Raw genomic sequence first — 72,089 nt, 5'->3', positions numbered from 1 at the left:
GGGAAGTGTCAAGGATGTTTTTTGAGGAGGGGTAGTGGGCCCAATGAGTGATCGAGAGGGGGCCAGATCCTGTTTCTGCTCTCCTCCGCTCTGGTTCCCTGTTCTAATCCAGCCCAGTATGTGTTGAGAACAAGGTGGGGGCCGTTGGCTGTGTGATTCCATCCGGTGGTAGTGCAAAGAGAGTCGCTAACTCCATACTTCCTCCAACACTTCACTCATAATGGACACACAGAGAGCGCCGAGAACACTTGATGGATCTATGTCAGGCAAATACACATACACACTGGCACACACACATACAGTACACACACACACACACATGCACATGCACACACACACATATAGTACACACACACATATAGTACACACACACAGACACACACACAGACACACAGACACACACACACACACACACACACACACACACACACACACACACACACACACACACACACACATACAGTACACACACACACACACATGCACACACACACACACACACACACACACACACACACACACACACACACACACACACACACACACACACACATGCACAATCATACAGTACACACACACACACATACAGTGCACACACACACGCACACGCACATGCACATGCACACACACTTCCAAACGTCCATGTCAGTCCATACCCAGGGATATTATGTCTCTCTCTCAGCAGACTGAGCAGCTGGCTCCCCAGGCCGTAACTCTGGTGTCAATCAGCTTACATGCTGGTTGCATTCACTGCTACTGTTATGTTATCATGCATTACTTGCACTAGAATGCATATAATCGAAACCAGACATTTCTGCAAATAAATGATGCTTCCAGGTTCAATGTAGGCCTACTAATATCAGCCGGAAAAAGAAAAAACATTGTTTTATATAAGTAGATCTGCACCTGGTTACCCTAAACCTTTGAGTACTTTGAGCAGAAAATGTTATTTACTAATTCCTTGGCCAACAGTACAATCTATGACCAACAATGTGGGAACACACTGGGACTACTCTGCACATCTGCATGTCATTGCTAGTGGTCTAGTTGGGCTCATATTAATAACAGGGCTAAATTTGATAGTGATAGTGAGGAGACTGGGTGAGGAGGAGAACTGACACCGATCCAAAAGGGTCACTAGCACCATGTAAATCACTGACACAGAACAACAGTGGCGAGTTAGCATGGTCACTCTCAGTGAGACAACCCCATGGGACCAGTTATTCCTATCTATGAAGTGGAGGCTAAATTGGGAAACCTACGCATACTTTGATCCCAGCCAGAAAGGTACATTATGCACTGATGCCAGTATTGTTGCAGCTAGATGCCCTTTCTCTCTGTATACCCTGGCTAGGATGCAAATGTTGTTCTACACATTCAAGGTAGGTCAGCAACAGTTATGTGAAATGACATAAAATGAAAAATAAGTCTGAGCTTTTCACATTCCCAGCAGTAAGTTGGTCTTGTATGGTGTTGAGAGTTAGTTACATTTAGAACATTGGGGAGCATATTTGTGATAGGGTTGGTATTTGAAGAGAACTTTCATTCTATATCATTTCCATACCTGCTGTTCCAATGCAGAGCTGCTGTTGTGAGTGGAGACAGAAGCCTTCCAGTATCTCAGCAGTGATCAGCCACCCTGGCGTGATACACCTGGCATTTCTTTCAGGGTTCTGCCAAATTGAATGCTGCTGGGTCAGTGCTCATGTGGCCTCAGCCTTGAACTTTGCTTTCTTAATCACAAACAACAAGTAGCTTACATTCACAACAACATTCATTATGAAGTTTGCCAAGAGACAATTAAAAGTAACCTAATGATTATCTAATCTGTTACCTTTGGGACTGTAACTGTTATGGATAACCTAAGCATAGATAGCAATTCTAATTCAATTCCAAGGTCAGGACAGGGGGGGGGGGGTAGTGACTTCTTTCTCCAGGGATGATGACTGCCTATAAAGCCAGAGGAAAGAGCCAGCCAGGCACCAGTGAGTTTGCAGTTACACTTGTACTGTGTCAGATGTGCTTTCCGGACTGGACCACACAGAGAAGCTGACCAACTGATCAGATATTCAGGAAATTAGGTTTTGGTTCGAGGGTCAAGGTTCAGGCGTCACAGATGACTCATGGTGAGTCAGAGCGGGTGGATCTGAAGTTCTGAACCTTGGAACGAATGAAAGATATAGCTTTACTTAGTGTAGCCGTACAGTATTTCTGTACCACTCCTCTGCCCATAATGTGTTTGTACCAGTCCATTTCCCTAACCACTAGGGTTAGTGTGTCCCATTTACCCGTGATAGAGGATCTGACTGACAGGGGGTTAGGACAGTGGTCTCATGTAACTAACCATTGGTGTCTGCTGTGCAGAGCAACGGCCCAAACCTATGTAGTCTATGTAGTCACAATCAGGGGTGTGTCTGTATGTAACCTACAACACAGCTGTCATGTGATGTGTAGTAACAGCTGAAAACACTATAATGAACATGACCTGTGACCTGTCATTACTCTGGGGTCCAGGGAGGGATGGGTGGATGAATAGGGAAATGAATAGACAGTGTTGCTAAAACTAACAGAGTGATCTGAGTGGCAGCATAATCTGGCAACAAATGCTTGACACTTGACAGCATCCTTATTTGCATGCACCTGGAGTAATGTGGAGACATTTTGTGAGCATTTAGGATACTGTATTTGTGTCAGAATGGTAAAAAACGAAATCTTAATTTCTGTTTATTTTATTTTTGTTTAAGTGTAGGTTAGCCAACCAAGGGGTCAATTATGCAGCTCTCAGGCAGGATCAACATGCTGTTTTCATACCTTTCTGCCTTTCTTCTGCATGTCAATGTTTTCACCAGGTGATTGGTGTCACTACCGCCCAGAGGTGTCTCCAAAGACAAAGGCTTTGGAGAGACAGACACCGCTCTGGCCCTCGTGGTGAAACCAATGAGGAGCACAATTATTTTATGTTTCTACACATTGCTATAACAACTGAAAGAGTTATACCTTTAAGTTCCCGCATGCCAAGAAGCTATATTTCAAACTTGAAACATGATCTGTGTGTGTAACAAAGCAAATGTGCTGTATGGGACCATTTCAGAGAGGGAAAGGCCTGAGTCTTTGGAGCAGGTGGGGCTTTATCATCATGGCCGGGGGGCAAGAAGACACAGAGCAAGAGATAGGAGACCATAAGAAAGGTGTAGCAGGGACTGGACTGTGTCACGTCTCAGTGCGGGGGGCTTTTACTCACCTTTCCTTTGGAGTCTTATCATGTTACCAGCCTTCTGAAGAGCCGCCCTCCCATGCACTGTATTGTACTATAGTGCACGTGGGCTGGGGAATAAAAGATACTAGACAATGCTCCAGATAATAGGGACTTGTTGCACGGTGGGGGTTAGCCTTGTCCCATTGTTGCTGATGTATCGTTTAATAAACCAGGAGATAAAGCTGATTGGATGGCTGCACGACCCTGCACTTGTTGCATGGTGGAGGTGGCGTTCATTTGCAGAAATGTAAAGGGGGGCGTGCAGACACTGTAGAGGTTGGAGATTGATCAATTGCTCTTCCTTCATCCTTTTGTATCTCGCAATGGACAAAGACACACATACAAGACCAAATTGATAGTAGCTGGACTTTGTGCAGTTGACTTGAACCACCACTCTCTTGACTTTTGAAAACCTATTCTTCACTAAACACCACCTCATCGTATTCAAAGAAATGTAGAATCCAGACTGATTTATTTATACTTTGTGATAAGCTTTCGTGCAATAGTCTGCTGTAAAAAAGAACAAAGAAAATATTTGATTTGATGCTGTACTAGTCCATACTAGCCATAATACCAGACCTCACTAGGAAGGTTACATTGCTAAGCCTGCTACTACCATCACCTGCCATTGGACCTCTACACCAGGCGTGTCAGAGAAGGAGGTTGTAATTCTTTACAGGGAGACGGAGCTCTCTCTCTCTCTCACTCTCTCTTTCTGTCAATCTGAGGTGATGGGAGTTCAAGAGCAGCGTTCCACCAGGTGGAAAGCTAAGCTGTCAGGGGTCAGAGACACAGGAGTGGTCACACACTTGTAAGGACATTATTTACAGCTGTAGAGGGCCACCACAGACCACCAACGACTGCACTGCTCTACACCACTCTCTACAGTACATCAGTATATCTGACCCTATGGAAGTGTTTTCCTACTGGGACCACTAGGTGGGAGTAAACATTAAGACATTACAATGCTCTGGTAGTCTAACCTACTTATTGTATATTTATATCCTTCAAACAGTGGAGGCTGCTGAGGTGATGACGACTTTTAATGTCTGGATCGGAGCTATTGAAATGGGATCAAACACTGGAAACCATTTGGTTTATTTAACACCATGACACTTATTCCGCTACAGCCATTATCACATGCCTGTCCTCCCAAATGAAGGTGTCACCATCATCCTGTGCCTTCAACAGTGGTTATATGCTGTATGTTGATCAAAGTTAATGTGCAGCAGTTTGCTCTTGTTTATGCCAAACAGCCAAGAACAATGCCCTGGTTATATGTTATACTGTAAACAATGCTACTCAAGTGTGTGTGTGTATGTGTGTGTGCGCGTGTGCATGCTCGCGTATGTGTGTCTGTGTGTGTGCATAACTTGGCCTTTACTTGAAAAGGGTCCACAACCTCTGGGTTTGTTGTTCAAGGTTTGGAGGGAGTTAAGGCTAAGGTCAGTGTGTGAGTAACAGAGATGGAATGTGCTTTAGCTGCCTATAGTGCTATGGCTTCCAGATCCTACATTTGTCATTCAAATACTGAAAATAGAAAAAACTGAGCATGCAGTATGAGACCATCTCTTATTCCATTTCCATGAACATGTTGGAGTGTATAATATGTAAACACCGACCAACTAATCTTACACAAATACACTCTGCCAAGTTGACCCTTTCTAACCTTGATAATAAAAACCTTTATTGATAGACCTAAGGAATGTTACACTAGATGACGCCCTTCTACTGCAGACTTCAATCTCAAATCCTCTCTGTCATATTGCATTCAATGAGTTGATTGTACGAATGAACATATCGAGTTAAGTTGTAAATACGTGTCTCTAGTGGGCCAATACTAACCTTGACCAGACCAGAGAATCTTGTTTCTCATGGTTTGATAGGCTTTAGGTGCCTTTTGGCATGCTCCAAGCGTGCTGCTAAGGAACTCTAGAGCTCTGTAAGAGTGACCATCGGGTTCTTGGTTACTTCCATGACCAAGGCCCTTCTCCCCCGACTGTTCAGTTTGGTCGGGCGGCCAGCTCATTTAATAATGATGGAGGCCACTGTGTTCTTGGGGATCTTCAATGCTCCTGTCTCGGAGCTCTATGGACAATTCCTTCCACCTCATGGCTTGGTTTTTGCTCTGACATTATATAGACAGGTGTGTGCCTTTCCAAATCATGTCCAATCAATTGAATTTACCACAGGTTAACTCCAATCAAGTTGCAGAAATATATTAAGGATGATCAATGGAAACAGGATGCACCTGAGCTCAATTTCGAGTCTCATAGCAAAGGGTCTCCACAATTTCCTCCGAAACATGACCCCTCGCTTTCCACTAGAAGGCCAGCATCCCGGAGTCGCCTCTTCACTGTTGACATTGAGACTGGTGTTTTGCGGGTACTATTTAATGAAGCTGAAGACTTGTGAGGCATCTGTTTCTCAAACTAGACACTAATGTACTTGTCCTCTTGCTCAGTTGTGCACCGGGGCCTCACATTCCTCTTTCTATTTTGGTTAGAGACAGTTTGCCCTGTTCTGTGAAGGGAGAAGTACACAGCGTTGCATAAGATCTTCAGTTTCTTGGCAATTTCTCATATGGCATAGCCCTCATTTCTCAGAACAAGAATAGACTGACGAGTTTCAGAAGAAAGTTATTTGTTTCTGGCCATTTTGAGCCTGTAATCGAACCCACAAATGCTGATGCTCCAGATACTCAACTAGTCTAAACAAGGCCAGTTGTATTGCTTCTTTAATCAGAACAACAGTTTTCAGCTGTGCTAACATAATTGCAAAACGGTTTTCTAATGATCAATCAGTCTTTTAAAATGATACATTTGATTAGCTAACACAGCGTGCCATTAGAACACAGGAGTGATGGTTGCTGATAAAGGGCCTCTGTACGCCTATGTAGATATTCCATAAAAAATCTGCCATTTCCAGCTACAATAGTCATTTACAACATTAGCAATGTCTACACTGTATTTCTGATCAATTTGATGTTATTTTAATGGACAAAAAAAATAGCTTTTCTTTCAAAAACAAGGACATATCTAAGAGACCCCAAACTTTTCAACGGTCGGTTGTGTGTGTGGAGAGAATGGTATATGCACAGCAATAGTTAAATAGGATGGCCTTCACTAAATTACAGTATATAGATATGAAGTGGGTAAAGCAGTATGTAAACATTATTTAAGTTATATTATAATATATTTGGTTCTGCTATGTAGAATACTATCATTATGTGATCTTGCAGACATTGATTCAGCTAACTTTATTAAACAAGCCCCATCAACAGAATAGCCTGTTCTCTGGGCAGCCGAACAAGATGCAGATGCTTCGCACCTTTAGCTGTCGGGAAGAGGGTTCCAGAGAATTCAGATCAGCAGCCTCTGCCTTTTAAGTACATTTAGTTTGGCTTCCTCTTTCAAATCAAATCAAACGTTATTTGCTACATGCGCCGAATACAACAAGTGTAGACTTTAAATTTGCCTGCATTAAAGTCCATGGCCACTAGGAGCGCCACTTCTGGGTGAGCATGTTCTTCTTTGCTTATGGCTTAATAGAGTTGGTTGAGAGCGGTCTTAGTGCCAGCTTTGCTTTGTGGTGGTAAATAGACGGCTACGAATAATACAGAAGATAACTCTTTTGGTAGATAGTGTGGTCTACAGCTTATCATAAGGTACTCTACATCAGGCGAGCAATACCTCAAGACTTCTTTAATATTGGACGTTGCGCACCAGCTGTTATTGACAAAAAGACACCCCCCCCACCCGTCGTCTTACCAGAGGTAGCGTCTCTGTTCTACCGGTGCATGTAAAATCCAGCCAGCTCTATTTTGTCCGTTTCTTAGTTCATCCACGTCTCGGTGAAACATCGTATGTTACAGTTTTTAATGTCCCGTTGGTAGGATAATCTTAATAATAGGTCATCAATTTTATTTTCTAACGATTGCACGTTAGCAAGAAGAATGGAAGGCATTGGGAGTTTACTCGCTCACCTCCGGCTTCTCAGAAGGATCCCCGATATGCTTCCCCTTTTCCGACGTCTTCTCTTCACGCAAAAGTGGTAGACCTGGGCCTGTCCAGTGAATGCAGGACATCCTTCTCGTTGGACTCATTAAAGTAAAACGTTTCTTCCAGTCCGTGGTGAGTAATCGCTTTTCTGATGTCCAGAAGTTATTTTCGGTCATAAGAGACGGTAGCAGCAACATTATGTACACAATAAGTTAAAAAATAAGTTACACAAATCGCAAATAAAATAACAAAATTGTTCAAATGGTTGGGAGAATGTTAAACGTCAGCCATGTTCTTCGGCGCCATCTTCCTGTTGCTCAGGGAGAGTTCACTAAGGTCAGGTGCAGCAGTCGTCGCAGGGGGGCATTCAAGACCACACCAACCCCAGGACTAAGAGCCACACTGGTGCTGCCTTGCTCCACCACTGGCAGCATTCAACAGCCCAGAGTGTTTGGTTGATAGATATGACACTATGTCCCCCAGAGGGAAAGTAGAAGTTTCTAATCTAATCTCATTGCTCTCAGATACACTTGGTGACCTTTACTGAAGTTATGTGGTTTCATAACACTATTGTACATCATGATTGCTGGGGAAACGTTACATTTATGCCTTAACTATTTGTCTCCACCCTCCTGTATCCTATTGACTGTTCCATATTCTTCTGGCTATCAGCTGACTCTGAATGAGCTTACCATCCATCTGCCCCAGCACTTTTCTCAAGGGGCGAACGTAGAGGATTCCCTTCACCCCTGTGTAGACACCCCCTGTGCCAACATGGGCATCTGCCGCCCCAAACAGGCCTTGTATTAGTGTGACTATTAGGGCTTGCAAGTTAAGCATTTCATTGTACTTGTGCATGACAAATACAACTTGAACTTGACTGCCCCCTGGGGTACACTGACAAGCACTGCCTGCAAGGTGAGACTTCTCACGCTGTCACGACCGTCTGAAGAAGAAGTGGACCAAAGCGCAGCGTGGTGAGCGTACATTACTTTATTTATATAAATGACGCCAACAAAACAAGAAACAAAGAAACGACCGTGAAGCTTACGAGGTCTATAGTGCCACTAACAAAGATAACTTACCACAATAACAAAAGGGAAAAAGGCTGCCTAAGTATGATCGCCAATCAGAGACAATGATAGACAGCTGTCCCTGATTGAGAACCATACCCGGCCAAAACATAGAAACACAAAACATAGAAATCAGAACATAGAATGCCCACCCAAATCACACCCTGACCAAACCAAAATAGAGACAAATAAAGGCTCTCTAAGGTCAGGGCGTGACACACACTTATACTTTATAATGCATGAGTATCAAAGGAGGCTGGTGGGAGGAGCTATAACAGGACAGGCTAATTATAATGGCTGGAATGGAATTAATCGAATAGATCAATAATGTGGTTTCCATATATTTTGATGTTTGATACCGTTACATTTATTCCATTCCAGCCATTGCAATGAGTTCGTCCTCCTATAGCTTCTTCCACCAGCCTCCTCTGGTGTGTATGCTGCATGCACTCATCTCTAGTCTACCAACCACTCACCCTCTCTCTCTCTCTCTCCCTCTCGCTCCTCCCTCTCTTCTTGGCCCATGGTATTGCTGAGCAGAATGTGGGACTTACTGCATGTACTGTAAATCTCACTGTGTGTCATGTTGTTCAGATGCATAATTCTACAATATCATATTATAAGAATAAGCATGCACAAATTGATAACAGCATGTGAAAGCATGTGTTATTTACTGGTAATTGGAAGCATTCTATTGATTGTTTTCTGTTGCCTAGTTGCCTACAACTGAATGAATCTGTCCATTGTAAAAGTTGTAGTGTCATCTAGTGGACATTGTAGGTAAGGGCAACTTCCCCTTTATATCCTCTTGTGACATAGACCACTGAGATTGCAGTTTATTGGACGAAGGTGACTCACTTACAACAAGGACATTTTTAAGATTTTCCTATTTCATTATGAATCAACAAGCCTTATCAGTAGATCCAAATAAGTCTTATATCCTCTACTATCTCTGTATCAGGGTGTTTTTGTTATTTTATTGAATTAAAAACAAATTCTTAATTACTATGATGGCCTAGGAACAGTGGGTTAATTGCCTTGTTCAGGTAGAACGACAGATTTTTACTTTGTCAGCTTGGGGATTCGGTCTAGCAACTTTTTGGTTACTAGTCCAACGCTCTAACCACTAGGCTACCTGTCGCCCCAAATTGAGGATGTCAGGCTCCAGGAATCAGAATTGACAGGATAGGAGAACTTAGGCAGCATGTTAGGATAATTAACATAACAGGTTATTATGATTCGGTCAAGGTTAGGAAAAGGGTTATGGATAGCTAAAATGCAATATATATATTATGATGTCTGTTAGACATACGCTGTATCCCATCTAGCCGTGACCTGTTGTACCTGGGTCAGGAGAGCTGTTGATGAACATAGTAGGCGTACTGGTGGTGTTGGGAAGGATATGGTGATGATGATGTTGATAATAATGGTGATGATGAGGAGGATGATGATGCTATGGTTCCTGCAAGTGGGATGAAGGAGGTTGGCTTGTATATGGCCAGTACCTGTGGGGACTCTCAGCTCACCCTCTCTTCAGACTACCACCTGTTGCTGGTGGAGGACGCAGCCGCTGGCAAGAACATTTACGCAGGCCCTGACAGCTGCTGACCTCGTTTCCTAGGGCACTCATTAACAAGTGGGATTCATTTATAGGGGAGACTCATTAATAGGGGAGACTAATTAACAGGTGGGACTCATTTATAGGGGAGACTCAGTAACAGGTGGGACTCATTTATAGGGGAGACTCAGTAACAGGTGGGACTCATTTATAGGGGAGACTCAGTAACAGGTGGGACTCATTTATAGGGGAGACTCATTAACAGGCGGGACTCATTAATAGGGGAGACTCATTAACAGATGGGACTCATTTATAGGGGAGACTCAGTAACAGGTGGGACTCATTTATAGGGGAGACTCAGTAACAGGTGGGACTCATTTATAGGGGAGACTCATTAACAGGTGGGACTCATTTATAGGGGGGACTCATGAACAGGTGGGACTCATTTATAGGGGAGACTCATTAACAGGTGGGACTCATTTATAGGGGAGACTCATTAACAGGTGGGACTCATTTATAGGGGAGACTCATTAATAGGGGAGACTCATTAACAGGTGGGACTCATTTATAGGGGAGACAGTAACAGGTGGGACTCATTTATAGTGGAGACTCAGTAACAGGTGGGACTCATTTATAGGGGAGACTCATTAACAGGTGGTACTCATTTATAGGGGAGGCTCATTAACAGGTGGGACTCATTTATAGGGGAGACTCATTAACAGGTGGGACTCATTTATAGGGGAGACTCATTAACAGGTGGTACTCATTTATAGGGGAGGCTCATTAACAGGTGGGACTCATTTATAGGGGAGACTCATTAACAGGTGGGACTCATTTATAGGGGAGACTAATTTATAGTGGAGACTCATTAACAGGTGGGACTCATTTATAGGGGAGACTCATTAACAGGTGGGACTCATTTATAGGGGAGACTCATTTATAGGGGAGGCTCATTAACAGGTCAGACCATTAGCCTGTTAATTATTATGCTAATATTTACTGTATGTCATTGCTTGAACCCAAACAATAAAAATTGATGGTTAACTTGCAAATATTGTATTATTTATAGTTTTTTTACTGTAAAGAATGTCCATTGATTTGTGATGTGGAATTCCCTTATTGATAGAAGAGTGAATTATGGAATGTCTCTATGCCTGATACTGAGGTTGGGTGTGGAGGTTTGTACTGTAACATACTGATACCCAGGTTTTTTGTGTATTTAATCCCATAATACATACATTGTATTGTAACCATATGTCTGTCAAATTAAATGTATAGGATGTACAGTACACTCAGTGCTCTGTCCATGACATAGGCTGACCAGGTGAATCCAGGTGAAAGCTATAATCCCTTATTGATGTCACTTGTTAAATTCACTATAATCAGTGTAGAATAAGGGGGGGAGACAGGTTAAAGAATGATTTTTAAGCCTTGGGACAAATGAGACATGGATTGTGCATGTGTGTCATTCAGAGGGTGAATGGGCAAGACAAAAAATGTAAGTTCCCTTGAACCGGGTATGGTAGTAGGTGCCAGGTGCTCAACAGTTTCCTGTGTGTATCAAGAATGTTCCACCACCCAAAAGACATCCAGCCAACTTTACGCAACTGTGGGAAACATTGGAGTCAACATGGGCCGGCATCCCTGTGGAACGCTTTCGACACATTGTAGAATCCATGACCTGATGAATTGAGGATGTTCTGAGGACAAAGGTTTTTTTGCAATATTTCTTGCCCAAAGACAAAGTAAGCTTTAGTAATTGCACTTTTAGCAGCTTCAATGCCACGAGGAGAAAATCTATACCATCTTAGAAGTCTGTGATTGCTCTCAGAGAGAGAGAGATGATTCTGAGGTTGTTTTGTTTGTTTATGACTGTACTGTGTGGGCGGACGGTTTAGGTCTGTAGCGCTCTCGGCCATGTGATTTGCCCTAGAGTGCTTTAACTGATGTTGTTCCGCTCTCTGTGTGTAACTCTACAGAGAGAGAGAGACTGCATTGTGATCATCCCATCTGAGATTCCTCTTCTAACCTCTCTTCATCCCCCGTCCTATGGAGCTCCTCTGTTCTCCAGCCTCAGCTCTGGCTTCTTCCCTTCTCTCTGTTTCTGTTTCCCTCCAATCCGGTTTCCCAGGCTGAGACTTGGCCACTCTTCCTCCATTTTAGTCACAATCCACTCCCATGATCTTACCCACTCACCCTAGTTCACCATTATGTGTTATTCTCTGGTGTACAATAGCCACATAGTGCTGAGACGTTTTTACTTAGCGTTTTTTTGGGTTAGCAGGGGTGCAACTCAATATTATGAAGGTATTCTTAAAGTTTTTTATCAGGTTGGTAATATAAAAATGAAACACATTGAAATATACAGTACCAGTCAAAAGTTTGTGCACACCTACTCATTCCAGGGTTTTTCTTCATTTTTACTATTTTCTACATTGTATAATAATACTGAAGACATCAAAACTATGAAATAACACATATGGAATCATGTAGTAAAGCATTAAACAAATACAAATATATGTTATATTTAGCCACCCTTTGCCTTGATTACAGCTTTGCACACTCTTGGCATTCTCTCAACCAGCTTCATGAGGTAGTCACCTGGAATGCATTTCAATTAACAGGTGTGCCTTGTTAAAAGTTAATTTCTGGAATTGATTTCCTTCTTAGTGCGTTTGAGACAATCTGTTGTGTTGTGACAAGGTATGGGTGGTATACAGAAGATCCTATTTGATAAAAGCAGAAGTGCGTCCTGTACGCTGAATTCGAAACATCTCGTTAACGATCAGTCTTAACCCTGTCACCGACTGCGCTCTTGTCATTGGTAGTTTCCCCACTGATAATCTGTCATGTCTCAGCTGTGCGTTGCCAATGGGTATAGCTAAATCCATACTAATCTACACTGACGGCACAGCAGCGGTCCCTAACATAAATGGCGGCCTGATCCCCACTGCTATTAGATAACACGTTTCACTTAATGACAGACCTGCATTCCAGCGGGTGTACCAGTGACCGTCTGACTCTGCCAGGACAGCCTGCTGGTTAGAACACTATTGATGCTTGCTGAATACAAGCTGTCCACTTAAGCTTGCTGCCAAGTGCTTTTCCTGAAATCTTTAGTGTGAAAATCACCATATTGTATCTCGCTATTTACTTAGCCTTTTAATTCATTATAATGACAGATGTAACAAGAAGTCATTGAATAATGGTGTGCTGTTTGCTTTTGTAATTGTTTTTTTGAAATACCTCATGTCAAACCACATCACATTTTTCAACTGGTTTCTCCACCCCACCATACCTTTCTGAGTGCCGTGATTGAATGATCAGAGTGACTAAGTCAAGTAAATCACGTCCCTGATTGTGGTAGACTGAATTCCCTGAGTTGTGGTCCCACAGCCATTGTAGTAGCTGAGATTACCCTCTCATCTCTGCTCTACGTGTTTTAAAGACTGACTGCCTGTACAAATACTGAAACCCTTTGAACACAGCCTATGTGGCATCGATATGAGTCAGAAACAGTTATTCTAGTGTCAGAATTGACTACAAAGTGTAAGTTGGATCATTTAGGTCATAAAGTCAGTCTGGTCTAAAACGGAGTTTAGACCATCCATGGGTAATTGAAGGTTGGGTTTTGATTTGACAATGTCCATTTGCCACTAACATGGGGTGAACAGCTGCGGTGAATGCTCTCTATAGCATAGACAGTGCGACAGATCTGCTCAGCAGCTCCGACTGTTTACATAAGACAACACGTTGCATATTCTTTTACTTGAGAAATACTGCACCAAACATCCTCGGCAAAAACATTTCTTTTTTAAATTACAGACTTTGTGAGTTATCTTAGATTCATTCAAGGGATTTGAGGATGTGAAATAGGCTTCCGCGACTACAGTGTCTCATGGGAGACAAACATCATTAACCAAATGCGGAACCGGTGAGGAAACTGACTGAAATCTCGTTTTTCTATTGAGCAACAAAAAAACACATGCCAATCAACGTCTTCAGTGCCTCTTTAAAGGCTAAGTATGTGTTCATCACAGACCCAATCAATAACCTGTGTTTTCTCTCGCTCTGCTCTGGTCCATTGCCTGGCACTAGCCTGTGCTTACACACACTTACTTACACACGCACACGCATGCACACAAGCAGAGATTGACAGACCAATCAGAGGGCCTGTTACCCACAGCACGGATTCCAGACTAGCCCCAGGCAGGCTTCAATGGCATATGTCACTAGCACAGATGAGGGGCATTTCAGAGCACAGTCATTTCACTCCTGAAATAGTCAGGGAGCATGAGTGAATGACATTAGATAATGTCATATAAAGCGTTAGAGTAAATGGTGGCTGGGGGGGCAGTAAAATGGACACGTTATCGAGTGTGTAATCGTGGCAGCGTTTGTGGGCCTAAAATAGGTGGTAACAGCAGCAATACAGGCTGAGCCGTTATGAGGTTATGATAATATAACAAATATCACAAAGCTCTATCTGAGATGCTAGTACACACCACTAAGATGACATAACCTAATGCTGAGGCCATACAGTCTAATGTGACTCTCCTCTGGCTGTGTCCTTGAGACTGGATGGCCGTTCATTTGTCAAGATATCTGATAGTGTATATCTGCATCCGAAATGGCACTCTATTCCCTATATAGTGCACTACTTTTGACCAGGGCCCACAGGGCCTTTTTTGGCCTATCAGACCCAGACACTCACGGTGCTGTAGCAGCAGGGACAAATGCTTGCATGTGAGATGCCTGGAGATGCTCCTTTCATGGTGCATAAGTCTGAGGGCTTATTGTCTCTGCTATGTGCAGGAACACTAGTTGGTTTTGTTTCGGCAGTGATAAACCTCTGCTTCTGAATCAGCTGGTAATCTCAACAATGGACTGGCTGTGTTTGGCCTCAAATAAACCAGTCCACAGAACAACAAGTTAACTGAAAACATCAACACATCAACAGAGCTGCGGATGACAATATACTCACATTTTTAAGAAAAACCAACCAGTCAGTTAATGCCAGTTATTTGTCACCAGGTGAAAAAAAACAATTTCATGGAAAAAGTGTGGAACGGTATTTTCGTGAATGGAAAATCCTAATGCTTTGAAGTTGGAGATTAGTATTCTATTTGCAACAAGTCTAATTCCCTAGAAAATGGAAGGAATTCAACAGTTTTTACTGGTCTCAGTTTTGGAGTTGGAATAATGCTTTTTTTTCTTGTATCCTGACTAGTGTTGCAAAGGGGGTTATATTACTGAAAACGTTCTAAGTTTACCAGTAAACTACCAGAATTTTGTTATCTTTCAAGGATTGTATGTGATCTATTACAAGACCCTTTAGGGTACTTTTTGGTACTACCCTTGGTGTTTAATACGAGGGTTTCAGCATCAAACATTTTGTATTTTACTGTCAATATGTACTTGTTGTCAATGTTTCGATGTCAAACTGTTGGGAGTTGTGAAAAAAGTAAATATTGGAAGAGTGGCAGAGTATAATTGAAAATAATGCCATTAGATGCTTTTTCATTAATTAGGCTATTTTCTCTTGAGCCATTTGGTCAATCTATTAGAAACTCATAGACAAGATGGACACAGTAATAATAAATGAATACTATATATGAATACATTTTAAGGGATAGAATGGTACAGTGTGAACCTGAACCGGTACAGAGTAAACCTGCTATCTCTTTTACAAGTAGTGGAATCTTTATTTTTAGAGTGTTCTGCCCTGCGGTAAACCCAGGCAAAGTGTGCCTAGTGTTTTGGTTTTTGAACAAAGAGGTCTGAATAGTGTCTTGGGGAGTGGGGTGGAGGAGCAGCTGCTTGCTCACTTTGGCATGAGATGATTAAAGTCGGGAGGCTTTTATCTGTCCCTCTCCCAGGACTCACACATGGCTGCTCATTTAAGAGGCCTGATGCTGGTCTAAAAGGTCTGATTGTCCCTGGATCCCCATGCAGTATCTCTTCAGTCTCTCCTCCCCTCGTTAGGGAGCTGGACTGGGCCACACTCTGCTCTTACCGCTCAGGTACCCTGGGCCCTGGATCCCCATGCAGTATCTCTTCAGTCTCTCCTCTCCTGCGTAGGGAGCTGGACTGGGCCACACTCTGCTCTTACCGCTCAGGTACCCTGGGCCCTGGATCCCCATGCAGTATCTCTTCAGTCTCTCCTCTCCTCCGTAGGGAGCTGGACTGGGCCACACTCTGCTCTTACCGCTCAGGTACCCTGGGCCCTGGATCCCCATGCAGTATCTCTTCAGTCTCTCCTCTCCTCCGTAGGGAGCTGGACTGGGCCACACTCTGCTCTTACCGCTCAGGTACCCTGGGCCCTGGATCCCCATCTAGAATCTCTTCAGTCTCTCCTCTCCTCCGTAGGGTGCTGGACTGGGCCACATTACTTTTACCGCTCAGGTACCTTGGGCCCTGGATCCCCATGCAGTATCTCTTCAGTCTCTCCTCTCCTCCGTAGGGAGCAGGTCTGGGCCACACTCTGCTCTTACCGCTCAGGTACCCTGGGCCCTGGAGCTCCATGTACACGCAGATCTGATTAAGGCATGCAGGGTTAGAGAGAACAGAACTTTTTAGTAGTGAATTCTCTGTGGTGTTCAGCATGTACAGTAGTTATATAATGGATGGAGAATGGAGTCTAAGAATGATATGCTGTAGATTTTAAATAATACAATAACGCAATTTGTATTTTGTAAGTAATATAATTTTGACAGTTATTTTCTGCTTGTAGATTAAGCCATTTTGATGCATACAGTACATCCATATGTTTGAAGAGTAAAAATGACGGAGCTTATGAAGGTCGTACTATCTATACTGAGGGCCAGACAGCCTTAGGGACCGGTGTATATGGAGGAATTTGGGGAAGGGTCATGCATTTTCAATGTCAGTCCGGGTGAGGGTTTACTTTTATTTTTTTTTATTTAGTCCAGGGGAGGGTTATGTAATGTGTAATGAATGAAATGTCAATATTTTAGTTGCTCATTATATCTCCAGGTTGCCCGATGCCCCCTCATCTTTTTCTACTGTGGTGTGGTTCACTGCAGGTGCAATGCAGTCTGGACCAAACACAGGAGAAGAACCAGAGGCAAGCCGTTTTGGGCCTATAGATTGTTAGACTGCGAGCATTTGATGAAATGCACGCAATATCATAACTTTATATCTCTGAAACATTTTGTGAGTAGCAACGAATTGATGAGCGCAACTGGTGCAGATTAGGACAGACCGGGCCTAGCTACCGCACTGCTCGTGTGTGTTTCTCAACACCAGTAGGCCTATATCTTATGAGACTCTTCAGCATTAGTACATTTCTACGTGGGAATATCTACAGTACAGTAAGAGGTTTCAGACATGATTTACATGAGTGAGTCATTTCCCCACTTACAGTTCTTGCTGCTCCCTCTAGTCCCCGTGCCTAACATGATCAGACTACCGAAACCTTAACACTGCAGCACGACCAAGTCCTACCACCCCCCAATCCTCCTAAAACACAGAAATGTCCTTATCGTGGAATTCAGTCAATGTCTACATGGTAAATGAATGCCATGCACAGTCCTACTAATTTAGATTTAAATGTTACATGCAACAATGACAAGTTGTGCCAAAAGCACATTGGGAATCAATGTAACGCATGACCAGTATGAGAACAGATGGGAGGTAGGGAAGCAGGGGAAGGCAGGGGGTGTGGGGAGGCTGCTCTTCTGCTCTCTCACTAGTGTTGCTCCCTGCTGGCTGGCTGTGAGGACGCAGACTGAGGCTGAGGTGAGAGGAAAAGCAGGGCAGTTGATTCCTGTAGCTTTGGGTGATTATCATCAGAGCATTTGAACAAACGTCAGGCTCCTCCTAACCCAGGGATTAGAGAGAGAGAGAGAGAGAGAGAGGCTGGGGTCTAGAACCTCATATACACATTTAAACCTTCAGCCTGTCTGCGTTTTCCAACACTTCCTATACATGCTACACAGCCAAAGTCAATCTCCACCAGTCCATACTAACACAGAGTCAACAGGAGGAGGAGGGCACCACTGGAGCAACAGGTATGTGGAGTTTAATTATTATTATTATTATTTCTTTATTATTTGTTGACAGTCATTTTTTCTCTGCTAACATAGACTGATTGATGGCTTTTGTGATTTGATGATGGAGCTTGTTTAGATTTTTAGTACTGTACCAAATCTGTCTTCAGATTGTTTGCAGTATTGGGAGTTGAAAGCTATACTAATTCTGTAAAACCTTTTTTTGATTCACTACACTGCACGGCATCCCTTCTTAAGACATTGAATACGTCTGGAATGTTTGAATTAGACTGTTATTCCTGGTATTTCTCTGGACATTAAAAAGCTCACATGATTGATCTGTAATATTGGAAAGAAACTTGAAGATGATGTATTGTTTTGTTGAATAGTCATGACTGGTTCCAGCTATCTGTCATGTCGTAAGACGACGGTGGCAAAGGATATCATTACTACTTAACGCGGATCCAGGTTCAGTTTTGAGATCCACAGGCATCATTGGCATAGGGTTGGATGTTTCTGACTGGTCTTGGATCTGTGACAACGGGCAGCCTCTCCCCGCTTGGCTCGAAGGGATATGTAGTGATTTTGCCAACACAGCCAGATATGTGCACAGTCTTGTACCCTCAACCTTTTTGAAACTAACATATCGTATTTCTTTATTAAATCTGACTTTAATACAGAAATCTCACGATTTAATTGACACAAGAGAAAACTAGAGAAAATAGCAACTCTAAAGAGCACCAATGGCTACAATGAATGGCTAAATGAGTTCCGGACAAGAAGGGAACTCTGTCCCCTCCTCACCACTTTATTGCCGTATCAGTAAAATAAACTTTGCCTCTTGAGATTACTGTGAATCATTCTTGGTCAGCCACACTGATGGGGGTGGGGGGGTCCGTCAAATAAACAGCAGTTGAATGGTGCCCCCTCTACTCTACCCTGATGTAGGTCACAGATAAAAGATGAATGGCTTTACATTAAGTTTCATAGTCGGAGTGACTGTGACAAGCAGCATTTGGAAAGAAAACTTAGGAGAGACTGCACATACTATGAACAAAACTGAATGTATGGGCATTTCTGTCATATTGAAGTTTATGCTGCTTTTGGGTGGTGATACAATTATTCAATATGTGGCATCATAGACTCATGAAGTCATAGACTATTTACACTGCACAAAAATATAAATGCAACTTGCAACAAAGATATGATTGAGTTACAGTTCAAATAAGGAAATCAGTCAATTGAAATATATGAATTAGGCCCTAATGGATTTCATATGACTGGGAATACAGAGGTATCTATTGGACACAGATACCTTTAAAAAAAAACAGTGGCGTGGATCATAAAACCAGTCAGTATCTGGTGTGACCACCATTTGCCTCATGCAGCATGACACATCTCCTTCGCATAGAGTTGATCAGGCTGTTGATTGTGGCCTGTTGAGTATTTTCCCACTCCTTTTCAATGGCTGTGTGAAGTTGCTGGATATTGGCGGGAACTGGAACACGGTGTCGTACACGTCAATCCAGAGCATCCCAAACATGCTCAATAGGTGACATGTCTGGTTTGTATGCAGGCCATGGAAGAAATGGGACATTTTCAGCCTCAGGAATTGTGTACAGATCCTTGTGACATGGGGCTGTGAATTATCATGCTTAACATGAGGTGATGGCGGCGGATGAATGCCAGGACAAGGGGCCTCAGGATCTCGTCAAATTGAAATCGATAAAATGCAATTGTGTTCATTGTCCGCAGCTTACGCCTGCCCATACCATAACCCCACCGCCACCATGGGGCACGCTGTTCGCAACGTTGACATTAGCAAACCGCACGTCCACATGACGCAATAAACATTGTCTGCCACCTGCCCGTTACAGATGAAATCAGGATTCATCCCTGAAGAGCACACTTCTCCAGTGTGCCAGTGGCCATCGAAGGTGAACATTTGCCCACTGAATTCGGTTACGACGCCGAACTGCAGTCAGGTTAAGGCCCTGGTGAGGACGATGAGCATGCTGATGAGCTTCCCTGAGACGGTTTCTGACAGTTTGTGCAAAATTCTTTGGTTGTGCAAACTCACAGTTTCATCAGCTGTCCAGGTGGCTGTTCTCAGACGATCCCGCTGGTGAAGAAGCCAGATGTGGAGGTCCTGGGCTGTGGTTTTGTGGCCAGTTGGACGTACTGCCAAATTCTCTAAAACTACTTTGGAGGCAGCTTATGGTAGAGAAATTAGCATTCAATTCTCTGTTCTCTGCACATTTTAGAATGTTGTTTTAGAATGGAACATTTTATTTCAGCTCATGAAACACTTTACATGTTGCATTTATATTTTTGTTCAGTATACTTTAATGGAGACATTGGACTCAAACAGCATTTGTGTCAGTGTTAATAAATTATAATATTAATCACTGGGAAATGTCCATAACTCTAATGATTAAAGGAAGTGATTAAGCCTAGGCATTTGTGATGATGAAAAAAGCCATGCACATCCTTCAGTGTGTTGGCTTGGCTCTGTGTGACCGCAGTCCCATTGAGGTGCTGATTATAAGAGGATTTCTTTCTTTTGATAATGTAATCGAATCAAAAGTGCCCATAGAGTCACGCAATGTGAAGCCATGCCCCTCCATGCCCCATCCTTGAGTGGAAAAGTCCCAAGGTCCGACCAAACTCTGATGTCACCCCATTCAAGTTGAAATTTAAAATGGTTAGGGGTTAGGGTTTCAGGGTTAGGGTAGGGGTTGGGGTTTATGGTTATAGGGTAGGGTTTAGGTTATGATGTCTCAAGGATCCCGGATAGCACTAACCCTCCCTTAAAGATGCACTATTTACGACCTTTTCCTGTTGAAAAAAATGTACCGTTTTGAGGAAAATAGTGTTTCAAGGAGTAGGCCATTCAAGGAGTTGGTCTGATGATGCACTCCCCCTGCTTGAGGATCAATATAGGAGCAGTCAAAGGCACTGCATCTCGGTGCTAGAGGCGTCACTACAGACAACCTGGTTCGGATCCAGGCTGTATCACAACCGGCCATGATTGGGAGTCCCATAGGGTGGCGCACACTTGGCCCAGCGTTGTCCGGGTTTGGCCGGTGTAGACCGTCATTGTAAATAAAAATGTGTTCTTAACTGACTTGCCTTGAGAAATAAAGGTTAAATAAGCAAATCAGGAAAGGCCCACCCCCAACTTGTGCATGTATGTCATGAAGATACCTGGACCACCTATTGAGATGTGCCTTTTGTTAAGTAAATCAGGTGATAAATACATTAAAAAAAACATTTGTCACATACACTGGATAGGTGCAGTGAAATGTGTTGTTTTACAGGGTCAGCCATAGTAGTTCTGCGCCCCTGGAGCAAATTAGGTGCTAGTTAAGTGCTCAATGGGAAATCAACAGATTTTTTCACCTTGTCAGCTCAGGTATTTGATCCACCAACCTTTCAGTTACTAACCCAACACGCTAACTGCTAGGCTACCTGCTCCCCTGAGGCAAATTAGCTAAAAAATAGACTGGAGTAGGACTTTCAAGGTTTCTAAATGTTATTGCTGTGCAGTGTCCTGTCTGGACAGAGTTATGTAAAGCCATGTTGACTACACCTCAGCAGCTCAACCTCAAGGCTCTACCTGGAAGTGATCAATATCTGAACCACAGGACACATTTCACCTGTGGGATGATGGGAGGTCAGATAATACATTTGGATTAGTTATGAGAGCATTTGTCTTACTACTGTGTTCCATTCTGGGTGGGATGGAAATCAGTCAATGTTCACTACTGATATCATAGAGCCGAGACAAATGCCATGCAAGACCGTTATGAGGAAAGATTTGCTTATACACTCGGCATCTGCTGTAATCATGTCAAACCTATTGAAACTTTGTCTGATAGAAACAAATAACTCATGACAGCAACTTGTTGTAAGCAACCTATTATTCTTCAGCAGAAAGTCTGATAAAACTAATACATCACAGCAGTTTGTATGCACAATTTATTTCACTCATCCCTTCAATTCACATTCCTATAGTGTATTTGTATTTATCAGGGATCCCCATTAGCTGCTGCCAAGGCAACATCTACTCTTCCTGGGGTTCAAACACGTTAAAACCCTTACATTACATGTAAAACAAAAGATGAAACAGTACATCATATAACATTGTTCCATCACTACAAATATACAATACAAAATGTACAATACAACAATGTAAAAATATCACCATACAACAATATTACAGTGTATGCACATGTGTGTCTCTTCACAGTCCTCACTAGTAGGAAGCGCCTAGTATACATGCCTTCTGAATATGTTGAAAGACTGTGCATTGTTCCACTGCTATGATGAGACATAGGGTGTGACATTTCAGCTAAACAGAGGTTGAGAAGGCAAGCCAGCCTGTTTGAATAGATGACAGTACTTTACATTAGGAAATGGGAGAAACTGTTTCTGGACTGAAGGAACTGAAGGAAAGCATCAAAGGTTTACATGAGTGAATATGCAGAGGGGGACTGGGTGGTTTGTTTGATTTATAGCCCCCAGATATTTGAATGGATGCTTATGGTACACAGTCTTATATAATGAGAAGAGAGAGAAAACAGAGAAACATAAATGGAGAGAGAGAGAGAGAGAGAGAGAGAGAGAAAGAAAGCGTCACGAGAGATGTTGTGAAAGAGGGGGAGAGAGAGAGAGAGAGAGAGAGAGAGAGAGAGAAAGAAAGCGTCACGAGAGAGATGTTGTGAAAGAGAGAGATCTATGGTTAAAGTGCTTTAGTGAAAGTGTTTTATGATGCATTAGGTTGTTCATATGGACTGAGCTTCTCTCTCTGTCCCAGACATGTCAGGCATGGACAAAATGGACCGAGGTTTCTTCCGGAAGGTAGACGTGCCAGACCAAGCTCATTACATCGTGGCCTGCTTCGTTGTGGTGATCGGAGCAGTGGGGGTCGTTGGGAATGCCCTGGTGATGTACGCCTTCTTCAGGTAGGCCACAGTACCTAAGGGAAGAAGTATTTGGAGAAGAGAGGGCAAGTGTTTCTAGGGTGGGTGCCAGTCTGTTTATTCTCTCTTGCAGAATGGCACTGAGGTTGATCTGTTTCTGTTTTTTTACCCTGAAAACCTGATATTGTTTGATTCACCGAAGTAATTTCTAGGTGTTTACAGAAGAGATTTTTCCATGCAGGGTATTTAAAGAGGACATTTGGATTTCTGAAGGTCTTTGAGAGATTTGAGAACAGGCATGCCTCACATTTCAACTACATCTCCTATTTAATCTTTCCTGGATTTTCACACCCTTTGGTTTAAGCTTTGTGATTTGTCCTCATCTGCCTGTTCTTTACAGAATCCGATCCTTTAAAATTCCTAAAAACTGTTCATGTTCAGGTCTTCGGTAATGGAGTAGTCACTATTCATAAATCATTATCCCTGGTTCATCATTGGCCAGCTGAGAGAAAGTGAACCTCAAAGGTTGCAGCAGGATGATGTGTTTGATTTAACAATGTGATCTTGAGCGTCATGTGTTTTGACATGGTACTGTTCTGACACTAAGACTTATTTCCGACGGTGCTGGAAGCGACAGAGCGAGGCTTGCTAATGCTGGGTGACAGAAAGAAGTCACACATTGTCCGGCTGGCTGGTCTGGTGCGGTGGTGACACACAACTGATTTACTTTTAGTTCACGTTGAACAACAAACTGGAGCTCTCAGATATAGAAATAATGAATGGCATGCCAAGCAAACAGCTGTCTATTTTACATGTAATTAACAACAAGAAGAAAAACTAATTACAGGAGTTAGGTGGCTGGGTTTTTCAACTGTTGAGATCTCGAGGGCCACCGTGTATTTTGGTTGTTATCCCTACTCTCAAATCATGAAGTGCTTCATAGTTGGAGAGAAGACATTCCTCTAGACACTGTGACCCTTCATAGACCCCCTTCATGGAAGGCATTAGTGAAATCTGCTGTACGTATTGTACCATTCAGTAAAAGTAGCGAAGGTGCAGGAAGATTAGAGACCACAGTGAAGAAAGTTTCTGCACTCTTAGATAAAATGCTAATTCCAGTCATTTCATGTGCTTAGCTTTCGGTCATAGCAGACCTTTGACAAAGCTAACATAGTAGCTAGGTCTACTACTGCTTTCATCGAAAACAATGCACACTCAATTACTGATATCTGTATCTGATCTAAGAGCACAGAGACATTTTCTCTTCCACTAAGGTATGGCATACCTATGATGTTTAATTAGGTATTATCATATGCACAGGCTACACACATCTAATTGTTTAAACATGTGTGATCCAATTTGTTTTGTTCACAGTTCTACAGCAATATCCCATTCTTGCATGTGATTGATTTCTACCTGAGCCGAGAGCTTGGATTTTATTTAATTTAGTATCCCCATTAGCATCATTGGCGACAGCTAGTCTTTCTGGGGTCTGACACATGATGAAAAAATGCTTTAAATGTTAATATTTTTTAAATGTATGTAAATTGTAGACATTCCAAATGTATACTGTATACAATGCATTTGGAAAGTATTCAGACCCCTTGACTTTATCCACATTTTATTACACTACAGCCTCTAAAATGAATTAAATGTTGTTTTCACCTCATCAATCTACGCACAATACCCCATAATGACAAAGCAGGTTTCCATATAAGATCTCTGTACTTTGCCCTGTTTATCTTTGCCTCGATCCTGACTAGTCCCCCAGTCCCTGCCGCTGAAAAACATCCGAACAGCATGATGCTGTCACCACCATGCTTCAACACAGGGATGGTGTCAGGTTTCCTCCAGACGTGACGCTTGGCATTCGGGCCAAAGAGTTCAATCTTGGTTTCATCAGACCAGAGAATCTTGTTTCTCAGTCTTAAAGTACTTTAGGTGCATTTTGGCAAACTCCAAGTGGGCTGTCATGTGCCTTTTACTGAGGAGTGGCTTCCGTCTGGCCACTCTACCATAAAGACCTGATTGATGGAGTGCTGCAGAGATGGTAGAACGTCTGGAAGGTTCTCCCATCTCCAAAGAGGAACGCTGGAGCTCTGTCAGAGTGAACATCGGGTTCTTGGTCACCTCCGTGAACAAGGCCCTTCTCCACTGATTGTTCAGTTTGGCCAGGCAGCCAGCTCTAGGAAGAGTATTGGTGGTTCCAAACTTCTTCCATTTTAAGAATGGCAGACATTTTTTGGTAACCTGATCTGTGCCTCGACACAATCCTGCCTCGGAGCTCTACGGACAATTCCTATGACCTCATGTCTTGGTTTTTTGCTCTGACATGCACTGTCAACTGTCGGACATTATATAGACAGGTGTGTGCCTTTCCAAATCATGTCCAATCAATTGTGTTTACCACAGGTGGACTCCAATCAAGTTGTAGAAACATCTCATGGGTGATTAATGGAAACCGGATGCCCCTGAGCTCAATTGAGTCTCATTGCCTAGGGTCTGAATAATTATGTAAATAAGGTATTTCTGTTTTTATTTTTATATATATAACCTGTTCTCGCTTTGTCATTATGGGGTATTGCATGTAGATTGATGGGGAATTTGTTAATTTAATCTATTTTAGAATAAGGCTATAACGTAACAAAATGTGGAAAATGGAAGGGGTCTGAATACGTTCCGAAAGTACTGTATATACAGTGCCTTCGGAAAGTATTCTGACCCCTTGACTTTTTCTACATTTTGTTACTTGACAGCCTTATTCTAAAATTGATTAAAACATTTTTCCCCCTCATCAATCTACACACAATACCCCATAACGACAAAGCAAAAACAGGTTTTTAGAAATGTTTGCTAAAAAAGCGTATTTTCGATGGTGCTCGAAGCAGCAGAGCGAGGCTTGCTCATGCTGGGTAACAGACAGATTTTTAAAAAATATATTTGCAAAAATGTCTAAAATTTGTTTTCGCTTTGTCATTATGGGGTATTGTGTGTAGATTGCTGAGATTTTTAAATCTATTTTGGAATAAGGCTGTAACGTAACAACATTTGGAAAAAGTCAAGGGGTCTGAATACTTTCCGAAGGTACTGTATTTAACAAATTCCGTCAATAACGGATTATAGCGGTCCTTGGCTGGTATGGTTACACGTGGTCTGCGTTTGAGAGGCTGGTTGGACATACTCTCTAAAACGACATTGGAGGCAGCTTATGGTAGAGAAATGAACATTAAATTATCTTGCAACAGCTCTGCAGTCAGCATGCCACCTGCACGCTCCCTCAAAACTTCCTCTGTGGAATTGTGACAAAACTGTACATTTTAAAGTGGTGTTTTATTGTCCTCAGCACAAGGTGCACCTGTAAGGTGGATGGATTATATTCGCAAAGGAGAAATGCTCACTAACAGGGATGTAAACGAATTTGTGCCAAAAATTTGAGAAAAATATGTTTTTTGTGCGTGTGCAAAATGTCTAGGATTTTTTATTCCAGCTCATGAAACATGGGGCCAACACTTTACATGTTACATGTTATATTGTGTGTGTGTGTGTGTGTGTGTGTGTGTGTGTGTGTGTGTGTGTGTATATATATATATACACACCTGTGTGTCATATATATATATTGAGTATATAAAGCTCTTTCCATGACATAGACTGACCAGGTGAATCCAGGTGAAATCTATGATCCCTTATTGATGTCACTTGTTAAATCCACTTCAATCAGTGTAGATGAAGGGGAGCAGACAAGTTAAAGAAGGATTTTTAAGCCTTGAGACATGGAACGCTTCCGACACCTTGTAGAGTCCATGCCCCGATAAATTGAGGCTGGTCTGAGGGAAGAAGTGGGGTTGAGGCGGGGTGCAACTCAATATTAGGAAGGCATTCCTAATGTTTGATATATTCAGTGTATATAAAACATTAAGAATACCTGCTCTTTCCATTCACATTTCCAGGTGAATCCAGGTGAAAGCTATAATCCGTTATTGACCCCATTTGTTAAATCCACTTCAATCAGTGTAGAATAAGGGGAGGAGACAGGTTAAAGAAGGATTTTTAGGCCTTGACACAATTGAGACATGGATTGTGTATGTGTGCCATTTAGAGGGTGAATGGGCAAGACAAAAGATGTAAGTGCCTTTGAACAGTGTATGATAGTAGGTGCCCGGCACACTTGTATGTGTCAAGAGCTGCAACGCTGTTGGGTTTTTCACGCTCAACTGTTTTGCTTGTGTATCAAGAATGATCCACCACCCAAAGGACATCCAGCCATTGGCTTCAACATGGGCCAGCATACCTGTGGAAAGCTTTCGACACCTTGTGGAGTCTATGCATTGACAAATTGAGGCTGTTCTAAGAGCAAAAGTAGGAGGGTGTTCCTTATATTTTGTACACTCAGTGAACACAGTACAGAAACAAAGACGACAAGTAAAGACGCAAAAATGTTGTTTTTAGAAAGAAACACAAAAACAATATAACCAAAGAATAATCATTTGTGAGTGTGTTTACAGTGTGTGTTAGAGTGTGTGTGTGTGAGCGTCCATCTATCACTTAACATACACGTCAGTGCATACACACAAATAGTAGGTCACATGGGGGAGAGGCGTTGTGCCGTGAGGTGTTGCTTTATTTGTTTTCTGAAATCAGGTTTGCTGTTCCCTTGCGCTATGTGAGCTGGAAGAGCTCACTAGGTTATACACATAGCTACCGTTTAGGTTGTCTGGTAGGAGCGTGACTGACTCCAAGCTAGGGGCTTTATTCCGCTAGCTGTCAGTGGCTCACTCCACACCGCAGTGGAGACGGCAGTAGAGATGGCAAGGTTCCCTGGGTGTGCTGCTAACATGCTTTGTGCATTAAGAAGATCCTTGACTGATGCTGCGACACGGTACTCCACTGCAACCATTCAATCTCTGCTGTAGCCACACATGTATATTTACCCTTCACCTCCCCCAAACATTGTATAGAAACACAATCCACACACACTGTGTTATAACTATACTATAGAAACACAATCCACACACACTGTGTTATAACTATACTATAGAAACACAATCCACACACACTGTGTTATAACTATACTATAGAAACACAATCCACACACTGTGTTATAACTATACTATAGAAACACAATCCACACACACTGTGTTATAACTATACTATAGAAACACAATCCAGACACTGTGTTATAACTATACTATAGAAACACAATCCAGACACTGTGTTATAACTATACTATAGAAACACAATCCACACACTGTGTTATAACTATACTATAGAAACACAATCCACACACTGTGTTATAACTATACTATAGAAACACAATCCAGACACTGTGTTATAACTATACTATAGAAACACAATCCAAACACACTGTGTTATAACTATACTATAGAAACACAATCCACACACTGTGTTATAACTATACTATAGAAACACAATCCACACACTGTGTTATAACTATACTATAGAAACACAATCCAGACACACTGTGTTATAACTATACTATAGAAACACAATCCACACACTGTGTTATAACTATACTATAGAAACACAATCCACACACACTGTGTTATAACTATACTATAGAAACACAATCCAGACACTGTGTTATAACTATACTATAGAAACACAATCCACACACTGTGTTATAACTATACTATAGAAACACAATCCACACACACTGTGTTATAACTATACTATAGAAACACAATCCAGACACACTGTGTTATAACTATACTATAGAAACACAATCCACACACACTGTGTTATAACTATACTATAGAAACACAATCCAGACACACTGTGTTATAACTATACTATAGAAACACAATCCACACACTGTGTTATAACTATACTATAGAAACACAATCCACACACTGTGTTATAACTATACTATAGAAACACAATCCAGACACTGTGTTATAACTATACTATAGAAACACAATCCACACACTGTGTTATAACTATACTATAGAAACACAATCCACACACTGTGTTATAACTATACTATAGAAACACAATCCACACACTGTGTTATAACTATACTATAGAAACACAATCCAGACACACTGTGTTATAACTATACTATAGAAACACAATCCACACACTGTGTTATAACTATACTATAGAAACACAATCCAGACACTGTGTTATAACTATACTATAGAAACACAATCCAGACACACTGTGTTATAACTATACTATAGAAACACAATCCACACACACTGTGTTATAACTATACTATAGAAACACAAGGATGTATTTTAAGCCTAAAAGCAATGGTGCTGATTTAAATTATATCACCTTACACCTGTTTTAGTAATTTTTGTTTTATGATAATATTATCTAATCGTCATGATAAAAGTAATAAAATGCTTCAGTACCAGTGCTATCATTACATAACAAATTCCAAACTCAGTGAATATTTGAGCTTAATTAACTTGGACCATATGCTACCCTATGATGATGTGTGTGCATGTGCAAAGGCAATTGTTTGACATTTCACATCAAAGCAGAAAGCGTGGGAGGCATCAGCTTTTCAATGCTCACTGACACAGATTTGTCCAGTGCGCAGGAAGAATTGCACACGTTATGTATGAGAGCCATCAAAGACAGCTCTGGGTGAACAGGGTGTGTAACTCCATATACAGTCCTGTATGTTTCTTTTTAACTTACACATTTAAAAGGCCTCTGTGTTTAAAGGGATACTTCAGGATTTTAGCATGCTAGTAGATACCCATAGACCTTCAGTCATTGTGCTAACGCTAGTTAGCATTGGCTTGTGAAACTACCTTTAACTTCCTTCATACTGGATGGACACAGAAACATCTGACTCTGGAGAAAGTCCCAAAGTATCTCTTTAAGAATACGTTTTTGTCATTTCAAAGGGGAATCATTTTGCGGTCATCGTTGCTATAGTTGTTGTTAAAGATTATGTTGCTGGGAAAAGTGAAAAGGGCTCCAGATACTTATTGTGGTTTGCAATAACATCAACTCCAGGCACGTGAAAATGAGTTTGTGTACACTTAATATATATGTTCATTTCCCTCACTCCCTAGCTGGCATGTCTATAACTTAGTCTCAAAATGGCATTCAGAGAAGTAGCATAATAGGAAGTGATTTTCTACAAAAGTCTGATTTCCAACTACGTTTACTCAGCTTGGCGGAATCAGGCATGAGCTCTGACCTCCACCACTGTAAACAGACCCAGCATGGGGGAAGCGTGCAGATTGACTACCAATCTGACCATAGATTGGCTCATCCTGGGTCCCTATGTTGGCTCAGCACATTCTGTGATTTCCCTTAATGGTCCCCATCTGGGTCAGTGATTAGAGTGCTGGTGATGTGGAGACACATTCTGTTACTGTACATTTACTAGATGGTTCAATGTGAGGAGCACTGTGGGCTGGTTTCCTGGACACAGATTACACCTGCTCAGGCGTTCTGTCACTAAACACCTTCTAAAGTCCTTCTTCTCCTCATTATCTTTCCCACTCCCTTCCTTTCGCCGTCCTCTCTTCTTAATCATTTTCTTCATTACCACCCTCTCCTCCTCATCCTCTCTGTTAGTAATGCGTGAGAGCTCCACAGGCCGTGGAGTCCTTCGTGTTTAGTTAAGGATCTCAGAGAGACGCCTGCAGACCATTGAGACAATTGCATCACATCTCCTCTTTGATTTGTGCAAATCAAATCCCAGATCCACATGAGAGCATGGTGACATTGCTTCCTCCTACTGAAGCTGGCAACAATGCGGCACTCTCCACTAATCCAACATGTCACTTCTCTATCTAAACGTTATTAACATTATTTAGCACAAAACACTCAGAACAGAAATCAGGCCATGTTCACAGTGGGGAGGGCAGAGGGCACTCACTCAACCATTCACTCACTCACAAGCAAAATCAGGGGATGCCATTGGAAATGACTTGAAATACTAACTTGAATTGACTCTCTGTAATTGTATTGGGCCGGTCTGATTTCCCCTGATGCTGTGAGCCAGTCTAGTTTCTTGGAAAACAGGAGGTATTCCTAGGTAGGGGATGACCTCTGCTGCTAGGAGGGATAATGGTGAGTGTATTGACTCAGGGCGAGGCGAGAGCAAGTGATTAGTATGGTGAGGAGGAGGAGGAGGAGGAGGAGGGGGCTGGGGAGGTGGCTGGTTGTCAGCAGGTGATGGTGGATCACTGAGCATTACTTATGCTGAATGTTGGTTTGTGGTGGGATTAATGGACAACTGTAATAACAGTCATGGATTCATGTAATGATAATTCACCCACTCAGACTCTACATCCTAAATTAGAATGGTTGGCAGAGAGTGAGATGCATTCACTTTAAGGAATTCAAATCACAGAGGGGAGTGTGGTCACGAGGTAGTTAGCAAACTGAGTGTGGGGTCATGTTCCAGTGGTTTCACTTTTTGACTAATGTGAAAGTACAGCATCGCATCCTTGAATTCTGACCTAATCTTTACTTCATTATCTGGATAGAAGCTATTCTGTTATAATGCTAAAGCTTTAGAGATAAAGATCATGGTCAAATCTTAAGTGAGTAATCCTGCTGTTAACTTTTAAATGATTGGAATGAATTATCCAAAGAGAGTATAAAGATTTTCAAGCTAATAACAATGAATCTATTTTTTGAAAACATATACACTGTATATTTCTTCTGTATTTCAGTAACAAGAAGCTCCGGACTCCTCCCAACTATTTCATCATGAATCTGGCAGTGAGTGACTTCCTCATGGCCATCACACAGTCCCCTATCTTCTTTGTCAACTGTCTCTACAAGGAGTGGGTTTTTGGAGAAACAGGTACTTTTACCTTCATCCCATAACTTTGGTAAAATAACGCATCAAATCAGTGGTCTTAATGGAAAGCTTCAGCTACTTTGGTATTTGGAGCTGAATTACACTATCCATGCTGAACAAAAAATACAAATTAATTATGTGGAAATTCCATCTCTCTGCATCACAAATGTTCTTTCCTGTGAGATTACTCAGATTGTAAGAACTCTAAATGATTTCTGTACAGGCTGTAAGATGTACGCCTTCTGTGGGGCCTTATTTGGGATCACCTCCATGATCAACCTGCTGGCTATCTCCATTGACCGCTACATCGTCATCACCAAGCCCCTACAGGCCCTCCACTGGACCTCTAAACGCCGCACCTCCGTTGTCATCGTCATTGTCTGGCTCTACTCGCTGGCCTGGAGCCTGGCGCCTCTCTTTGGCTGGAGTGAGTTCCCTCCACTAGAGCCATCCTTTTGGGTGCCAGTTTTCTGACTGTTTCTGCTCCCTTGCCAATGTGTTAGGGAATAGTCATTCCATGTGCTAGACAATCACACATTTGCTAGACAATGACACTAATAGAGTTGGCAAGAGTCCAAACAGATCTCGGACCAGACTACCATCCTTTTATCTTATCTCTACAACGCTCTCACTTCCCATCACTCTTCTTTGTCTCTCTGCAGATACAATGATCTCCTCTCTCTTTCTCAAACACCTGATCTCCAACCCTGACACTTACCCTGACCGTAGCCTTAATCCCAACCCTAACCCCAACCCCAACTGGAACCCTAACCTTAACCCCAACCCCAACACTAATCTTAACCCATTGCCCCTCACCAGGTTCTTATATCCCTGAGGGCCTGATGACCTCCTGTACGTGGGATTATGTGACCTCCACACCAGCCAATAGGAGTTATACTCTCATGCTATGCATCTTTGTGTTCTTCATCCCACTGGGCATCATCTCCTACTGCTACCTCTGCATGTTCCTGGCCATACGCACTGCCAGTAGGTAAGCTGATACATTCACACAACCATGCAGTGGTGGAAAAAGTACTCACTTGTCATACTTGAGTAAAAGTAAAGATACCTTAAAAACCTCTTAAGGATCTGCCCCTTTTTAAAATTTTTGCCTAAAATTGCCTGTAGCTCAGGACTTGAAGCAAGGATATGCATAACACTTTTAAGTTTGTGGAAATGTAAAATGAACGTAGTATAATATAACACATTAGATCTGGTAAAAGATAATACAAAAAAAAAACATGCGCTTTTTTGTATTGTTTTGTACCATAATCTTTGAAATGCAAGAGAAAGTCCAAAATGTATTAATACAGCCCAGGCGCAATGTAAATGTTGGCCACTGGATGGCAGCAGTGTATGTGCAACATCTTAGACTGATCCAATGAAACATTGCATTTCTGTTCAAAACGTTGTATCAAGACTGCCCAAATGTGCCGAATTGGTTTATTAATAACTTTTCAAGTTCATGACTGTGCACTTTCCTCAAACAATAGCATGGTATTCTTTCACTGTAATAGCTAATGTAAATTGGACAGTACAGTTAGCTTAAATTCTTGTTAATTTTTCTGCCAATATCAGATACAGTTGAAGTCTGAAGTTCACATACACTTAGGTTGGAGTCATTAAAACTCGTTTTTCAACCACTCCACAAATTTCTTGTTAACAAACTATAGTTTTGGCAAGTTTTGTGCATGACACAAGTAATTTTTCCAACAATTGTTCACAGACAGATTATTTCACTTATTATTCACTGTATTACAATTCCAGTGGTTCAGAAGTTTACATACACTAAATTGACTGTGTCTTTAAACAGATTGGAAGATTAAATGTCAGGAATTGTGAAAAACTGAGTTTAAATGTATTTGACTAAGGTGTATGTAAACTTCCTACTTCAACTGTATGTCTTTGTCCTGGAAAATGTTCTTGTTACTTCCAACCTCATGCTAATTGCATTAGCCTATATTAGCTCAGCCATCCCGTGGGGGACCCAGCATTTCTGTAGAGCTGTGGTTCCCAAACTTTTTATGGTCCCAAAAATTCAACCTCCTGCTGTAGTACGCCCTCTAGCACCAGGCCTACCTCGGCCAAAGCCGGACGACGCTGGGCCAATTGTGCGCCGCCCTATGGGACTCCCAATCACGTCCGGATGTGATACAGCCTGGATTCGACCAGGGACTGTAGTAGAGGTCGACCGATTATGATTTTTCAACGCCGATACCAATACCGATTATTGGAGGACCGAAAAAAACAATATTGATTATTGGAGGACCAAAAAAAGCCGATACCGATTAATCGGACAATTTTTTTAAATGTATTTGTAATAATGACAATTACAACAATACTGAATGAACACTTATTTTAATTTAATATAATACATCAATAAAATCAATTTACCCTCAAGTAAATAATGAAACATGTTCAATTTGGTTTAAATAATGCAAAAACAAAGTGTTGGAGAAGAAAGTAAAAGTGCAATATGTGCTATGTAAGAAAGCTAACGTCTCCTTGCTCCTCCCTGGGCTCGAACCAACAACACAACGACAACAGCCACCATCGAAGCAGTGTTACAAATGCAAAGCAAGGGGAACAACGACTAGAAGGCTCCGAGCGAGTGACGTTTGAAACGCTATTAGCGCGCGCTAACTAGCTAGCCATTTCACTTCGGTTACACCAGCCTCATCTCGGGAGTTGATAGGCTTGAAGTCATAAACAGCGCAATGCTTGACGCACAACGAAGAGCTGCTGGCAAAACACCCGAAAGTGCTGTTTGAATGAATGTTTACGCGCCTGCTTCTGCCAACCACCGCTCAGTCAGATACTTAGATGCTTGTATGCTCAGTCAGATTATATGCAACGCAGGACACGCTAGATAATATCTAGTAATATCATCAACCATGTGTAGTTAACTAGTGATTATGATTGTTTTTTATAAGATAAGTTTAATGCTAGCTAGCAACTTACCTTGGCTTACTGCATTTGCGTAACAGGCAGTCTCCTTGTGGAGTGCAACAAGAGAGAGGCAGGTCGTTATTGCGTTGCACTAGTTAACTGTAAGGTTGCAAGATTGGATACCCCGAGCTGACAGGGTGAAAATCTGTCTTTCTGCCCCTGAACGAGGCAGTTAACCCACTGTTCCTAGGCCGTCATTGAAAATAAGAATGTGTTCTTAACTAACTTAGTTAAATAAAGGTCTAAAAAAATAAATAATAATAATAATACATTTAAAAATATATATATATTTTTAAATCGGCAAATCTGCGCCCAAAAACACAGATTTCCGATTGTTATGAAAACTTGAAATCGGCCATAATTAAATCGGCCATTCCGATTAATCGGCCAACCTCTAGATTGTAGTGACGCCTCTTGCACTGAGATGCAGTCTTCACTGACATTTTCAACCTCTCTCTGTCTGAGTCTGTAATAAAACATGTTTTAAGCAGACCACCATTGTGCCTGTGCCCAAGAACACTAAGGTAACATGCCTAAATGACTACCGACCCGTAGCACTCACGTCTGTAGCCACGAAGTGCTTTGAAAGGCTGGTCATGGCTCACATCAATACCATTATCCTAGAAACGCTAGATCCACTCCAATGTGCATACCGTCCCAACAGATCCACAGGTGATGCAATCTCTATTGCACTCCACCCTGCCCTTTCCCACCTGGACAAAAGGAACACCTCTGTGAGAATGCTATTTATTGACTACAGGCACGACTCCAACACCCTCATTAAGTTTGCAGATGACACAACAGTGGTAGGCCTGATCACCGACAACAATGAGACAGCCTATAGGGAGGTGGTCAGAGACCTGGCCATGTGGTGCCAGGGCAACAACATCTTCCTCAACGTGATCAAGACAAAGGAGATGATTGTGGACTCCAATAAAAGGAGGATCGAGCATGCCCCCATTCTCATTGACGGGGCTGCAGTGGAGCATCTTCAAGATTCTTGGTGTCCACATCACCAACAAACTAACATGGTCCAAGCACACCAAGACAGTCGTGAAGAGGGCATGACAAAACCTATTCCCTCTCAGGAGACTGAAAAGATTTGGCTTGGGTCCTCAGATCCTCAAAAGGTTCTACAGCTGCACCATCGAGAGCATCCTGACTGGTTGCATCACTGCCTGGTATGGCAACTGCTCGGCCTCCGACCGCAAGGCACTACACACGGAAGCAGAACTCCAATCTTTCCTAGAGGGAATCTCGCTACCTAAACTATCAGAGACCGACCAAGAAGATCTCAACTCCCCCTTCACTCCTGAGGAGATCCTGTAGGCAATTAGCTCCATGCCACCTAATAAGTCCCCAGGCCCAGATGGATTCCCCAGAGAGTTCTACAATGCTGGAGGATTTTTGCAAAAACGGAGTTCTCCCAGACTCAGTGCACACAGCTTGCATTACAGTGTTGCTCAAAAATGACAAGGACCCCCTATCCTGCTCGTCCTTCCGGCCCGGCCCATAAGCTTGTTGGATTTCAACTATAAAATAATTACCAAATTGCTCGCCAAAAGACTAAACACTCTTCTTCCCAAAATAATAAAAGCGGACCAAATTGGATTTATTAGAAACAGATACTCTTCTGATAACATTCATTGTCTTTTTGATATTTTTGATCAAGTAAGATTCCCTCTGGAACGGGGCACAAGACAAGGGTGCTCGCTGTCCCCGCTGCTCTACTTGTTGGGGGCGAAGCCTCTGGCAGAGCTGATAACGCGCCGGGCTATGAGCGCGCCGGGCTATGAGTGTGCATTGGAGACATCGTGCGCATCATTGCATAACACGGTGCCTGACCAGTCACACGCTCCCCACGGTAAGCACGGGGAGTTGACTCAGGTCTCCAACCTGACTCAGCCAATCTCCTCGTGTGCCCCCGCCCCAAATTTTTTTTGGGTACCTCGTACCAGCTCCACTGTGCCAACTCCTCGTATCTGCTTTCGCCGCCTCTATCTCCTCCCTTGGACGCCGATACTCTCCAGCCTTTGCCCAGTGTCCCTTGCCTTCCAAGATCTCCTCCCATGTCCATTCCTCCAGAAAACGCTGCTCCTCCTGGCCACGCCGCTTGGTCTATTTGTGGTGGGTAGTTCTGTCACGAACATCGTCAGGGAAATGACCTGACCAAGGTGCAGAGTGGTGAGCGTACATTTTTTTTTATTAAGAATGTTGCCAACAAAAACAAGAAACAACAAAACGAACGTGAAGCTTACTAGGGCTATACAGGCCACTAACAAAGTCAACTACCCACAACTAAGGTAGAAAAACAGGCTGCCTAAGTATGATTCCCAATCAGAGACAACTATAGACAGCTATCCCTGATTGAGAACCATACCCGGCCAAAACATAGAACCAGAAAACATAGAAATAAAGAAACTAGAATGCCCACCCTAGTCACAGGGGCGTGAGCTTGAGGTCATTTGCACACAAACATTTTTACAATGATGGAAAGATATGTGTGTTGTCCTCGTTAATGCAGACAGAGAAGAGCTCCAATTTCTTAATCTTTGCCTCAATTTTGTTCGGTCACATTGAATATAGTTGTGGAGAGTCCCTGTAATCCTGGATTCAAATCATTCAGGCGAGAGAAACATCTCCCAGATAGGCCAGTCGTGTGAGAAACTCGTCATCATACAAGCGGTCAGACAAGTGAAAATGATGGTCAGTAAAGAAAACACTTTAAGTTATACTTAATCCTTTGTCCCTTGATAACCAGCACACTTCTGTATGTCCATATCATTTCATAATGCCCATATCATTGCATAATGCAGAAAATACATGAGAGTTCAGGGGCATTGCTTTAATTAGGGCTGAGATCCCGTTAACGGGATCGATATGACAGAAGCCAAAAGTACAGAAGCCAAAAGTACAATTAAAATTCCTCAAACATACATATATCTTATACCATTTCAAAGGTAATCTTGTTGTTAATCCCACCACAGTGTCCGATTTCAAATAGGCTTTACAGCGAAAGCACCACAAACGATTATGTTAGGTCAGAGCCAAGTCACAGAAAAACAGAGCCATTTTTCCAGCCAAAGAGTGGAGTCACAAAAATCAGAAATAGAGTGATTAATTCTAACCTTTGATGATCTTCATCAGATGACACTCATAGGACTTCATGTTACACAATACATGTATGTTTTGTTCGATAAAGTGCATATTTATATAAAAAAATCTCAGTATAAGTTGGCGCGTTATGTTCAGTAGTTCCAAAAACATCTGGTGATTTTGCAGAGAGCCACATCAATTTACAGAAATACTCATTATAAATGTTGATGAAAAGTGTTATACATGGAAATATAGATAAACTTCTCCTTAATGCAACCGCTGTGTCAGATTTCAAAAAAGATTTACGGAAAACGCAAACCATGCAATAATCTGAGTACGGCGCTCAGAGACCCAACAAGCCAAAAAGATATCCGCCATATTGTGCAGTCAACAGAAGTCAGAAATAACATTATAAATATTCACTTACCTTTGATGATCTTCATTAGAATGCACTCCCAGGAATCCCAGTTCCACAATAAATGTTTTATTTGTTTGATAATGTCCATCCTTTATGTCCAAATAGCTACTTTTGTTATCGCGTTTGGTAAACAAATCAAAATTCACGAAGCGCATTCACTAGTTGCAGACGAAATGTCAAAAAGTTCTGTTACAGTCCGTAGAAACACGTCAAACGATGTATAGAATCAATCTTTAGGACGTGTTTAACATAAATCTTCAATAATGTTCCAACTGGATAATTCCTTTGTCTTCAGGAAAGGAAGTGGAAACGGGAGGTACCTCTCATGTGAATGCGCGCGTGACCAGTTCGTGGCTGCTAGCAGACCTCTGACTCATTCCCCTCTCATTCAGCCCTTCACAGTAGAAGCCTCAAACAAGTTTCTAAAGATGGTTGACATCTAGTGGAAGCCTTAGGAAGTGCAACATGACCAATATCCCACTGTATCTTTAATAGGGGCTGAGTTGAAATCGACCAACCTCAGATTTCCCACTTCCTGGTTGGATTTTTTCTCAGGTTTTTGCCTGCCATATGAGTTCTGTTATACTCACAGACATCATTCAAACAGTTTTAAAAACTTCAGAGTGTTTTCTATCCAAATATACTAATAATATGCATATATTAGCAACTGGGACTCAGGAGCAGGCAGTTTACTCTGGCACCTCTGGGCACCTTATTCATTCAAGCTACTCAATACTGCCCCCAGCAATAAGAAGTTAACAAAGTTAACCATTTTCACTGTAGTGTTTTAAACGTCTTTCAAGCTGTCAGGCATTCCCTTGGCAGAGCCTCTCGGTGGACGCTGCAATGTACGCAAGTGGCATCGGAAGCAACTGCTTGCATGCGCGTTACCACTCCACTATGTCTCCCTGTCATGGCTTTTGCGCCTTCAGTACAGATACCAACACATCTTGACCACCAAAGTCCATTTGATGTCACAAAGCTGTCCAGTATTTTAAAAATATCCTCTCCTGTTTCCAGTGGTTTGCAGAGAGGATGTCTTAATTGACCAGCCATAAACGTAATGGACCTATACCAGGAGCTGTGCCAGGCCCGCCACGTCTGTTGACTCATCCAGCTGTAACGCATAGAATTCACTGGCTTGTATGCGAAGCAGTGATTGTTTCAAAACATCTCCTGCCATGTCACTGATGCGTCGTGAAACAGTGTTGTTTGATGAAGGCATTGTATGTATAGTTTTTGGGCCTTTTCTCCCAGCATTGTCCCAGCCATATCCGAGACAGCAGGAAGAATTTAGTCCTCCACAATAGCTTCACTGAAGCTAGAGACTCATTTTTAACATTGTAATCTTTATTTAACCAGGTAAGCTAGTTGAGAACAAGTTCTCATTTACAACTGCGACCTGGCCAAGATAAAGCAAAGCGACACAAACAACACAGAGTTACACATGGAATAAACAAGCGTACAGTCAATAACACAATAGAAAAAAACAACGTCTGTATACAGTGTGTGCAAATGGTGTGAAGAGGTAGGCAATAAATAGGCCATTATCATCAAGGCAAAGGGTGGCTACTTTGAAGAATCTCAAATATAAAATATATTTGCATTTGTTTAACACTTTTTTGCTTACTACATGATTCAATATGTGTTATTTCATAGTTTTGATAGTTTTGTCATCACTATTATTCTACAAGGTAGAAAATAGTAAAAATAAAGAAAAACCTTAAATGAGTAGGTGTGTCCAAACTTTTGAGTGACACACACACACACACGCACACGCACACAATCAAACACACACACACACTCATATGCACACACACACAATCAAACACACATCCAGATGATGGGGCCCTATGGCTGTCTGTCTTCCTCTGACATTTTCTCGATCCCCTCTCCATTGCCCACAGAGACATGGAGAAACTGGGCAGTCAGGTGAGGAAGTCCACCCTCATCCAGCAGCAGTCCATCAAGACAGAGTGGAAGCTGGCCAAGATCGCCTTTGTGGTCATCATCGTCTATGTGATGTCCTGGTCTCCCTACGCCAGCGTCACCCTCATCGCCTGGGCTGGGTAACTATGGAGTGGGGTTCAGTTCCCATATTCATAAAGCGTTTCAGTAGAATTGCTGAACTAGGATAAGTTTATCCTGTTTTTAGATCATTTTGAATAAGATGACATGGATACATGGGGAACTGATCCTTGATCAGCACTCGTACTCTTTATGAATTACGCGCAAAGATCTACACTACATGGCCAAAAGTCATGGGCATTAATATGGAGTTTGTCCCCCCTTTGCTGCTATAACAGCCTCCACTCTTCTGGGAAGACTTTCCATTAGATGCTGGAACATTGCTGCGAGACTTGCTTCCATTCAGCCACAAGAGCATTAGTGAGATTGGGCACTGATGTTGGGCGATTAGGCCTGGCTCGCAGTCAGTGTTTCCATTAATCCCAAAGGTGTTCGATGGGGCTCTGTGGAGGCCAGACAAGTTCTTCCATACCGATCTCAACAAACCATTTCTGTTTGGACCTCGCTTTGTTCAGGGCCTTCCCCAAACTGTTGTCACAAAGTTGGAAGCACAGAGTCGTCTAGAATGTAATTTTATTCTGTCGCGTTAAGATTTCCCTTCACTGGAAATAAATTGCCTAGCCCTAATCATAAAAAACAGCCCCAGACCATTATTCCTACTCCACCAAACTTTACAGTTGGCACTATGCATTCGGGCAGGCTAGCGTTCTCCTGGCATCCGCAAAACTCAGATTCATCCATCGGACAGCCAGATGGTGAAGCGTGATTCATCACTTCAGAGAACGCGTTTCTACTGCTCCAGAGTCCAATGGCAGTGAGCTTTACACCACTCCAGCCGACGCTTGGTATTTCGTATGGTGATCTTAGTCTTGTGTGTGGCAGCTTGGCCATGGAAACCAATTTCATGAACAGTTCTTGTGCTGACGTTGCTTCCAGAGGCAGTTTGGAACTTGGTAGTGAGTGTTGAAACAGAGGACAGATGATTTTTACGCGTTACGCGCTTCAGCACTTACCGGACCCGTTCCGTGAGCTTGTGCGGCCTACCACTTTGCGTCTGAGCCATTGTTACTCCTAGACATTTCCACTTCACAATAGCAGCACTTACAGTTGACCGGAGCAGCTCTAACAGGGCAGAAATTTGATGAACTGTCTTGTTGAAAGTCACTGAGCTCTTCAGTACGGGCCATTCTACTGCCAGTGTTTGTCTATGGAGATTGAATGGCTGTGTGCTCAATTTTTTTTTACACCTGTCAGCAACATGTGTGGCTGAAATAACCGAAGCCAGTAATTTGAAGGGGTGACCATATACTTTTGGCCATGTAGTGTACTTGTTGAGACACTTAGGCAACGATTATAGTTCGAGGGCATGTGATCTGGGTATGAATGATCAGGAGGCATGAATAGGGGTTTTATCTGACTGTGTTGATTCAGATATGAAGCTGAGAATTTTTGTACTGCAGAACTTTGGGGTAATGCCGAAGAATCGGTGATACATTCTCTACGAATCTCACTCCAAATCCTCAGAGTAAGGCTGGGATTGGTTCCGAATAGCAGGCACGTCTGTCGAAGAGGTGAGAGTCTGAGACAGACTGTTTTGGGAGTTTCGATAACGTTGTTTGAAACAGAGACTGTTTGAAACAGATGGCTTTGAGAGTTTTGTATGGGGAGCGTCCTGTACGTACTGCAGCAGCTTGGCCATGAGTGTACTGCTAAGGCCTTGCTCACACCTCCAGGAGAGTGGATGTGAAGAGAGGAAGTGTAGTCTGTCGGAGAGAAAGGGATAATTAAGAGTATGATTCCTCATGCTCATTCCGTAACACTTTTGGGCCACTGCCGAGCCATACAAACAGGCTGCACAGGAGCTACCTAGGCAGACAATGCCAACAGAGTGACCAAGGCACAGACGAGCAGGGACTGACCAACGCATGACTGACCATCCACAGACATACTGTACACACACATACAGTTAAGACTCCAATCGTATTGTTAGATGGTGGAAGCAGAGCAGAATGGAATACTGCCATGTGTCAGAAAAACCTGAATGGTTCAGATAACTTGACATACCTGTGAGGCTTGTAGTGTCCTATTCATGTTATCTCTCCTTTCAGCTATGGACGTGCCCTCAGCCCCTACTCCAAGGCTGTCCCTGCTGTCATTGCCAAAGCCTCAGCCATCTATAACCCTTTCATCTATGCCATCATCCACTCTAAGTACAGGTGAGTACAGCCATCTCAATGTCTCTCTCCATTAGGGCACAGCTCAAAACATCTTGGAAGAATCTCAGTCGCTCCTCACGTCTTTTCTCGCCTCCTTCACAAAACGATTTGAAGGTCAGAGGGGAGGGACCTCTAGCTTTCTCATACAATGGGTTTTGAGAAGAAGGCGAGAAGAGAGGTTGCAAGGAGTACGCAGTTGAGATTCTCCCCTAGTTATGTACTGTCCAAACCTGTCAAAACCTAATGTTTGTTTTGGCAAGTTGCCCCCAGGGCTCCTTTGGTGTGATTGGGCTTGGCCATCCAGATGAGACTCTTGTAACAACTGACTTGTTAACTTACAACTGACTTAGGTGATGATGACAGTAGGGAGGGTTTGGTGTACTGTATGCTTGACATTCTATCCCTCCTTCCCCTTGCCACTCCCCTTTCCTTTCTCCTTTGTTGACTCTCCCATACAGAGACACTCTGGCAGAGAAAGTTCCCTGTCTGCACTTCCTGGCCCAACCCCTCAGGAAAGGCTGTATCTCTATGTCCAACAGCGAGTCCTCCTTCAGGGACCCTATGCTCAGCAGACAGTCCTCCACCTCCAAGACCAAGTTTCATAAAGTGTCCTCCATGTCCACCGGAGACACAGTGAGTTGTTGTGCTTACAGTACCAGTCAAAAGTTGGACACACCTACTCATTCAAGTGTTTTTCTTCACTTTTACTATTTTATACATTGTAGAATAAGAGTGAAGACATCAAAACTAAACTATGAAATAACACATATGGAATCATGTAGTAACCAAAAACCAAAAAAAATATTTGAGATTCTTCAAAGTAGCCACCCTTTGACTTGATGACAGCTTTGCACACTCTTGGCATTCTCTCAACCAGCGTCATGAGGTAGTCACCTGGAATGCATTTAAATGAACAGGTGTGCCATGTTAAAAGTTAATTTGTGGAATTTCTTTCCTTCTTAATGCGTTTGAGCCAATCAGTTGCGTTGTGACAAGGTATGGAGGTATACAGAAGATAGCCCTATTTGGTGAAAGACCAAGTCCATATTATGGCAAGAACAGCTTAAATAAGCAAGGAGAAATGACAGTCCATCATTACTTAAAGACATGAAGGTCAGTCAATATGGAACATTTCAAGAACTTTAAACGTTTCCTCAACTGCAGTCGCAAAAGCCATCAAGCATGATGATGAAACTGGCTCTCATGAGGACCGCCACAGGAATGGAAGACCCAGAGTTACCTCTGCTGTAGAGGATAAGTTCATTAGCGTTAACTGTACCTCAGATTGCAGCCCAAATAAATGCTTCACAGAGTTCAAGTAACAGACACATCTGAACTGTTCAGAGGAGACTATGTGAATCAAGCCTTCATGGTCAGTTTGCAGCAAAGAAACCACTACTTGAGGACACCAATAAGAAGAAGAGACTTGCTTGGGCCAAGAAACATTAGACCGGTGGAAATCTGTCCTTTGGTTTGATGAGTCCAAATCTTTGATTTTTGGTTCCAACCTCCTTGTCTTTGTGAGATGCAGGGTAGGTGAATGGATGATCTCCTTATGTGTAGTTCCCACTGTGAAGCATGGAGGAGGAGGTGTGGGGGTGTGGGGGTGCTTTGCTGGTAACACTGTTTGTGATTTATTTAGAATTCAAGGCACACTTAGCAAGCATGGCTACCACAGCATTCTGCAGCAATAGGCCATCCCATCTGGTTTGTGCTTAGTTGGACTATCATTTGTTTTTCAAGAGGACAATGACCCACCTCCAGGTTGTGTAAGGGCTATTTGACCACGAAGGAGTATGATGGAGTGCTGCATCAAATGATCTGGCCTCCACAATCACTTTACCTTCTACCCAATTGAGATGAGGTGGACCCCAGAGTAAAGGAAAAGCAGCCAACAAGTGCACAGCATATGTGGGAACTCCTTCAAGACTGTTGGAAAAGCATTTCTCATGAAGCTGGTTGAGAGAATGCCAAACGTGTGCAAAGCTGTCATCAAGTCAAAGGGTGGCTACTTTGAAGAATCTCAAACATAAAATATATTTTGATTTGTTTAACACTTTTTTGGTTACTACACGATTCCATGTGTGTCATGTCATAGTTTGTAGAAAATAGTAAAAATAAAGAAAAACTCTTGAATGAGTAGGTGTGTCCAAACTTTTGACTGGTACTGTGTATACTGTATATAACTTTTTTAACAATATCCCAAGACATATGCCATATAATGTAACAGAATTTAAGTCTAATCTCCAAATCTGTTTAAGACTTTGTCTTATGCATCCTTGGTATAACCAGGGGCGTCATGCACCCAAAAAATATAAGGTGGCACAAAATACGTGAGAATGGCCGGCGAGTGGGGCTAGGCCCCTTGTCTGTAAGTTGGAGAATTTTGCTTTGTTTTATACCTGAAACAGATTTTCCATGCAATCTAGAGCCATAATCATTATGTTTAATTCTATGTCCAAAATATATTCGTTTTTTTCTCAATATCTAAGCATACCTCTTGAGCTGTTTGTATCCTCCTGACTGGTGGTTCTTTCAAAAATAAAATAAATATGCTTCTGTGCATCTCTGCTAAAATCTGGGTAAAAGATTGAAGGACATGTGAGTCTTATTCAGTACATTTAGTTGTTGCTTGCCTTTCTCAAGTTTACCAACCTTGCCAGCAGACATGCCAGCTAAGATATTAGACAAGATAGCTACTCTAACTTGATTGATAGCCTGAAATGGCCTTTTGGTAGCTAGTTATGAGGTTGGGAGATTGGGAACCTATCTGGGCTAGCTAAAGACAAAATTGCTAAGTGGCTAGTAGTATTACAGAGAAAAAACAAACAATTGTATTTATTTATTTATTATTAAAAAATAAAATAAATAAAAGGACAAATCTGAGGGGACACGTGCCCCTGTGCCCCTATAGGCATAACACACATAAACTTCACTATGTGTTTACATGCTGGATTGGAGATCAGCTGCTGAGTGAGGACAAAGACAAAAAAACTTCTGGGGCTGAGACACAAACTCCCTGACACATCCCAGGGCTCTTTGCTAACTGGCTGTCACACACAGGCATCCAGCAGCACAGCAATAACTTTACTATGTGTACATGCTGGATTAGAGCTCAGCTGCTGAGTGGATAACTGGCTAACACACAGCAGCACACCAGGAGCTGTTGGTCTGATGATCTCTCTATCGAGGTTCTGTGTGTTTGATGTGGGAGGCCCATGGGGAGAGGTCTGTAGGGGAAATAGGTGTCCCTTCACATTACCTCTGAGCCCTTTCAGAGCTGTGTGTCCAGTGCCCACTGGTCTGGGGAGGGGTAGCAGGGCCCACGTGCCATGGGCAGGCTCAGCACTTTTATGGCTGCCGGTTCCATTTTAGACCTTCTGCAAGTGCTTAGTCCACACAAACACAACTAAACAGTAGGATGTTCATATCCTGGACCTCCTACAATTGTGTCCAAACACAAAGGATTTACCCAATAATCCCCTTTCAATTTTCGAGTTCAGTTATCTAGGCATACTTTATTGAAACTGAATGTACATTACATATACTGACCTGGCTGACTTGGACTTGGCTGACCTGGCTGACTTGGACCTGGCTGACTTGGCTGACTTGGACCTGGCTGACTTGGCTGACTTGGACGACCTGGCTGACTTGGACCTGGCTGACCTGGCTGACTTGGCTGACTTGAACCTGGCTGACTTGGCTGACTTGGACCTGGCTGACCTGGCTGACTTGGCTGACTTGGACCTGGCTGACTTGGACCTGGCTGACTTGGACCTGGCTGACTTGGGCCTGGCTGACCTGGCTGACTTGGACCTGGCTGACTTGGACCTGGCTGACTTGGCTGACTTGGACCTGGCTGACCTGGCTGACTTGGACCTGGCTGACTTGGCTGACTTGAACCTGGCTGACTTGGCTGACTTGAACCTGGCTGACCTGGCTGACTTGGACCTGGCTGACTTGGAAGTAGCTGACTTGGACCTGTGTTGTGTATAACTTTCACAGCAGGTGTGGAGTGACGTGGAGCTGGACCCCTACGACCAGCAGAGCCAGTCTCTGAGAATCAGCCACTCCTCTGGAGCTCTGAGAGTGAAGGAGTGTAGACAGTCAGCCCAGCAGCAGGCAGAAAAAGGTAAGGTACGTGTTCAATTCAATTGATTTATTTATTTATTTATTTGTCACATGCGCCGAATACAACAAGTGTAGACCTTACCGTGAAATGCTTACTTACAAGCCCTTAACCAATAGTGCAGTTCAAGAAAGAGTTAAGAAAATATTTTGAAAATAAACTAAGGTAAAAAATGATCAAAAGTAACACAATAAAATAACAATAATCAGGCTATATACAGGGGGTACAGGTACTGAGTCAATGTGCAGGTTAGTTGAGGTCATTGTTACATGTAGGTAGGGGTGAAGTGACTATGCATAGATAATAAACAGCATGTAGCAGCGGTGTAAAAACAAAGGGAGGGGGGGGGTCAATGTAAATAGTCATTTGATTAGTTGAGTTGTTCAGCAGTCTTATGGCTTGGGGCTAGAAGCTGTTAATGAGCTTTTTGGTCCTAGACTTGGCGCTCCGGTACCACTAGCCGTGCGGTAGCAGAGAAAACAGTCTATGACTTGGGTGACTGGAGTCAATTGGGTGACTCCCAAGACAATTTTTGCAGCCTTCCTCTGGCACCGCCTAGTATATAGGTTCTGGGTGGCAGGAAGCTTGGCCCAAGTGCTGTACTGGGCTCTGTAGTGCCTTACGGTCAGATGCCGAGCAGTTGCCATACCAGGCGTTGATGCAACAGGTCAGGATGCTCTCGATGGTGCAACTGTAGAACTTTTGGAGGATCTGGGGACCCATGCCAAATCTTTTCAGTCTCCTGAGTGGGAAAAGGTGTTGTCGTGCCCTCTTAACGTGCCCTCTCTTGCCAGGAGTGAGTTGGTGGTTAGAACCTTTCTAAATTTTAACTAATTAAAAGTGACGATGGTAAAAATGTCATTCACTGCCCATTAATTTGGTTCTCTAATAGTGTTTGTCTCCCTCAGGCTGCTGTCCTCAAGAGCAGCTGTGACCACGACCTAGTGTCTGAATCTGTGACCAGGGAGGAGGCTGGGGAGGGGTGGCAGGAGGAGGAGAAGACCCAGGAGATAGCCCCCCCAGTCAGCTCAGGAGGAGGTGGAGGAGCCACCCCCCTGCCGCCCCACCACCAGCCTCCTCACACCCCAGGTCCCCCAGCACCCTGAACAACAACAAACACAGAGACTCTGAGGTTCAACACATCATCATCAGCCCCTCGTCAGAGACGACGGGGCACTATACGGGGAGGAGCATGGAGCACAGACTTGTGAGGGGAACATGCTACTGGGCCTGCAGAGCTTAAACTGCTCCAATGAACTGCTGGAGTTGGTTGAAAAGTTCCTCTCTTGAAACCCCCCTGGGGAGTCTGTCTGAAGGCTTTGCTGTATGCATGATGTGTGGATGTGGTACTGTCACAATATTGTACAATACAGACAATATAGAGCAAGTGAGGATTGTCATGGTCCAAGAAGGTTATACTTATGTTAAATACAATCAGCTGTAAACAGAATCACCTTTAATCACTACTGTTCTTCAGTCGCAACGCTCTGTGTGTAGCCAATCAGCTTCTAATGCTTTCCCAACTGTCAGAGTATGTGTAATCTACTGTATGATCTTGACACACTTCTGTCCAGTGTTTGTCTTATGTATGGCCTTATGTTTTAATGACAAACAAATATCTCATGACAAACAATCCTTTGGTCTCCTACAGCAGGCTACTGAGTAGGTTGTCCTATACCTGCTTTAAGGCCTCAGTAGAATCTACCATCACCGCACAGGGACATAAGAACACTAACGACTCGGATGGACTTGTTTTTTGGTGATCAACCCAGCAGGTTGAAGGATCTTTCTGAAAGCGCGCATTCTAAAACCAAGAACCACATAATATGAGGACCAAATGATTCACCAGAAATCATTAAGACAAAAGATCCACTTGATTCAAACCAAATGATGCAGCCCAATCCAAATACAAAACATCTAGACTAGAGAGTTAGAAAGGCTCAAGCACTGTTACTATACATACGAAACACTTTCCTTAGGGTGAAACTTTGTGTAAAGGAGGAGTATAGAAAATGTAGAAAATTCGTATGATTTAACCTTTGGAAACTAAATCATATAATTACTGAAATGTTTAGAGTATTTTGTGTGTGGATGTACAAGGTTTGATTACCACTTATTTTTTCAACTGTCTACTACTGGGTTTGTAATCCCCATGGACTGTGGAGCATTTCCTTATTATCTGTCACAAGTACTGTATGTTCTGTTGTATGTGCACATGTACAGTATTTCCTGTAGGTACCAGATTACTATAAAATGATGGGTTTACACTATGTGTGGCTTTGAGAAGAAGGGTGGGGGTTTCTATATCAAACTCTGAATAAACCTGATCGAACCTAAAGTCATATTTTGGAAGGGAACTCGATGCCGGCGTGAAATTGGTTAGGTGTCTTTACCCGTGGGATATGTGTTCTTTTAGATGAGGAAATACTTTTACTGCATAAACTCAAATTGCACCCGTGTCTGCTTTCTTGAAATTCTTTCAGGTAGACCTACCAATTTGAGGCATGATAAAACGAGGAGGTTATAGTAATGGAATTGTTTCACCCTTTCTCACCCAAATTTTCTTTGAACTTCTTTCTGCTCCAGAATATCCAGAGGATTTTACAGCTTATACAGTTATATAATTGTATGAGAGCTTCCCACCATGGACGACTTCTGCAGACCAATAGCTCCAGCTTAGGCACAAAGGCATCAGAATGAGACGCTCAACCTCGTCATGCAGCAGAATGCAAGGCCCTCTCTGACCTCAGTGGACTCAAAGAGCTTAAGGGAGGCCCACCATACAACATGCTTTTCTCACATGATTATTTGTGTGTGTGTGTGTGTGTGTGTGTGTGTGTGTGTACTGTCCGTCTGTCTGTGGGAGGTGTTGAATGTGTGAAGGCTTGGCGACATGACGCTGCCTTCCCCCCTGACACAACTATTTATTGATCATATCCTTATGTAGCCTGACGGGTGTCTAAACTAAATGAGATTAACATATTGTGCAGTAGGGTTTTGATGTTTTCAATCATTTTCAATAACCACATTGGTTTGAGAGTTATGTTAGCTGATCTTGGAAAATGTATAAGCTTTTGTGGTGGTAGAAATTGACCATTGACTAGATTTAAAGACAGCAGAGCTCTGTGTTATGCTTAGTTAGTTCAGTTCATTCAAGCATGCATGCATTCAGTGGCATAGACGCACCCATTCCATGAATCATATTCGATAAACGTGAATCACTGCTGAGCAATATTGATTAAATGTCAAGTTGTGTGCTCAGTGATAATTTCTAATCTCCAGGATTGAGCACAATAATCTAGGGAACACTTCACCTAAAACAGTTGTGATGCTAATGCCCTCTACCATAAAAATGATGTAACACCTACTGTGCATTTTATTTTCAGGTATTACTGGTATTACTGGATTTCAGGTATTACTGTTATGGCATGTATGCATGTAAGTGTGCCTGTTGCTACTCTCTGTCCAGATCTTTAATGAGGGTACAGCGTGACGGTTATGAGGGTATATGGCTCTGTAGATTTGGATGTCTTCATGAGGTTGAACTATAAATCCATCCATTGCATTTTTTTGTGTGTGACTAATTTCTCTTTCTTAACATTTACAGTAGCTTGTTGCTGTTTTGGACCAGGACCAGGTGAGTGAACCGTCTGTCTCTCCACTGAATGTCATTGATCAGTTTTAAACAGAACATGCTGTAGGAGCAATCAGCAGAGAAATACAAAAATGCTACCCTTATCAACCGATGCCAGACACACGTTAAGGTTAAAACATGACTTTACAAGCTAATGATCAACTCATAAGAGTACATAATCCCCTGTATACCACCTCTGACTCCTGGGCAGCAGCTCCTCTTGTTTCAGCGTACATTGCCTCCAAGAACTTCCCCTGTTACCCTTCTGTTACGCCCAGATTATCTCCAGCTCTCAGCTCCACTCCATTCCCCTCTTTGAAGATCCTCCTGGAGCTCTTCCTATACATTTTTCATTTTGGATCTCAATTTCCTTTCATGGTGTGCCTTGTAGTTTGACTTGATGGCAAGCTCTTGAAATACCTAGAACTTTCTGAATTACGTTTTAAGACAACAAAACTAGTCTATATTTATTATTATTCTACCACAGTCAAAGCACTGGTGTTGAGTATCTCTAAGGGTATAAGAAGTACTATCTGAAGGTGGTGGTCTTCATTGCTTGTGTAACAAAGTTTTTTTTTAATCCCTTCACAGGTGCAGAGAAATAAATTATTTTGAGCAAAGAAGCAAAGGAGGAAGGCACGTATGCAATGAAAGTACAATAAGGTGAAAACAAGTCCTACTCTATTGAGCCTCACAAGACACTTATTTTTGTGTTCTTGCCATACACAAGTTGTATGGTTCTGGTCTTTAACAAGAGTTGATATATATAAAGTAGTCTGTCACTTACCAGGATCAGGGTGTGTGCATCTCCCTCTTTTAAGCTGGTACAGTTCAGGGTATTGTTGGCATTGCTGTGTGGGGATAAACTATATAGGCAGTTGGCATTGCTGCATAACATCAATCAGAGTAACTACAGTTGAAGTCGGACGTTTGCATACACCTTAGCCAAATACATCAGTTTTTCACAATTCCTGACATTTAATCCTAGTAAAAATTCCCTGTCTTAGTTCAGTTAGGATCACCACTTTATTTTAAGAATGTGAAATGTCAGAATAATAGTAGAGAGAATTATTTATTTCAGATTTTATTTATTTCATCACATTCCCAGTGGGTCAGAGGATTACATACACTGAATTAGCATTTTGTAGCATTGACTTTAAATTGTTTAACTTGGGTCAAACATTTCAGGTAGCCTTCCACAAGCTTCCCACAATAAGTTGGGTGAATTTTGGCCCATTCCTCCTGACAGAGCTGGTGTAACTGAGTCAGGTTTGTAGGCCTCCTTGCTCGAACATGTTTTTTCAGTTCTGCCCACAAATTTTCTATGGGATTGAGGTCAGGGCTTTGTGATGGCCACTCCAATAATTTGACTTTGTTGTCCTTAAGCCATTTTGCCAAAACTTTGGAAGCATGCTTGGGGTCATTGTCCATTTTGAAGACCCATTTGAAACAAAGCTTTAACTTCCTGACTGATGTCTTGAGATGTTGCTTCAATATATCCACATAATTTTCTTTCATCCTGATGCCATCCATTTTGTGAAGTACACCAGTCCCTCCTACAGCAAAGCACCCCCCCACAACATGATGCTGCCACCCCTTTGTTTCACGGTTGGGATGGTGTTCTTCGGCTTGCAAGCCTCCCCCTTTTTCCTCCAAACATAACGATGGTCATTATGGCCAAACAGTTCGATTTTTGTTTCATCAGACCAGAGGACGTTTCTCCATCAAGTACAATTTTTGTCCCCATGTGCAGTTGCAAAACGTAGTCTGTTTTTTTTATGGCAGTTTTGGAGTAGTGGCTTCTTCCTTGCTGAGCGACCTTTCAGGTTATATCTTCCTAGACGGAGGAAGTCAGAGACCTGGTCGGGTGGTGCCAGAATAACAACCTATCCCTCAATGTAACCAAGACTAAGGAGATTATTGTGGACTACAGGAAAAGGAGGACCGCGCACATCCCCATTCTCATCGACAGGGCTGTAGTGGAGCAGGTTGAGAGCTTCATGTCCCTTGGTGTCCACATCAACAAAAAACTAGAATGGTCCAAACACACCTGAGTTCCTCAAAAGGTTCTACAGCTGCAACATCGAGAGCTGGTTGCATCACTGCCTGGTAAGGCAATTGCTCGGCCTCTGACCGCAAGGCACTACAGAGGGTAGTGCGTACAGCCCAATACATCACTGGGGCTAAGCTTCCTGCCATCCAGGACCTCTACACCAGGCGGTGTCAGAGGAAGGCCCTAAAAATTGTCAAAGACCACAGCCACCCCAGTCATAGACTGTTCTCTCTGCTACCGTATGGCAAGTGGTACCAGAGTGCCAAGTCTAGGACAAAAAGGCTTCTCAACAGTTTTTACCCCCAAGCCATAAGACTCCTGAACAGGTAATCAAATGGCTACTCGGACTATTTACCCCTCTTTTTACGCTGCTGCTACTCTCTGTTTATTTTATATACATAGTCACTTTAACTATACATTCATGTACATACTACCTCAATCAGCCTGACTAACCGGTGTCTGTATGTAGCCTCGCTACTTTTATAGCCTCGCTACTGTATATAGCCTGTCTTTTTACTGTTGTTTTATTTCTTTACCTACCTATTGTTCACCTAATAGCTTATTTGTGCTATTGGTTAGAGCCTGTAAGTAAGCATTTCACTGTAAGGTCAGCGCACGTGACAAATAAACTTTGATTTGATTTGAATATAGGACTTGTTTTACTGTGGATATAGATACTTTTGTACCTGTTTCCTCCAACATCTTCACAAGGTCCTTTGCTGTTGTTCTGGGTTTCATTTGCGCTTTTCTCACCAAAGTACGTTCATTTCTAGGAGACAGAACCCGTCTCCTTCCTGGGAGGTATGACGGCTGCGTGGTCCCATGGTGTTAATACTTGCATACTATTGTTTGTACAGATGAACGTGGTACATTCAGGCGATTGGAAATTGCTCCCAAGGATGAACCAGACTTGTGGTGGTCTACAATTTTTTTTACTGAGGTCTTGGCTGATTTCTTTTGATTTTCCCATGATGTCAAGCAAAGAGGCACTGAGTTTGAAGGTAGGCCTTGAAATACATCCGGAGGTACACCTCCAATTGACTTAAATGATGCCAATTAGCCTATCAGAAGCTTCTAAAGCAATGACATAATTTTCTGGAATTTTCCAAGCTGTTTAAAGGCACAGTCAACTTAGTGTATGTAAACTTCTGACCCAATGGCTTCTCTGGCTTTAAGACTACAGGGATCCTTGTTGGTTGCGGTGTTGATATTGGAGCCTGACCTACAATCAGGGCTGTGAAGAGGAAAGACACATTTTTTACAGTTTTCTATTTAACCACTAGAGGGCACACCTAATCTGAGCATATAATACAGCTCTCAACTACTTTCTCAACAAATGGCAAGAGGAAACGTACACAGGCCAATGTGATAGGCATAATTTTGGTTAGGAACTGTGTCAATTTCTGACTGGAAAAATTAGACAATTAACATTTTTAGTTACTTGAGTACTCTTTGATTGCCAGCTGAAAATGATTGCAAAGAAGAGGCCCAATTGACAAAAATAACACAATTTTGTCATGCAACACTATTCTTAGCTGTACTGAACAGAGCAAGGGTACCTCACATGCAAAACACAGACCAGTCCTGCTTTAAACATCAATCCTGGTCTATTTTTACTTCATCAGACAAGACCTTCACAGATGCTACTATTTCCATTGTGGTTCAAATAAACCTCTAGCTATCTGCTGGCATGAGCCTCTCGCTCCCCTGTAAGCCAAAGGCCTGCAAAGGAAAGAATGACATCAGCACCCACTGATGTAAATCAACCAGTTGATTCTCTCATGCTGTGTTTCTGTACACCCTCGCCACCTACTGTACCTTGGCTTTTGGACACTTTCAACTGGAGACAACTAAATTCTCAATGTATCATCATTATGAGCACTCAAACTAATGATCACCAATTAACTATCAAATTCAAGTTTGATCTATATTACTTATGACTGAAAACACTCATGTGTGCTGGATGTGTTTAAGTACTATCTATCCAGATGGGAAAGGGTAAGGGCAATGCCTAGCCAGTTGTACAACAGAATGTATTCAACTGAATTGTGTCTTCCGCATTAACCCAACCCCTCTGAAACAGAGAGGTGCGGAGGGCTGCCTTAATCGACATCCACGTCTTCGGTGCCCGGGGAACAGTGGGTTAACTGCCTTGCTCAGGGGCATAGTGGCAGATTTTTACCTTGTCAGCTCTGGGATTCGATCCAGAAACCGAAATCGGTTACTGGCACATCGCTCCTACCTGCCAGATGTAGTGTATATTTTTCAAACTATATTTTGCTATGTAACTACTGTGTAAAAAAGTGCTGTTTATGTAGAATGTACATGTAACAGAAAAGAAAACGGTGTAAAAACAAAGTTATTTTTTCCTCTGGATGTGGTGGATAGGCACAAAAACAAAACAAAAATCAACTGAGCATGCGGCGGCAGGGTAGCCAAGTGGTTAGAGTGTTGGACTAATAACCGAAAGGTTGCAAGTTCAAATCCCCGAGCTGACAAGGTACAAATCTGTTGTTCTGCCCCTGAACAGGCAGTTAACCCACTGTTCCTAGACCGTCAATGAAAATAATAAATTGTTCTTAACTGACTTGAGGTAAAATAAAAATTACTAAAGTTGACAGGTGCTCAGTTGAGTCTAACCTCATTTGAATAATGATAGTACAGGACAGTGGCCCAGCAGTCAACTTTAACACACACTCCTATCTAGACCAGCCAAATAACCACCATAATTACAATAAAGAAATCCATCACTGACAGAGACATTGCAATCCCACCAATTGTTCCTCTCCCTTTTCAAGCCCTCTTGACTTAATTGTGTCTTCTTGATCCCCCCTCTTCCCTCCCCTTTCACTTCCCTGTTCCCTTTCAATCTCGTCCACTTGAGGAAAAAGCCTGTTCATTCTGTTTATCAAGACTCATCCAGACACATTGAAATTAAACCAGATTGAAATGAATACAACTGGAAATGCTATGTGTAATATGCTACATGATAACAATACACTTTACTCTAAACTTCTGTACGATATTTTGATCCAATGACCTTTGATCAATGGTATTTTACGTCACCCTTTATTTAGTATCACTTTGATTTGTAAAGCATAAAGGCTAGGCACTGGCTGTGCTAGAATCTTCTGTAAGTTTTTCTTCATTTAAAATTGGACCAATATTCTTAGCAAGTGGGTACAAATGTAACCATCTTGAAAGTAAAATTGATACATTTTACTTTTACATTTTGCAACATTGTCGAGTTGACTGAAGTAACCGGTATTCCCCGCCTACCATGCCCCAGTCAGAGGACATATAGGGCGATGCGGAAGTCATAGTTCCGTTAACTTCAGTTGATTCCGTTTAGTCTGAAATTTGTGGTAGCGGTAGAACAGTCACACGCTTTCACATCGCAACACCTCGACTGAACCGTCTGTGCCTCATCCACAAAAAGGTGAGTACAATTGGTACACAGGGGGACAGACACAAATTGAATAGGAAAACTATTCGAGATGAAATGGATAGGTATTGTTAGGCTACTTTTATTTTAGTTTAAAGGAGATACGAGCAAGTGCGCGAGGCAAGAATAAGCAACACCACACTCACCCACCTACACCACGCCATGTGTGGTTGATACTTTATTGTTGCCAAGTTTGTCATATAGTCATAAAAAGGTGTGTTTGAAGTCATGTGTCATTTATAGACAGTTTACAGGTTGATACAACGTGTTATGGTGTTGGTATGCCACCAGTGACTCATTAACTAACTACTACAGAGAGAGAGATCATTTGAAATTGGAATTCATGTCGGCTACTACTTGTGTACTTATTTTTGTATTGTTCTAAGCCGAGTTAGTATTGCAGTGTAGCCTTATACTTGGCAAGGAAAGGGAACGTGTTGAGATCTGTGTGAAAATTGTGAAAGGTCTTTCCTGCCCTGTGCGTTGTACCATAATAGGGTGTGTAAGACACGCATGCATGGGCATGAAGTAATGCTTTGTTTAATATTAAACTGAGCATAGTGTATCTTGGATATTGCCAAGGCTCCCTTCCTAAAACGTTGTCATGTGTCTCTAGTCCATTTTGGGTGAGGGTTCTGTTCACATAATAATATCTGTAATTACAGGAGCTTTTATCAAATGTCTATTCAGTGAAGGTCAGAGAGAACTTTTAAAGCTTTTTTTAAATCAGGTGATTGGTGTTCATACAGTCGACCTGTATGTCCTTTTGTCATAAGCAGTCTTATGGTGGACTCAGACATGAAGCTGCTGTGGAGATAGTATACAGTATAATAGAGGGAATCTGTGTCTTGTGAAGCTGACATTTGTCTTGGACTTTCTATTGATGTACTTCTGTTCAGTGGCGACCGGCATTTCTGACCAGATAATGGCTTGTTTTTCAACATCTGAGGAAAACGTCCTGAAGCCATAGAAATGACCACAGGACCGTTTGTAGTTATAATAACAGTTCATCGTGTTCATGTGTGGCGTGCTTAGAAAAGAATCCATGCATCAGCTGTGCAAACTGATCTGAGCCTGCAGACCTTTACCTATACTCAGATATGCAGTGTGAAAGATTTGATCCTTGACCCACTGTTATTGATTAGGTGATTTGGAGAGGTTAGGAAGGAAGTCAAAGTTAAAGGTTGTCCCCATCTTTGCAGGGGTTTTTTTCTTAGTAAGTCCCATATAATTAGTATCCACTATCCATCCGATTGGATATACTCTGAAAACATGTTGCTTACCAGATGGTTAGTGCCATGTTATCCTCTTGGTGAACTCTAGGTTGGTGCTGTTGGGCTTGAACCCTAGCTTGAACCCTAGATGTATTTAGCTCACCTCAGCCCTGGGTCACACTGGAGAGGAGAGAAGGGTGCCTTATATGAATACCTCATGCCATGTGTACATGTGTGTGTGTGTCTGAGGTGGGGGAGTAATGGGTCTTGTGTCCTGTTGTCCTCCAGGTGTATGACCCTCTCCCTCTATCCCCCTCCCTTACTCATGAAATACACCACACAGTCAGAACATTTGTTTTCTCCTTTTTAAACTGAAATAAGAGGCCCTGTCAGAAAAAAGTATTGGCAATGTCTGTTTTAGTAGCTGAATCATTGTGGTCCACATCACCATCAGCCTGTTATCTTTTATGGTGTTTACTGATGTCCCAGGCGGCTATGCTAACAAAGCTAACATCTACGCACATTCCAAAACTATAATATAAACTATAAACTATAATATTTATTATGTACAAACACAGTGTGTGTGGACGTGTTTCATTAACGTAACACTTTTTCAAGTTCCTGTAAAAACTTGAAATAAAGATTTATTCACCCATGATGCATCATCTAGAGGGGTAGTTGAAGTTAAGTTCATTTATTTGCTTATATGCCTTCAGAATGAGGTTTTTATTCTCAAACACCCCCCTTTCCCCACATGGCTGGCTCATTATCGAAAGGCTAAAAAGGTCAAATTGGGAAAAAATCATTACATTTTGTTCAAATTTTCTAATCTAAAATATTTTAATTTGATGTGTTATGTTTAATTCAGGCCTTTTAATTAGGAGAGCAATGTTACAAAATATTCTACATTGTAACTTTTGGGGATTTTATGGAAATTGTGGTCAAATTAAATAGATAACTTCAGATCCTAATCTCAGTGATCCATGAGGACACTTTTGGAAAAATTACACTTGAGAATTTGTTAGCCAAATGTCAGTTTTGTGAGAATGACCCCCTTAGTCCAACCATTTGAAAGCATGTTTACCCCTACAGAGGTGTGTGTGTAGAGATGTACTTGAGCTCTCTCTTCTCCAGTCAGAGTTTTGGCTAACTCCTTCAGAAACTCTATGTAGTACTTCCTGAACATGAAAACTCAGTTTGAGTCTGGACTTCTGCTATCTCACTCACTCCTGTGTCACAACTCAACTAACAATGATTTAGTTGTTCTGTACTAACATTTCTGCTCATTTCAATGGAAAAGGAATGTAAAAATTAGAGGTCGACCGATTAATCATCATGTCCTACTAATTAGGGCCGATTTCAAGTTTTCATAACTATCGGTAATCGGCATTTTTGGACGCCGATTATGGCCGATTACATTGAGGCACAGCGCGGTTTATGACTTCAAACCTATCAACTCCCGAGATTAGGCTGGCAATACTAAAGTGCCTATAAGAACATCCAATAGTCAAAGGTATATCAAATACAAATGGTATAGAGAGAAATAGTCGACGTGTCATAATTCCTATAATAACTACAACCTAAAACTTCTTAACTGGTAATATTGAAGAACTGAGAATATTGAACCACCAGCTTTCATATGTTCTGAGCAAGGAACTTAAATGTTAGCTTTTTTACATGGCACATATTGCACTTTTACTTTCTTCTCCAACACTGTTTTTGCATTATTTAAACCAAATTGAGCATGTTTCATTATTTATTTGAGACTAAATAGATTTTATTAATGTATTATATTAAGTTAAAATAAAAGTGTTCATTGTTCATTCAGTATTGCTGTAATTGTCATTATTACAAATATATATATATATATATAAAAATCGGCCGATTAAGCGGTATCAGGCTTTTTTGGTCCTCCAATAATCGGTATCGGTATCGGCGTTAAAAAAAATCAGAATTGGACGTCCTCTAGTAAAAATACTAATGAATTTCAACAGAGCATGAAAGGCTTGACTGCACCATGCATGCTATACTGTATGTCTGTGACTGTTGGTATAGTCAGTTCAGATAAAGCAACATTGGGGTCAGTAGGACCCCCCCCCTCCAAAGCCCATCAGGCATTGGGAAAAAAAAACTATTGTTTGCCACTAACTTACCAATCTAAAATTGTTAGCTGACATGGGCTAATTGAGCGACTATAAGTGAGTGACATAACATGAGAAAAACTGCTGATGCACAACCACATTTCAAAATTGCACCCTGTGTATGCTACTATTCTAACTTGCAACAGTATGTTGAGACCTCAACGGGCTCCTCGCCAATAAAAATATATAAATATATCATTATAATTTTTGTCAAATGTATCCAAGGGCCTTCAAAAGAGGGGTCACATGCCACAGACTAACTTACTTTGATAAGTCAAGCGGCCAGCTATCTAAACCTGTAGTAGGCCTAATCATGGTTGAATCCCCGACACCATTGATTTTGTTGGTCACTTAAAAGCTGCAAACATTTCTCTCCACCCTATAGCAAAATGTGTAGAATTGCAGGAAATTAGCTGTAACACTGCGGTCCCTCATGATGAGTTAAGATCTTTTTTATTATTAAAGTAGCCCATCCCTGCCCTACAGTATGGCACATTCTTGCCAGGTGGTTGAGAAATGTGTCAGTCAAGCCCTCGGGCGTCCAGTGATTGGCATTGGCGTTGGGTTTAGTTCGAACGCATCCCTGCTATTCCAGGGTGTGTCTCTGGCTCTGCCTGGCCCTGCTACTCTCTCCTCACAAGGTTCCAACACGTCCCTGGTCTTCTAGGGTGTGTCTCTGTCTCTGCCTGGCCCTGCTACTCTCTCCTCACAAGGTTCCAACACGTCCCTGGTCTTCTAGGGTGTGTCTCTGGCTCTGCCTGGCTCTGCTACTCTCTCCTCACAAGGTTCCAACACGTCCCTGGTCTTCTAGGGTGTGTCTCTGGCTCTGCCTGGCTCTGCTACTCTCTCCTCACAAGCTTCCAACACGTCCCTGGTCTTCTAGGGTGTGTCTCTGGCTCTGCCTGGCTCTGCTACTCTCTCCTCACAAGGTTCCAACGCATCCTTGCTATTCCAGGGTGTGTCTCTGGCTCTGCCTGGCTCTGCTACTCTCTCCTCACAAGGTTCCAACACGTCCCTGCTATTCCAGGGTGTGTCTCTGGCTCTGCTACTCTCTCCTCACAAGGTTCCAACGCGTTCCTGCTATTCTAGGGTGTGTCTCTGGCTCTGCCTGGCTCTGCTACTCTCTCCTCACAAGTTTCCAACGCGTCCCTGGTCTTCTAGGGTGTGTCTCTGGCTCTGCCTGGCCCTGCTACTGTCTCCTCACAAGGTTCCAACGCGTCCCTGGTCTTCTAGGGTGTGTCTCTGGCTCTGCCTGGCCCTGCTACTCTCTCCTCACAAGGTTCCAACACGTCCCTGGTCTTCTAGGGTGTGTCTCTGGCTCTGCCTGGCTCTGCTACTCTCTCCTCACAAGGTTCCAGCACGTCCCTGGTCTTCTAGGGTGTGTCTCTGGCTCTGCCTGGCCCTGCTACTCTCTCCTCACAAGGTTCCAACACGTCCCTGGTCTTCTAGGGTGTGTCTCTGGCTCTGCCTGGCTCTGCTACTCTCTCCTCACAAGGTTCCAACACGTCTCTGGTCTTCTAGGGTGTGCCTCTGTCTCGGTCCTCACCAAGCACAGTGGCATCAGCCCAATCACCAGCTACAGTTCTAAACCCTATAGACAGATAAGTCTGAAGACATGTCAGCATTCACACTGGGGATTCACTAGTTGATGGATATAGTTGGTAATCATTGTACAGTCGTGGCCAAAAGTTTTGAGAATTACACAAATATTAATTTCCACAAAGTTTGCTGCTTCAGTGTCTTTATAGATATTTTTGTCAGATGAAATACTATGGAATACTGAAGTATAATTACAAGCATTTCATAACTGTGAAAAGCTTTTATTGACAATTACATGAAGTTGATGCAGAGTCAGTATTTGCAGTGTTGACCCTTCTTTTTCAAGACCTCTGCAATCCGCCCTGGCATACTGTCAATTAACTTCTAGGCCACATCCTTACTGATGGCAGCCCATTCTTGCATAATCAATGCTTGGAGTTTGTCAGAATTTGTGGGTTTTTGTTTGTCCACCTGCCTCTCAATGGGATTAAGGTCTGGGGAGTTTCCTGGCCATGGACCCAAAATATCAATGTTTTCTTCCCCGAGCCACTTAGTTATCACTTTTGCCTTATGGCAAGGTGCTCCATCATGCTGGAAAAGGCATTGTTCGTCACCAAACTGTTCCTGGATGGTTGGGAGAAGTTGCTCTCAGAGGATGTGTTGGTGCCATTCTTTATTCATGGCTGTGTTCTTAGGCAAAATTGTGAGTGAGCCCACTCCCTTGGCTGAGAAGCAACCCCACACACGAGTGGTCTCAGGATGCTTTACTGTTGGCATGACACAGGACTGATGGTAGCGTTCACCTTGTCTTCTCCGGGCAAGCTTTTTTCCGGATGCCCCAAACAATCAGAAAGGGAATTCATCAGAGAAAATGACTTTACCCCAGTCCTCAGCAGTCCAATCCCTGTACCTTTTGCAGAATATCAGTCTGTCCCTGATGTTTTTCCTGGAGAGAAGTGGCTTCTTTGCTCTCCTTCTTGACTCCAGTCCAAGTCTTCGCCTCATTGTGCGTGCAGATGCACTCACACCTGTCTGCTGCCGTTCCCGAGCAAGCTTTGTTCTGGTAGTGCCCCGATCCCACAGCTGAATCAACTGGGAGACGGTCCTGGCGCTTGCTGGACTTTCTTGGGCGCCCTGAAGCCTTCTTCACAACAACTGAACAGGTCTCCTTGACGTTTTTGATGATCTGATAAAGACTTACAGAAAACGTTTGACCTCTGTCATTGCCAACAAAGGGTATATAACAAAGTATTGAGAAACTTTTGTTATTGACCAAATACTTATTTTCCACCATAATATGCAAATAAATTCATTAAAAATCCTACAATGTGATTTTCTGGATTTTATTTCTAATTTTGTCTGTCATAGTTGAAGTGTACCTATGATGAAAATTACAGGCCTCTCATCTTTTTAAGTGGGAGAACTTGCACAATTGGTGGCTGACTAAATACTTTTTTGCCCCACTGTATATATACACATTTTTGTATGAATGACAATTGCAACAATACTGAATGAACAATGAACACTTTTATTTTAACTTAATATAATACATATTATGGGCTTTTGGATGGGTGTTCTTAAGGTGATTCCACAGGTTGGTGGTATTTTTTTATTTAGCCGTTGCTGACCCCATGCTTACATATTTATCACAAATAAGACACCTTGCTTTCCCTGGTGCCATGTAATAGTCCCACACTGGTGCTCTGCTTTTCTCTGTAAAACACACACACAGCTCTGAAGTGACAATGATACTGGAGAGTCCGCTTAGGAGACAAATACTCTCAACTGTTTGAATAAAAATAGAGTTTAAGTTGCCTGTGATGAATGTTGAAAACAAAAACTGTAATTTCTATATGCAGGAAAACCTATTTTAATAATGGACATGGTAAGAATTGACTACCAAAGTGCAAGTCATAATTCCAATGACACCTTCTAGCAAAATCTGAAAAGCGGTTCCTTCATTCATTTATTCCATTGGATATTTTTAGATTCACTTAAAATAAGGTCTGTGTTTCATGTAGGCTTACACCACCTTGCCAATTGTATAACTGTGTAGATATCCATAGGACAAGGTAACTCTGATCAATATTGGCTAAATATAAACAAAGAATTTTTTTTGTAGAGTGGATTTATGAAACTATTTTGACAAACGTTACCTTATCCTAGTGAGATTTACATGGGTATCAAAACGCCGAGGCGGTTTAAGCACGAAACACAGACCTTATTTGAAGTAGATCAAGACATTCTCTATGGAAGACATGAACGGTAAAATAACAAAGGATCCCCTTTCAAGTTCAGCCGCAAGTTATTACATGAATTATAACGTGTCGACTTTTTATCTGTAAACCATATACCTTTGACTATTACGAGCCTGCTGCTGCCTACCACCCCTCAGTCAGACTGCTCTATCAAATATCAAATCATAGACTTAACTATAATAAACACACAGAAATACGAGCCTTAGGTCAAATCCGGAAACTATCACCTCAAAAACAAAACGTTTATTCCGTTCCGTATTTTATCTAACGGGTAGCATCCATGAGTCTAAATATTCCTTTTACATTGCACAACCTTCAATGTTATGTCATAATTACGTAAAATTCTGGCAAATTAGTTCGCAAAGAGCCAGGCGGCCCAAACTGTTGCATATACCCTGACTCTGCGTGCAATGAACGCAAGAGAAGTGACACAATTTCACCTGGTTAATATTGCCTGCTAACCTGGATTTCTTTTAGCTAAATATGCAGGTTTAAAAATATATACTTGTGTATTGATTTTAAGAAAGGCATTGATGTTTATGGTTAAGTACACATTGGAGCAACGACCGTCGTTGATTGATTGTTTTTTATAAGATAAGTTTAATGCTAGTTTGCAACTTACCTTGGCTTACTGCATTCGTGTAACAGGCAGGCTCCTCGTGAGGCAGGTGGTTAGAGCGTTGGACTAGTTAACTGTAATGTTGCAAGATTGGGTCCCCCGAGCTGACAAGGTAAAAATCTGTCGTTCTGCCTCGTTCCTAGGCCGTCATTGAAAATAATGTGTTCTTAACTGACTTGCCTAGTTAAATAAAGATTAAATAAAGATTAATTGGTCGACCTCTAGTCACTTCCTAAGTGTGTGGTAGCCTGTTGTGTCAGTGAGGTGTAATGCTGGCATGACTCTGTGCTGAAACACTTTATACAAGAACAGTTTTGGATAGTGTTGTCACAATACCAGTAGTATTGCGGTACCATGGGGGACAAATTCAGAGTGGCATAGTGTCCTGTTCACCCCGTTTCAGCAATGCTTGTTCCCGTTTTCTAAATGTTATGCGCATGTGCTACACCAAAAACCTATCCCTGATATTCACACTTCTACTCAATACAACACATATTGACTTCACACTGTTCGCTGTATGATAGAATGCTGCATAGAATGGTTACCTTGCTCATATTCTTCTTTTCATTTAATTGTTTACTTTATTTAGGGGGTAGATCAGCTTTAATAGTGCAGATCGATTGTAGCTTCCATAAATGTAATTGTCTGCATCATTTCCAATCCCACATATAATGTTTTGTAAATTTATACACTACCAGTCAAAATGGTTTTTCTTTATTTTTACTATTTACTATTTTTTGTGTAATAATATTGAAGACATAAAAACTATGAAATAAAACATGGAGTCATGTAGTATCCGAAAAAGTGTTAAACAAATCAAAATATATTTTATCTTTTAGATTCTTCAAAGTAGCGACCCTTTGCCTTGATGACAGCTTTGCACACTATTGGCATTCTCTCAACCAGCTTAACTTGGAATGCTTTTCCAACAGTCTAGAAAGAGTTTGTTGACTGCTTTTCCTTCACCCTGTGGTCCAACTCTTCCCAAACCATCTCACTCCATCACTCTCCTTCTTGGTCAAATAGCCCTTACACAGCCTGGAGGTGTGTTGGGTCTCCTGAGGGGGCAAAGGTGTTGTCGTGCCCTCTTTACAACTGTCTTGGTGTTTTATGATATAATTTCCAAAGATTATACCTTTTTGAAACATTTTTTAAACCAAAAAATATATATTAGTATATATTTGAGTTTAACCACAATATTTGTTGTATTATTTGTTCTGTCTTTTCTGGTGGATTAAACTGAAATTGCTTGTTTTAAAAAATAGCTATATTTTTTTGAATATTTCATTTTCGAATAACTGAAAGTGAGAGGTTGTAATCTGAATAAAGGGAAGCAGGCCATTCTTGAACATGGGGTGAGACATGCTTACTTATCTACTAGAGAACCAGTTTGGATCTAAGTATAACTTTTGTAATACTTTAATATTTCATCATTTCTGCAATCCAAATTCATATTCATTATATAAATAGGCCCTTTTAATTTTGTCTGGCTTTGCTCATATTTGAAAAGACCAACTTCTGATTTGGCTGAAGGAATGGGAGGAAGGAATATACTGTACATGCATAATGATCTGCAAGTCATTGTGGCAGTCAGGGGAAAACTGCATGAAACATTCTTTACTTATCAGTTAACACACAGACCCTCTCTCCCTCACACTCATCACTCTCTCTCCCACAAACACATACACACTGCTCCCAACTTTAAAAACGTTAGGCACCAAATGGAATGTAAGGAGCACCAGAAATAGATTGATTTTGAATCGTTTAGGCTTATGAATCCTAAGCACATCTCATGAATAGCAGACCTTGAAGGAGTTACCACATATGCTGAGCACTTATTGGCTGCTTTTCCTTCACTCTGCGGACCAACTCATCCCAAACCATCTCAATTGGGTTGAGGTCGGGTGATTGTGGAGGCCAGGTCATCTGATGCAGCACTCCATCATTCTCCTTCTTGGTCAAATAGCCCTTACACAACCTGGAGGTGTGTTGGGTCATTGTCCTCTTGAAAAACAAATGATAGTCCAACTAAGCACAAACCAGAAGGAATGGCATATAACTGCAGAATGTTGTGGTAGCCATGCTGGTTAAGTGTGCATTGAATTCTAAATAAATCACAAACAGTCTCACCAGCAAAGCACCCCCACACCATCACACCACCTCCTCCATGCTTCACGGTAGGAACCACACATGCAGAGTTCATCCGTTCACCTACTCTGCGTCTCACAAAGACACGGAGGTTGGAACCAAAAGTCTCAAATTGGACTCAAACCAAAGGACAGATTTCCACCGGTCTAATGTCCATTGCTCGTGTTTCTTGGCCCAAGCAAGTCTCTTCTCCTTTTTGGTGTCCTTTAGTAGTGGTTTCTTTGCAGCCATTCGACCATGAAGGCCTGATTCACACAGTCACCTTTGAACAGTTGATGTTGAGATGTGTCTGTTTTTTGAACTCTGTGAAACATTTATTTGGGCTGCAATTTCTGAAGCTGGTGACGCTACTTAACTTATCCTCTGCAGCAGAGGTACCACTGGGTCTTCCATTCCTGTGGCGGTCCTCATGAGAGCCAGTTTCATCATAGCACATGATGGTTTTCGTGGCTGCACTTGAAGAAACTTTCAGAATTCTTGACATTTTCCGTATTGACTGACCTTCAAGTCTTAAAGTAATGATGGACTGTTGTTTCTCTTTGCTTATTTGAGCTGTTCTTGCTGTAATATGGACTTGGTCTTTTATCAAATAGGGCTATCTTCTGTATACAACCCCTACCTTGTCACAACACAACTGATTGGCTCAAACACATTAAGAAGGAAAGAATATCCCACAAATTAACTTTTAACAAGGCACAACTATTATTTAAAATGCATTCCAGGTGACTACATCATGAAGCTGTCATCAAGGCAAAGGGTGGCTACTTTGAAGAATTTGTTTAACACTTTTTTGGATACTACATGATTCATATGTGTTATTTCACAGTTTTGATGTATTCACTATTATTCTACAATGTAGAAAATAGGAAAAATGAAGAAAAACCCTTGAATGAGTAGGTGTGTCCAAACTTTTGACTGGTACTGTAAGTATTCACACCCCTTAGATATGACACTCCAAACTGAGCTCAGGTGCATCCACTTTCCTTTGACCATCCTTGAGATGTCACTACAACTTGATTGGAGTCCATCTGTGGCCAATTTATGGTCAGGGGGGTGCCCATGAGCCCAATGGCCACTCTGACAGAACTGCAGAGTTCCTTGGCTGAGTTGGGGGAACCTGCTAGAAGGACAACAGTATCTACAGCACTTCACCAATCTTGGTTTTATGGGAGAGTGGCCAGACTGAAGCCACTGCTGAGGAAAAAGGCACATGACAGTACGCCTGGAGTTTGCAAAATGGCACGTGAAAGACTGAGAGCATAAGGCAAAAGTCTGTGGTCTGATGAGACATCAAATGTAACTCTTTGGCCTGAATGCAAAGCTCTATGTCTGGAGTAAACCAGGCACAGCTCATCACCTGTCTAACACCATCCCTACCGTGAAACATGTTGATGGCAGCATGCTGTGGGGACCCTTTCACGCCAGGGACTGGGAGACTGCTAAGGATAGACGGAAAATTCAATGGCACTAATTACAGGCAATTTAATCAATTTTGAATTCAGACTGTAGCACAACAAAATGTGGAATAAGCCAAGGGGTATGAATACTTTGTGAAGGCACTGTAACCATGTGTTATCTTTCAAAAAGTAATTAACAGACTAATAACAATACTGTTATAAAAGAAGCCCTAACATGTAGCCCATCGGGCTTCCATGGAATCAGCTAAGTGTAGGATTTTGTGACACTGCAGATATTTGGAGCTTGGCAGACTTTGGTCTTAAGCTTACGCACAGCAATGTTCTAGAATATTGGACCATTGGCTTTCATACTTTACAAATTCTCAGCGCAGTTCAAGAGATGTCTCAAACTATCAACTCATTCAAATGAATAGAGGACGCGTACCGGAACCGCGCTGCTTGAGAATTGTGGGGAGGTGAGCAGAGGGCTGTGCTTCCTTGTGGTCGGTGGTCTCAGAGCCGTGTAGCTACGTTACAACGGGACGCTGGACTATCACGTCTCAGCGGCTGTGGACTATGTTTTAGGCTTTGTAGTTCTCCTTTTCAGTAGGGCCGGGATGATACCAGTATCACTATACTCGTTAGAAAGGAAACAAAACACAAAGCGGATTTAACATCTTTAGGAAAACAACCCTAATGTTGGAAACAAACGTCACATTTATTTATTTTCCAAAACTATTGCACACAATAATGTACATACAGCAGGTTTGTAAAGGACCAAAGAGTTTTGCTTCGTTTTGCTTCGGTCTTCTTCGTGTTTTAAATGTTTCAATGGAAACACTGGTATTGTTGCAGGTATTGTCACAGCCCTACTCTTCAGTGACCCACTGAGAACAGCTGGTACTAGTGTGTTTTTACTGATGCATTATGTTTCTTATTCAATATTAGAATATTGTAGATGGGAATGTTGGAGTGCCTTGTCTTCTTCTTTATAACCTATAAAGGTCCAGCTTATTAATGTTTTGCCTCAATATGTTTTTGTTTCTCTAGGAGAATCATGAACAGCAACTACAGCGTCTCCCTGGGTGGCCCCGCCCCCTGGGGCTTCAGACTGCAGGGAGGAAAGGACTTCTGTCTGCCCCTCACTATCTCACGGGTGAGTCTCTCTCTCTTTCTGTCTCACCCTTTCTGTCTCTCACTCTTTCTGTTGTTCTCTCTGTTTCTCTCTCTCTCATATACACACACACACACACACATGTTCTGCCCCCCCCCCAAATAACATATCACACGCGCTCATACTCACAGACACGCCTCCTCTCAGCCATGACACTCACCTCACAGGAATGGCTTTCATGCTCACTATTTCATCTGTCTCCATGGTGATTAAAGGGCCATGCTCACTATGCCATCTGTCTCCATGGTGATTAAAGGCCATGCTCACTATGCCTTCTGGCTCCATGGTGATTAAAGGGCCATGCTCACTATGCCTTCTGGCTCCATGGTGATTAAAGGGCCATGCTCACTATGCCATCTGGATCCATGGTGATTAAAGGGCCATGCTCACTATGCCTTCTGGCTCCATGGTGATTAAAGGGCCATGCTCACTATGCCATCTGTCTCTATGGTGATTAAAGGGCCATGCTCACTATGCCATCTGGATCCATGGTGATTAAAGGGCCATGCTCACTATGACTTCTGGATCCATGGTGATTAAAGGGCCGTGCTCACTATGCCTTCTGGATCCATGGTGATTAAAGGCCATGCTCACTATGCCTTCTGTCTCTATGGTGATTAAAGGGCCATGCTCACTATGCCATCTGTCTCTATGGTGATTAAAGGGCCATGCTCACTATGCCATCTGGATCCATGGTGATTAAAGGGCCATGCTCACTATGCCTTCTGGCTCCATGGTGATTAAAGGGCCGTGCTCACTATGCCTTCTGGATCCATGGTGATTAAAGGCCATGCTCACTATGCCTTCTGGCTCCATGGTGATTAAAGGGCCATGCTCACTATGCCATCTGGATCCATGGTGATTAAAGGGCCATGCTCACTATGCCATCTGGATCCATGGTGATTAAAGGGCCATGCTCACTATGCCATCTGGATCCATGGTGATTAAAGGGCCATGCTCACTATGCCATCTGGATCCATGGTGATTAAAGGGCCATGCTCACTATGCCTTCTGGCTCCATGGTGATTAAAGGGCCATGCTCACTATGCCATCTGTCTCTATGGTGATTAAAGGGCCATGCTCACTATGCCATCTGGATCTATGGTGATTAAAGTGCCATGCTCACTATGCCATCTGTCTCTATGGTGATTAAAGGTCCATGCTCATTATGCCATCTGGATCCATGGTGATTAAAGGGCCATGCTCACTATGCCATCTGTCTCCATGGTGATTAAAGGGCCTGTGCTCACTATGCCATCTGTCTCCATGGTGATTAAAGGGCCTGTGCTATATATTCAGTATGACACTTACCGCTGCTTTCAACCACACAACCTTTGGCAGCTTTTACCACAAAGTCCCCTTTGACTGCTCATGGCCTCTGCCAATCTCCCTCTGACTCTATCTTTGTGCTTCTCATGCCATTTTATCTGACATATCTAAATAACAATCACAGTATTAACTATCCCCAGAAATGTCCAGAAACTCTGAAGACTACAAAGACTAGAAAAGTGTAGGCTTTGCTCTTCAGTCTGATGACTCTTTACACTGGGTCTCCAGTCCACATGTCTCTGGCTCTGGATTCGTACTCAGTTGGGCGTTCCTCCCAGTCCCAGAGCACTAGATGAACCTGTCTGTCTACGGAGGCCAAGACAGGAACTCCTGCAGGTCTTTAATATCTGTCTGGGTCATGGGTCTCTGGCCTGGGTCTTGTCTGGGTCTGGGCTGGGATAGGAGAGAAGCAGGAGTGCTGCCAGGCCTGCTGTGTGAAGAAGGACTCTGCTACTGCTAGTGATGAATGGTTGTGAACTGCTGCTCTGCTGCATCACCGTAGTTATACACTGTTTGGGATTCTCTCCATAATGCTGTTTGTGTTGTTGCTGTGAGAAAGAGGAGATTCTCTCCAACACTGATTGTGAATTGATAGTGACTATGCAGCTCTGCAGTGTATGACCCACAATTATCCATTTATCCTTTGTCAATAGCACAGCAGTATTATGATGTCTTGTACAGTATTTTAACTAGTATTTGCTCAGTACTCTGCCCCTCAGACGTGTTACCGATGTGGATGATTGAGACAGTTTGCTTTGGCTGTAGCTCCATGTTGGTTTTGGAGATTGCTCTGGAGAGTTTCCTTGGAAGGAATCCTAAAACAAAAGATTTGAACTATGAAGATAAATGTGGTCGTATTCATGCTTGTATCGGTTCATTAAGTTTAATGTTGCTGACATATCTGGACATGTAACTGCCACAACTAAATATGAACATAACTTTTGAAATGCAATATTCTGTTTTCAGACAGTTGAATTAAGTAGGATAAATAACAAACCCCCACAATATCCCTGTAATTACAGTAAGACACACAGATTAGTAAAGGGATTATTTCTGAGCCACAAAATACATTGTTTATGGAATTTTCAGTGCTTGAGAGCTTTAAATATCTACTTCAGCAGACATTGGAATAAATCAGGTGGGAAGAAATCCTCTGAGAATGTGTCTGCAAATCCAAAATGTCAGCTTTGAGTTTAGTGGTTTGGCAGCATTGGGTTTGTCTAACTTTGGGCATTGTCCAACTCTCTCAGAATGCTGCTTTGTGAAAACCAAAGTCTGCCTAAGTATGAACTGAGCAATATGATTATCCACTTCACAGACAATTCCATAAATGTACATAAAATGAAGTTATATGCCCGTAGTGAATGTCTGGCTGGGTCTAATGGGCATTCATTTCTCAATTCTGATACTGCTCTAGACTTCTTAAAGGGTATGCCAAGTCCATAAAGGTTTTGAAATACAGTACATATGATTTACTCCCTCTGAGAAGCACATTGTGAGAGAAGCGTTTGTTTTGTGAGAAATACAGTACTCTACTGAATGTTTCATTTAACCTTTATTTAACTAGGCAAGTCAGTTAAGAACAGATTCTTATTTTAAAATGAAGGCCTACCCCGGCCAAACCCTCCCCTAATTCGGACGACGCTGGGCCAATTGTGCGCCATATTGTGCTCCCGATCACAGCCGGTTGTGATACAGCCCAGGATCGAACCAGGGTCTGTAGTGACACACCTAGCACTGAGATGCAGGGCCTTAGACCACTGTGCCACTCGGGATGTTCACATCTGGAGGAATTTTTGCTCATGGAATACATGCAGAGGGGATAAACAGAGCCATTGTAGAGAATTAAAGAGACTATAATCACTGGGTGGTGGTGGTGGTGGTGGCCTGGCCGCCCAGACAGAGATACCCACAGTATCCCTCTGTGTCTGTAAAAGGCTTTGTTTTCACCCATGTTCTAACCACATGAACACACATCCACAGCCACTCGCCCTGTAGCTGTGTTCAGCTGGCTGGGGTCCTTTTAAGGGAGTCAGCTTCAATAGGCCCAGTGGAAACAGTCTGTACTGGTCTGATCTCTCCATATGCCCACGGCACATGTCAAGAGATAACATGAGGACAGGGAGGGAAAACATTACTCTATACCCACCCAGGGCGTACTCAACAACATAACCCTGCCCTGCCCTGCCTCTGCCCCAACCCACACACACAATGATACAGAAACACATGCAAAGCACATGTATTTTCCCTTTTCCCGCATTTGTACTGTAATGTAGAGGCCTTCACAGTGGATTGCAAATCAGAGGAAGATTTTCAAAAAGTAAGTGATTATTTAATCGCTATTTGTGATTTTATGAAGCCTGTGCTGATTGAAAAATATGTTGATGTGGGGTGCCGTCCTCAAACAATCGCATGGCATGCTTTCGCTGTAAATCCTATTGTAAATTGGACAATGCAGTTAGATTAACAACATTTTAAGCTTTTAACCGATAAGACACTTGTATGTACTTTGATGTTTAATATCCATCATTTTTACGATTATTTATTTGAATTGCGCGCCCTCCAATTTCACCGGAAATTGGAGACAGGTGTCCCACTGACGGGACGCCTAGCCCTAAGAAGAGCTTGGATAGGTTCAAATCAAATCAAATTGTATTGGTCACATACACATATTTAGCAG

At 42.4% G+C, this 72,089-nt stretch overlaps 2 protein-coding genes across 7 annotated transcripts in view; both read left to right on the top strand.

The window, feature by feature from the left end:
- The first annotated feature begins 17,859 nt into the window (after window positions 1–17,859).
- Window positions 17,860–47,641, top strand: LOC139421919 (melanopsin-B-like). The gene is made up of 10 exons (XM_071173055.1): window positions 17,860–17,921; window positions 22,720–22,867; window positions 31,492–31,625; window positions 31,846–32,049; window positions 32,442–32,613; window positions 39,993–40,154; window positions 42,222–42,329; window positions 42,788–42,962; window positions 46,335–46,466; window positions 47,367–47,641. Exons 2-10 carry the CDS (start codon window positions 22,722–22,724, stop codon window positions 47,562–47,564), a joined length of 1,431 nt encoding a protein of 476 aa, XP_071029156.1. The 5' UTR covers window positions 17,860–17,921; window positions 22,720–22,721; the 3' UTR covers window positions 47,565–47,641.
- Window positions 47,642–55,482: 7,841 nt separating this feature from the next.
- LOC139422873 (PDZ and LIM domain protein 5-like) overlaps window positions 55,483–72,089 on the top strand; it is a 119,227-nt gene continuing 102,620 nt past the window's right edge. For all 6 annotated transcript variants that reach the window (XM_071174308.1, XM_071174305.1, XM_071174307.1 and 3 more), the window contains exons 1-2: window positions 55,483–55,584; window positions 67,957–68,062. In XM_071174308.1, coding sequence (XP_071030409.1) covers window positions 67,964–68,062 — 99 coding nt within the window. In that variant the 5' untranslated portion in view covers window positions 55,483–55,584; window positions 67,957–67,963. The remainder of the gene's footprint in view (window positions 55,585–67,956; window positions 68,063–72,089) is intronic.

The sequence above is a fragment of the Oncorhynchus clarkii genome, chromosome 12, assembly GCF_045791955.1.
Source record: "Oncorhynchus clarkii lewisi isolate Uvic-CL-2024 chromosome 12, UVic_Ocla_1.0, whole genome shotgun sequence".
In the NCBI taxonomy this organism is placed as follows: Eukaryota; Metazoa; Chordata; class Actinopteri; order Salmoniformes; family Salmonidae; genus Oncorhynchus; species Oncorhynchus clarkii.
This window is presented reverse-complemented; position numbering and strand designations above follow the sequence as displayed.

Excerpts from the sequence above, each read along its gene's own strand:
- LOC139421919 (XM_071173055.1), top strand. The coding sequence starts at position 22,722 with ATGTCAGGCATGGACAAAATGGACCGAGGTTTCTTCCGGAAGGTAGAC. Across the intron at positions 22,868-31,491 it reads GTGATGTACGCCTTCTTCAG|TAACAAGAAGCTCCGGACTC; the intron begins GTAGGCCACAGT and ends TCTGTATTTCAG. Across the intron at positions 32,050-32,441 it reads GGCGCCTCTCTTTGGCTGGA|GTTCTTATATCCCTGAGGGC; the intron begins GTGAGTTCCCTC and ends GCCCCTCACCAG.